This window comes from Scleropages formosus, chromosome 14 (assembly GCF_900964775.1).
Source record: "Scleropages formosus chromosome 14, fSclFor1.1, whole genome shotgun sequence".
In the NCBI taxonomy this organism is placed as follows: domain Eukaryota; kingdom Metazoa; phylum Chordata; class Actinopteri; order Osteoglossiformes; family Osteoglossidae; genus Scleropages; species Scleropages formosus.
In genome coordinates this window covers 11,929,542-12,001,630 of record NC_041819.1, presented here as the reverse complement: position 1 = coordinate 12,001,630, position 72,089 = coordinate 11,929,542, and the positions used below count along the sequence as shown (strand labels likewise).

The window sequence follows — 72,089 nt, the reverse complement described above, 5'->3', positions numbered from 1 at the left end:
TAACTGTGCCTTTACATCAAATTATAGGCCATTCTGCTATACTCTACTTGTTAATGCAATTATTTTATGAGGGTTGAAGCTGTGTGCAGGCTATATTTTAGTCCTACATTAAATTAATGCATGTTCCAGAGCCTAGAATGGGGATTCTTAGCACTACTCTCCTTTTCTTCAAGGTCATGTGTTAGGCACTGTGAGCTTGGACGGGGATGGCAGGTGTCGCATTGCCTTGTTCTCACTTATTGACCAATGAGAGGTTGAGAGAGTGTCCCCAGTGTCTTTTCTTTGGGAAACAACTCTTTAATGCCTAATAAATAGGCATTTGCTTATGTCCTTTAGTGATGTTCCCCATCAATTGTGATAGATGGCTTTCAACAAGGGATCTCATATGGAACCCCAAGCTATGTGAGCTATGTGATGTGGACATAAACCTTGTGTAATGAAACAGAGAGTTTTCCCTGTTGGGCTACAAAAAATGTATAATTAAAAAGTACTGACCCATGTGTCCCATGCGCTGATAATGGTGATTAACTGTTCCTCACAAACAGAGCCCATTTCTGCTCACAAAATCCCATTCCTGAAGCAAAGGGGGACATTAGGTTACTCACCATGCTTCTGGGAAGGACGCTGTGTGGCTCCCTCGTCTCCAGGCAACTCCCATGTGAGGATCAGAGTAAAAAGAGGAAGTCTGCAACCAAATCACCAGCTAAAATATGATCTGTGAGGCAGACATCTGGTGGGGATTTAGCTGTTGGTTGACCATTTGGCAGAGCTGACATACAAACCTCAGGCAATCCAGACCTGATGGGCCGGATATTTCCCTCATCTGGCAGTCCATTCCCCCTTCAGGGAATCAGGGTTACGTGAGCTAATTAAAAATATTAGCAAAATTATGCTGATGAGTGCAGCTACAGTACAACTGTACAGTTCCCCCATCCAAGGAACAGTGCTTAGAAGTCGGTGGTTCTTTAAGTGTGTGCAACAAAGATATGCCTTTTAAGCACCTTAACAATTTGTTATCCAGTGGTCTGAAATTCTTTGTCTTGTGGAAAGTATTTGTGAGATGGATTTTTTGCCATGTGTGTTCAGCTTTTATAACATTTCATTTAAAACAAAATCAATCTGAGTGTGGAATGCAAGGTTTCATTGATAACACAGGAGGCAGAGAATTTGCAAACACCAGACGCTATGTGCTAGTTTCCATAAAACACACACAATGTCTCAGTGAAAAAGACTTAAACCACAGTGATTAGTTATCAGTACCTTTTGTGCCTCCAACATTTCTCATTCACTTTACTAGTCTTTCGGAGAGATAATGGAAGAAAAAGGCCTATTTGATGGGCCAGTGGGCAGCGCAGTTGTTTGGGCCATTGCCTTTGACTCAAAGGACTCAGATTTCAGTCTTACTACTGCTGTGGCCAAGGGGGTGCGGTGGCGCAGTGGGTTGGTCCTGGTCCTGGTCCTGCTCTTCGGTGGGTTTGAGGTTTGAGTCCCACTTGGGGTGCCTTGCGCCGGACTGACGTCCCGTCCTAGGTGTGTCCCTTACGCCCTGTGTGCCAGGTTAGGCTCCGTGTCCCCTATGGGGCCAGTGGTTCAGACAGATGGACTGCTATAGCCCTTTTGAGTAAGATATGTACCTTAGATTGCTCCAGTAAAAAAAAAAAAAAAAACTAACCAACTGTTTTTATTGTGAGTATCTTATTATTTATGTTATTCACAGAAGGTGGCACAGCAAGTAGCACTGCTGTCTCACAGCGCCTGGGTGGTGTGGGAGGACATGGGTTTGATCCCCACTCAGTCTGTGTGGAGTTTCCATGTTTTCCCCATGTCTGTGTGGGTTTCCTTAGGGTACAATGATTTCATTCCACAGTCCAAAGACATGCTGTTCAGGTTCTCCCATAGTTTGTGAGTGACAGAGAGAAAGTGTGTTCCACTGATGTATAGATGAGTGACCCATTGTAAATAGTGTATCTAGCAGTGTAAGTCACCTTGGTGAATAAGGTATGTGGGCTGATATCACTACATAGAGTTCATTGAAAGTCGCTTTGGAGAAAAGAGTCTGACAAATAACTGTAAGTCACTTTGGAGAAAATCATTGGCTAAGTGAATACATAATTGCAAATAAGTCCTATTGGATATAACCTTGTTAGCCTGAAAATTAAAATTACTAACAAAGTGTGGGGATTTTTTTTTTTTATCTGTATATCTCTGAAATGTGTGACAATAAATGTAGCTATTTTGGTAATTCTCAAAATCAGTAGGATAGAGTATAAATTAAACATAGTACATATTAATGCTACATATTTCATCTTTGGAGTAATTTGTCTTCATACAATTCCATTGACTTAAAAGTTTGATTGAACTTTTCATTTTCTGCATATCTTGTAGGTTGTCTTTTTGGTGTATTAATCATTTGCGTGGTTTTAATAAAACCAAAAAATCATGGTCGCACGTGTTGTACTTGATATTCTTCTTATACTGTTGTAATACTGGTGGCTGTACTAACATCTGCAGTCCACCCAGATTCTGAATAATTTTTCTCAGATATTTCTCAGCGGAAGCAGGAGAGGGGGACATGGCTTAGAGATCTGGGCAGAGATCCAGGCCTGTCTTGTGGGGCAGGCTCAGCTGGTCCTGGCTGGATACTGGCCTGGCGTCCTGGAGCTCTAGCCGTCTGCTGTTTACGCTTGCCATCAGCAGGGGGGCAACCATAAGTAGAGGTAAGGAGACATGCAAAGGGTCCACCTCTCATCAGGAGGGGAAGAGCTAGTCACAGATTGCTCAGTGATGATCAATAGACTGATGTTATCTACACTTCATCTGCTGATGGTTGGTGCCCAGAGGTTTGGGACTATATGGATTTGAGTCAGCAGTTCTGTAATTACAGCTGTCAATGACAGTAGCAACGTTGGAAACTCAAAAGGTTGTTATAAAAAGCATGTGTATGACCAAACTGAAAAACTGTGAAGACCAGACATTCACAAGCTATCTATCTATCTATCTATCTATCTATCTATCTATCTATCTATCTATCTATCTATGAAATATGTATGAAATGTGAAACCCGTTATACAACTTCAGAACAGATTACTATCCAGCACCAAGTACTGGAAGATGTCAGAGCTTCAGTCTTTCATTTAGAGGCTGGAAAGAAAAACTAGAACCCAAGGCACATTATTGATACAGATGCCCCATTCATTCACAGGATATGGATAATGCTACAACACCATTGTAATCCCTTCATTTTTGCTTTATTACTTTTCTCTTCTCGTCGATAAGCCAGGAGAAAAACATCACCAGATGCTAGAAATCAAATTCACAGCACAGACGCCAAATCCACAGCATGCTTGTTTTTGTCGTGTATACATTCTCGCCCATGCAGGGCATTCACAATAAAGAGACAGAGAAAACACACAGCAGTTCACCCTCCGTGTGCCCCCCTACAGTGCACTCCCTCACTGCAGTTTTGCAATCACCTCCAACAAAGCTTTCAGCCTGTTGCAGAGAATGTGCGGTTTTAATTACAGCACTCATTCCAGCTACACTTACATGTACAAGCAAAATAACTCAGTAACATATAACTGAAAAATGTGATTTGCAAAATGAATTTAAATTTTTATTAATTTTGCTGCTACGTTTCCCTAAAGTGAGTAACAATGATTGGTTTAAAAGCTAATCTACTCAAAATAATTTACCTATTTGTACAGATGAGGGGGGTGCGGTGCATAGTGGGTTGGCCCGGGTCCTGCTCTGCGGTGGGTCCAGGGTTCGAGTCCTCCTTGGGGTGCGTTGCGATGGACTGGCATCCCGTCCTGGGTGTGTCCTCTCCCCCTCCAGCCTTTTGCCCTGTGTTGCTGGGTTTGGCTCCAGCTCCCTGCGAGCCTGTATGGGACGAGCGGTTCAGACAATGTGTATTTGTGCAGATGGGTTTTTTTTTACCAAAGCAAATTATGTTAAGTATCTTTCTCAAGGGTGTTACAGTGTGAACAGGATTTGAACTCATGTCCTTCTGCTGCAGCCACTGGGTCACCTGAATAAATTCATCTATTCCAATATACAAGTAACAGGTTGGCTCATTACTGAACCACAATAGCCAGAAAAAAAAAAAAAAAACACCACAAGCTGAACGTAGTCCGTGTGTTTGTTCAAAAGCTACAGCTGCAACACTGGGGTAGGTTCATCGGAAAAGATGGGAGAAAGAGAATCAAGCAGGGCTCTCTGTGCAACCTATCAAAACTACCAACGTGGTGGGTCTCCGTAGGAGGTGTGAAAGCTGTGGAGTCAGTAACACAACTTGGCTGTATGCCTGTTGATGAAGCTGAGCGACTGTACAATGAGGTACACATCAGGCTAGGCACATGGCAACCATGGGGACTACGGATAAGCACACTGTGCCACACATATCAGCCTTACACTCTGGGCAAACACACTGCCATGGATACAGGCCAAACCACAGAGCCTTGAAAAAACACCTGCCTTCAAATGGTGACATTAATATGCAGCTACCAGTCCTGGTTACATTGCTGAACATGACAGAAACCTGAGATGTTCTTCCACGCAAATAACGCAAAAATAAATATTAAAAACACTTGTATACTATTTCGATATTGAGTACATCATGCCATATAAAATATGTTGAAATGTTCCCTGACTCATTGATTTCAAAAATAGGAGCCATTGCCAGTGTAAATAATTAAACTCTTAAAGTTTTCTTCTTTTCTTTTTAGAATTTAAAGGATGGTAAGTAAAAGCAGAATTTTAAGTAATTAGACATATATCCTTAGCCTTGGACCCTGACCACCAGACCATGTGATTCTGACCTGGACAAGACGTTCAGGAGAGTGAGAGAGTGAGTGAGTGAGTGAGTGAGTGAGTGAGTGAGTGAGAGAGTGGAAATATCTTTACAGTAAGTAGTCGGCTCTAAGCCAAGTCCATGACCTGCTAGGCTGAGGTTCCAACATTGATAATAACCAAATATATGTAATGATTACAGTGAGCAACAAATTTAAAAAGATATTACCTGCAGTTCTGTTTGTGTGGTCTCAAGATCCACCTGTTTACTCATCAGATACATCAGCCCAAGAATGGCAGAGAAAAAGACACTCTGATGTACTAGAGCACATATTTTGTTGATGTATGTGTGGGTGTGTATGTGTGTGCGAGTCTCTGCGTGAAAGAGACGGAGAGTGCCCAAAACATCATCTAGCTCCTTTCACTTTCGCTCTTTTCTGTCAGCAAAGGATTACAGCTCTGAGTGCTGCAGTGAACACCCTCAGGCCGGCCGTGCTCCGAAAGCTCTCTGGCAAAACAGCTGTGAACTGCGAGAGAGAGGGGAGAAAAAATCAGCTACAGAATGGGTGTTACTCAGATAGGATAAGGGCAGGGGAACGGTCAAAGCTTAGACAAGACCTCTCCATGCCTGGCCGAGCAGGGCTCTCCTTAGTACTCGGGGTTAGTGTGAGTTGCAGGCTGGCCCTGCTATTGACAGTCTTGCAATGAAAAGACAGGCAGGAGGAAAACCAGGAGAAGAGCCAAATTTTAATTGCAGATCTTTTCACAGATTTGGAGGCATCACAGGTATAATGGAACCGCTGCACACAGCAGTTTAAATGTTTATAGTTAAAATATTTACATTGCAAGTGTTTTTAATTTATCTGCAGCCTTTGAAATTGAACACTGATATGCCAGAGGCAACGTCAACAGTTGGGGAGACTGTATTTGGCTTTATATATATTTATATTAAGATGATGGCAAAGAACTGACTCTTCAAGACCATTTAAGCATTTTATTTAGCATTTGCTTTTCGCCAAAGCAACTTCCGATGAACTCTATGTAGTGTTATGAGCCCACACACCTTATTCACTGTGGTGACTTACACTGCTAAATACACTACTTACAATGGGTCACTCATCCACACATCAGTGGAACACACACACTCTCTCTGTCACTCACACACTATGGGGGAACCTGAACAGCATGTCTTTGGACTGTGGGTGGAAACCAGAGCACCCAGAGGAAACCCACACAGGCACAGGGAGAACATGTAAACTCCACACAAATTGAGCAGGGATCAAACCCATGTCCTCTCACACCATCCAGGTGCTGTGAGACAGCTGTGCTGCTCACTGTGCCACCTGTTAAAGCTTACGGTGTTGTTGAAAAGCTAAAAAATAACTTTAGACTAGAGATCGCTCTGGTTGAACGCTTGAGAAAGTTTTTCATCCTGAGCTGTTTCAAGAAAAAAATGCTACTTCATAATGGGGTCAAATACTGTAAGCTGGGTGAAAGTTGGATAAAACTCCAAATAACCAGATAGGCAATGTTGTAATAATAATAATAATAATAATAATAATAATAATAAAAATAATAATACATGCATATGAAGTGATAAGGTGCAGAACTTTTATGGCAAATACCTTTTTTATGTACACACACCTTTGAGAAAATGCATGAAAAGGTAGTAATTCCATAGATTCACTTGATGAGTTGTGTGCAAAACTGTTGAAAATCATCATAACAGCATCTCAGCGGTTCTTTTTCAGTGCCATCTGAAAAGCCACCTGTGTCCCCAACAGGTAAATAAGCACAGGGCTGCCAATTAAAAAGACAATCTGGTGCACCAGGGCACATATGTTGTTGATTAGCCACATCTCAGGTGTCAGGAGCGAGGTCGCCTCGTGCTGTGTCCGTATGCCATTGATCTGAACAGAAACTGGGCGAGACGCCTTTGGTTGGGAAAACAGAGACCGGACAGAGCAGAGCACAGAACAGGAGGATTGGAGGCACACAGTCAAAACGAGCCATGCAGAAGTTAGCCTCCTTTGCTATACCCTTGCTCATTTGTGACCTGGACAGCAAAGAGCAGGCAGTGGGCCCAGTGTGAGACGGCACATTACAGTACTGTATGGTGGCCAGTTTCACAGTTACCCCCAGAGGTTTTTTCTCCCTTGACTTTCAGTTGGGAAATTTTTGTTCCTTTCCTCTGTGGCCAGTAGTCATACTTAAAGCTTTATAAAAGCATTGCTATTGTATTACAAGGGGCATGGTGGTGCAGTGGGTTGGACCGGGTCCTGCTCTCTGGTGGGTCTGGGGTTTGAGTCCCGCTTGGGGTGCCTTGAGACGGACTGGTGTCCCATCCTGGGTGTGTCCCCTCCCCCTCCAGCCTCACGTCCTGTGTTGCTGGGTTAGGCTCCGGCTCCCCGTGACCCCACATGGGACAAGCAGCTTCTGATGATGATGATGGTGATGATATTGTATTTTTGTAGTCAACTGTCTTCTTTGATGTATTTTTTCTTTGCCTTATGCCTGTGTTCAAGCGCTCTGTGTCATAGTGTGAGAAGAGCGCTCTATAAAAATAAATTGAATTGAACTGAATTATCTTTCTATTAGAGGGGGCCGTGGTAGTGTGGCGGGTTTGGCCAGGTTCTGCTCTCTGGCGGGTCTGGGGTTTGAGTCCTGCTTGGGGGGCCTTGCGATGGACTGACGTACTGTCCTGGGTGTGTCCCTTCCCCCTTCAGCCTTGTGCCCTGTGTTGCTGGGTTAGGCTCTGGTTTGCCACAGCCCTGCTCGGGACAAGTGGTTTCAGACAGTCTGTGTATATCTTTCTATTAATCATACAAACTTAACTGATTTATGGAATTTATGCTATAATGTAATGCATAAATTGTACTTTTGCTGAGATGCACGTCACTTTGGACAAAAGCATCTGCTAAATGAATAAATGTAAATGTATTCAATGTTTCAGTTAAAAATTTGAGTTTTTCCTAATTTCAACAGATATTGCATAAGCATATGCAGTTACTGATAACCAATCGGCAGACTATCCATTTTTAGATTAAAGAATAAAACTGTTTGCCTAAGGCTACATAAGTTAATCAAGGGTTACAGTTAGGGTTAGCTAATCAATCAATGCAAGCAACCGGAGATTTAAGGAAATATGATAATACTCTGATTTATTTTTACTGCTGTCCAAAGTCCTGTGAACAAAGGAAAATGAAAAAAAATATATTAAAAATAATAAAATAATATGAACACCTGTTGTGCAGAAGGAATTCACACACAATCCCAGATGACTAATAGGGCTGTTACCCTTCTCACTGTTGCGTGAAGCAGTTTAATGTACAAGTAAACCCCTGAGAACCTGCTTTACCAAAGACTATGTCTGCATGCTTTTCTTTGTCATCTCTCTAATGCCGAGTGTCCCTGTCATGCAGCGGATACTGGTTCTGAAGTCTGCGCTGGGATTTTGCTTGAACGGAACCAAGCAGGTCAGTGAGCCTTCTTCTTGCAAATATGGGCTCTGCTCCTGGACACAAGAGAATGATAAGCATATCACACAGTGTCTATCGCCTCATGTTCATTTATGTCTGCAATCATCTGTTAATTTATTTAGCGTAAGCCCTCAGGGTTGCTAAGGGACCTTTGGAATTAAAGCACATTTAATTACAAACCTTAATTTGGCCTACCTTTTAGTCACAAACATGCTTTGTCATTGACAATGGGAAATAAAATGTCTCTTCCAACACCCCCCATGATGGTAGAAGAGCCAAAAGGAAGGTAATTTTTATTAGTAAGAATAATGACAAAAGACAAAAGGTGTATTTTTGTCTAAATTATATATATTTATTTAGCAGACACTTTTCTCCAAAGCGACTTCCGGTGAACTCTATGTAGTTTTATGAGCCCACACGCCTTATTCACCAAGGTGACTTACACTGCTAGATACTTTACTTACAGTGGGTCACCTATGCATACATCAGTGAAACACATTCTCTCTCTGTCACTCACACACTAAGGCTAATATGCCATCATGGGTAACATACAGGTTGTCATCGTCAGAAGTTTGTGTACAGCTTTGGGTTGTACACAAATGATACACTTCTTAAGCCATGACCAAAAATTATTACAAGGAATATACTTTTGGAAGTTGCATTTTATTGTGCTAAGACACCAGCTCTTATATGTACCACACACATACTGTCTGAAACCGGCTGTCGCGAGGTGAACCAGAGCCTAACCCAGCAACACAGGGCACAAAGCTGGAGGGGGAGGGGACACACCCAAGACAGGACACCAGTCCATTGCAAGGCACCCTAAGAAGGACTCGAACTCCAGACCCACCAGAGAGTGAGAGTGGGACTGGGCCCAGCCTGTCACACCACCGGACCATTGCACCATCGCACCATCGCACCTCCAGGCCTCCTATATGTACCAAGTGTTAAAATGGAACTATGTTGCTTTTCTCGTTATACACAATATATCATATAGTCAAATAATGAAAATGAAGTACAAACAACCACAGCTTTTCAGCTGCAGAAATTTCAAATCTTCTGTTAATTTAGAGACTATTTATACGTTAAACAAAGCAAATATACACACACACGTTGTCTGAAACCACTTATTGTAAGCAAGGGTCATGGCGAGCCAGAGCCTAACCTAGCAACACAGCGTGCAAGGCTGGAGGAGGAGGGGACACGCTCAGGACGGGACACCAGTCCATCACAAGGCACACCAAGTGGGACTCAAACCCTAGACCCACCAAAGAGCAGGCCCTGGCCAAACCTGCTGCGCCACTGTACCCCCCTCAAATATATATAGTCTGCATATTTTGATTTTACAGTTATTTATTTAGCAGATAAGGGGGTGCGGTGGCGCAGTGGGTTGGACCACGGTCCTGCTTTCCGGTGGGTCTGGGGTTCGAGTCCCGCTTGGGGTGCCTTGTGACGGACTGGCGTCCCGTCCTGGGTGTGTTCCCTCCCCCTCCGGCCTTACGCCCTGTGTTACCGGGTAGGCTCCGGTTCCCCGTGACCCCGTATGGGACAAGCGGTTCTGAAAATGTGTGTGTGTGTGTGTATTTAGCAGATGCTAAATAAATTCTCTCTAAAGTGACTTCCAATGAACTCTATGTACTGTTATCAGCCCAAATATCTTATTCACTAAGGTGACTTATACTGCTAGATGCACTACTTACAATGGGTCACTCATCCATACATCAGTGAAAAAAAACTCTCTCGGTCACTCACACACTACGGAGGAACCTGTACAGCATGTCTTTGGACTGTGGGAGGAAACCAGAGCACCCAGCACAAACCCACAGACACGGGAGAACATGCAAACTCCACACAAATTGAGCAGGGATCAAACCCATGTCCTCTCATACCACCCAGGTGTTGTGCGACAGCAACAATACTCGCTGTGCCACCATGCCACCAATTGTATGGTGTTAATGGTATTTTTGAACAAAAGCAATCCATTTCTCGAAATAAAATAAAAAAATGCAGGTCACCAGAAAACAGGCAATTAAAGCTGATCTCTGTAGAGAGTTGTGACACCAAGCAGGCTGGAGAACGAAATGTCTGCGTGTGACGGAGTAGCTATGACTATAGCTGTGTCTCCCCCAAACACTTCTCCTGCATAGAGTAGTGAGAAAAAGAGACAGCAAAGGCCTAGAGGACAGACATAGGAAAGATAGAATAGAAAAGTACAGGAACAGTGCAAGAGAAGAAGAAAAGAAAGGTGCAGGACAGGTTACAGGAAGAGAACGAGAGAGGTACAGGACAGGCATGAGAGAACAGAAGAAGGACAGAACAGAGGTACATGATGGCCACAAGAGAAGAACAGAAGAGGTACAAGACAAGCAGAAAAAAGTATCAAAAAAGAATGAGAGGTGGTACAGGAAAAAGGTATGAAAGAGGTACAGGAAGGCTGCAGGACAGAGATACAAGAACGATATATCTGAGCGGTACATCTGAGATTCAGAACTGTTACAGGAGATGTATTGCAGTAGTACAAGAGAGGTTGAGTAGAGGAAAAACGAAAGGAAGAGGAGAGGTACAGGAGAGAGACACAGGAGGAGATACAAAAGAGGCCGAGTGCAGCCCAGCCCCAGAGCAATGTTCCCTTTTATTTTTCCGCTTTATTTTAACCTGCCTTGCAATAAAAGTTCCACAAAATTATTGTGCTGGGATTCGGGGTGCAACAAATATTTTTTCTTTGATTGTTTGTTTGTTTGTTCAAGTTTAATGAAATGAAGGACACAGGGCCATGCTGTTAAGCATGAAGGAGCCTTTTTGCAGCGAAGCAGGAAATGGGTGTACTGCTCCAAGATACTGAAAAATACACCTTTGAATATTTCCTGTGGTTTTTATAAAGGGTGTTAGATTTTGAGATTCTTATTTGAATATATGTGAATTGAAAGTTAAGCGTACAGGGCTACTTTTCATCTGTGCGGTTAGTAGCATTTTTTTTTTTTTTTCTTTTTTGCACATGTCAAAGGGACGCGTTATGGGATAGACTGTGTATGCAGATGGCTCTGTTCATGTGTATCAGTGTGTATCAATGGTGAGCAGATGTTGCAGCTGTGCCAGGATGGAGCGTCCTCAGCGCTGGAGATGACGCAAATGACCCAGCACCACGACCAAAAAAAAAAAAAAAAAAAAAAAAAAAAGTGTTTCAAGGCGAACATGGCGGCAACTTAACACAGGACCAAGATGACTATTGTTGTCCAAGAGCGGATTCAAGGCGTTCTGCCCAAATACGCGAAGGAGAAACACCTCGCCGCAACCGCAGCACCTTGTTTTCTCGCAACATAGAGCCGGGAAGCAGAGGGTGGAGGCAGGAGGCAGGAGGCAGACCACAGCTGGTGGTGGTGAACGGAGAGGGAGAAGGCAGAAGCCAGGCAGCTCCGCTCAGGAGGAAGGAGAGCAGAGAGGAGGCATGCTGTCACAGGGAGCTGGGTTTTCCTCCGGAGAGCCATGGAGGACGGCGATGTGACAATGCGGGGCTCGATCTCTTTTTACGCACCAGCTGGTCGGAAATAGCGCGCAATCGACGGGTGAGGACGGGACAGGAGGAGCACTTGGAACCACAGCCTTTATTAATAGGAGGGAATAAGAGGAGACAATCCCAAAGTCAATGAATATTGTGGCAAAGGAGCCCTCACGGTGGAGTCGGCCAGTGCTGCGCTTTTCCAAAATATGACCAGAGGTGCTTGGATGTGTCGGGAAGAAGATGACGCTTTAAGAGTCTGGTTCGCAGCCCGAGTGAACGAGAAGCCGTTCGCCGATCCGGAGAGGGCCCAGAAATGGCGACTGTCCCTGGCGTCGCTGCTCTTCCTCACGGTTCTGCTCTCTGACCACTTGTGGTTGTGCGCCGAGGCGAAGCTGAAGCCGGACGAGCTGTCACCGAGGGACGCGGGCGAGCAGCCGGCAGCGAGTCACATCCACCCAGCAGCCAGCCTCCATTCCCCAGCCAGCAGCAGCAGTGGCGGCAGCAGCAGCAGCAGCAGCAGCAGCCTGAGAAGAAACGAAAGCGTTCTTCTTGTAAGGGGCTCCACGGAGGCTCTGTGGACACAGGGAACTTGTCACCCCGACAGTTTATCAAAGAACTGCTTCACTTTTGGCGACGCCGAGACTCTGTGCAAGGGCCTCTCCAGCGCGCAGGGGGTAGATTTCAATTTAAGCGATTTGTACCTTTCTTTTTGTAACACCTACTCTCTTTTGGATTTGTTCTACGGGTTGTCGAGCGCGGACAGTCTCAACTGCAGCCTTGACATGGTCGCGGATGGTGATGTGCTGGGATGCAGCCGGTGCGTCCAGGCGTACCAGCGCTCTGACCGGCGTGCTCAGGAGCAATACGAAGACTTCGAGGTCATGGTTCAGAAATACGTAACGGATGTATATTCCGTGAGAACATGCATGGACGAATGCAAGGTAGGGCGACAGTGCTGCTTTTTTTCTCCACGCTCGTGCTTCAATGCTCCGATTACGTGCCAAGCAGGCAGGCGTAAGGATGCCGATACTAAACCGTACCAACCAAGGTTATTTGCAAAACGCGCAATCATTTGGCAGAGAACTCGTGATTTTCGCTTTTCCCTGAATTTGCCTGTACTTTGTCGTCCCGCGCCCACGGGCATGGAGTTTATCTAGCAACTCCAGGGGTTCGTGGATTATATGGGTACGCTCGTGGTGTGCGTACAGTGGAAATCTGCGCAAAACACGCTCCTCTCTTGTTATTATTGTATTACTGCAGCTCCTATTCATACACATTCCTCCTTATTTATAACCAATGGAGACGTTATGGGTTTGACGCATGAGTGAGAGTGTTCCTGTGTGAGCGCTACGCTGTGTCTCTGTGTGTCATACGTAGATGGACCAAGCCAAGGCTTTTCGTATTCAACAGATGACACCCGGTTATTTTGGTGACATGATGTGTCCGTTTTCATCAGAGCGGGTTTTAGCTGATCTTCTCTGTTTCGACTGAAGTGCAGAATCTACCAAGTAGGGCTTTAAAACGGCTGAAATTGCGTGCCTCCGTCCACGTCCTAGGCTAATAGCAGGGTAATACATTATTATACTCTAGTACGAACATTCCTCGGCCTCTGTCCCCTCAGCAGCCCATGCGGTGTAATAACTCCTTCAGGTGTTTCCCTGGCTCTTCAAGGTGTTCTGCGCAGCTCTGTGCTAATTCATCTTCGGAATGATAACGTGCTTCAATCAACGACACCATAGTAATGATCGTGATGACCGTCTTCGAGATCTTAGTTATCATTATTGCGGTTATGCGTGTGTTTCTACTAGTCATTTCGAACAGCTGAGCGCTCTTACTACCAGTGACAATGGCAGGGTGTGAAAATGTCATTGACAGATACTCTATTTGTGTCCGTCAAAGTGGGTTTAAATTAATGGGGAAACGTGGCTTTGCAAATGACAGTGGCTCTTTGCGACCTACTTTTCCACGTTCACCAAATGTTGGATTATTGACGATGCAGCGGAGTTACATATTTCCGTCTTCCTGAAGCACCGGACAGACGTTTGGCTGTAAACAATGTCAATGTGCGCTGCTTCACACTCGTCTCGTTTCAATAAAAGCAAAACTGTGATATGTTACCTCGGCAATGATGGTGGTTAGTTGTGACACATTTTACCCGTGTGTGTTTGTTTGTGTGTAGTGGATGAGAGACACAGAGAGAGAGAGAGAGAGAGAGAGAGAGAGGGAGAGAGCCTCCCCGCATCGCGTTGTGTGAAAACTCGGCGCTGTCCGCGGTGCTGAAATGAGACCCCCCCCCACACACACGTACGCAGGGTCCGCAGCTCATGAGCGCTCCCCTTCCCCGCGCACGCGCTTTATTTCAAACAAAACATGGCTGCTGACACGCGCAAGTCTCGAAAAATACTTGCTTTTGATTTTCAGTCGCAAAAAGAATGAATGCGTGATTAAAATATCCATCCATCCATCCATCCATCCATCCATCCTTCCATCCATCCATCCATCCATCCATCCATCCATCCATCCATTCCTGCCAGGTAATCAGTCAGTCAGTGTCAGTCGGTCCCAGGAACCGCTTGTGCGAAAACAGTTGCACTACTCTATAGCCAGTCCACTGAAGGCTACTCACATGAGGCAATTTAGATCCACAGAGTGCAATTTAGACTGACCAGTTTACCTAAACCATCAGGGGCTAGACTGTGGTGGACCTGAGGAACCTGAAGGAAACCCATGCAAACACTGGGAAGACTTTTAACTCCGCAGACTTAGCTAGGGCCAGAGTCAAATTCACAATCCGGGACCTACGAGGCATCACGGCTGCTCACTGCACCACTGTGCCAATATAATGCTCATTATAGTACTACTTAATATATATTGTGCCACACAAAAGCTGTTCATTACCATCTCAGTAAATCCGTCTCTCATCCAAACATGCCAAAAAAGTTAAGTAACTTTTGTCTTCAACACACTGAGAACTGCTTACAGTAGCCTACAGGCACAACTATTCTTGGAGACGATAATGATGACAAATAACAAGGCAGGAATACCTTTTTCATGCAGTTAACTGATGGGAGCACACCCATGTGTTTAGCTCTTAGAAAAGGGGAACATTATATGATCTTTAATTTGGTTTTTAGAGGACCAGTTGCACGCTGAGTCCCCACTGCTCAGGTAGCCTGTATGTCACCTTTTAAGCAGTGTGGTCCCACACCTTATTAACAAATGAGAATCTTGTGTGCCTTTGTGCCAGACTGGGCTCTCTCTGTAGTGTCTCTGTGCAACCGGCCTGCTGCTTTCCCACATCTCTTCCTCTTGCTCTTTCATCACATTATGTGAATAAATTATAAACGAATCATTTGTTGCCAGTAACTGTATTTGTATTGACACAAACCTTCTTAAAAAACGATTGACTCTGACTGTGTTAAGTGTGCTGCTGTTTTGCTGTATATTTCTTAAGGTATTTAAGATGTATGTTAAGTAAAGGCACTTAACACCTTAAATACTGAAAAATAGGTCTAAGTTTCAGTTGAGAACTGTAGGGTGTTACCATGCAGTGGAGCAGCAAGTGCAGTGTTAGAGACAGCATCTCTGGGCTCAGAGGTTTCAATTCCTTCTCCTGCTGTAATAATCTTGAGCAAGGTACTTACCCTTTTTTTTACTTGCTCCAGTATAAAAGGTAAAAATGGGAAAAATCATAGAAAATAGGTTACCATTATAAGTCACTGGTGAAACATATCAGCTAAATGAAGAAACACACACACACACACACACACACACACACACACCAAGGAGGGTCACCTCAAGCCAGAGCCTAACCCAGCAACACAGGGCACAAGGCTGAGGGGACACATCCCTGATGGGACACCAGTCTGCTGTAAGGCACCCCCAGCAGGACTTGAACCCCAGACCCACCCCAGAGGAGGCCCTGGCCAAACCTGCTGCGCCACCACACCCCTCTAATGAAGAAATATAAATAAATAAATGAAAATGATTGACAGATATTTTTGAAGGGACACATTATCTCTCTAAACCCAACACAAACACAGGGCTAAAGCAAAGTGATATATGTCCCTGTGGTCTGACCTTTTGATTATATTTTGATTTTTAACTACTTTTCTAGCAAGATGTCTAGGAAGCATTTTATTGATTTTTTTTTTTAAAATTCAGTTCATTTTTTGACATGACTGGCACAGTGGTAAAGAGGGTAGTGCTGGTGGCTCATGCTTCCTGAGCTATGATTTTCAGGGGGTTCAAATCTGACTCTGAGCATAGTTTGAGTGTTTTCCCTGATGTTTCAGTTTCCTCCAATAATCCAAAGGTGGACTGGCAACATGTACATGCTGTACTACTCCCTTTCATTCCAGAGTAGGTTTTGAACAGCTGCAACTCTGTATTAGACCAGGAGTTAGTGATAAAAAGTGGATGAATGGATGGATGGATGGATTAATATGTTGAATAGATCTTACATTCTTACTGATCTAACATGCTCTTACATTTACATTTATTCATTTAGAGGACACTTTTATCCAAAGCGACGTGCGTCTCACTTGTCGTGTTTTAGATTTAGAAATTATTACATACGTTTTAAACTTTTATTATGCAAAAAATTACCTTCATGCAAGGTTTTTGATTTCTGTCCTTGTCTGTTACGACTATTGCATAATCAGATATTCAAGTTTGACATTTAGTTTTTTAAATTTGGAGCTGGTTTATATGCTGTGAATTCCAAATATGGACTTAAGCACCATATAGTAATTTCACACACAAAAAAATTAAAATTGTAGCTGAGAAACAAGTTATTTTCCTTATTTTGTTTTCTTTTGTATCTGTGACCTCAGTTCAGTAACAACAAAATAGACTGATGCTGATATTGCAGAGTGGATACTGTGAACAAAAAGGGCTTGAGGCTAAAAGCCAACCCTTTCTGGTGTTTTATATGTACATGTGGCTAGTGAGACCCAAGGCCACAGGATTTTGCTGGAAATAAAATGTTATAAGACAAACCCCTGTAAAATGGATCCATTTTTCACCATCCTGACACTGTAACAGTTTCTGCTCCTCGATTGTTACATTATCTGTCTACAATCCAAATGTTTTGTTTTTTCTTCTATCCTGTGCCTCTCTCAGAATTCTTTTTTTTATTACTATAATACAGAACAATGCAAGAAAGCAACCAAGACTTTTATTAAATGTGTTTCTAGGGAGTTGTGTCAAGACAGTGGCATTCAGATGTGTTGCGATACAGTTGCATAGAAGCCTCTTTCGGTTTACACTCATCAAATGCATTGACGTACAGTATCTTAATTAAATATATACAGTATTGTAAAAATATTTTAGGGTATGGTCATTTACAGTTCTATTGAGATGTAATGAGACATAACATATGTAATATATTGTGGCTTTCAGACATGATAATACTCTAACACTAGTTCTCCCAGTCCCCTTCATGGTGACACTATTACTGTTTCATAAATAAGGACAAGGGCTGGACCCTTCAGCCTGGTGTTATGAGTCTGCTATTCTCTGCCCCAGATATTGCAGACTTGCATTCAAAGTTGTTGCTTTGAGTCATCTGACTGGTCCGAAGTGCACTTTTCTCTCTGCCATTGATAGACATTAATGACACAGAAGCTGGATATTACTAGGGGATATGTATCCTCAGTAATACTTAATACAAGCAGTAGTGATTGCTACTCGGCCATTTTTTTAATTAATAAATTAATATATTAACAATTAATTTTCATTCTCTGTTCCATGGCTTTGCTATTAAACTAAATCTAAAACATTTTTGCAGTGCTGATGGCTCACAAACATGAGACATTCACTGAACATGGATTCAGATCTGGATCAGTCTATGTGGAGTTTCCACATGTTCACATGGGATTCCTTTAGGTACCTCAGTTTCCATTTACAGGTCAGAAACATGCATTTCAGATGAATTTCTGACTCTGAGATGTTCTTTATGTGCATGTGTGACCGAATGAGTGTGAGTGATTGCCTTGTGACAGACTGGTGTCTTGTCCAGGGTGTGCCGAGACACACTCCATGTTTCTTGGGCAGGCTCTGGACAATTATGACCTTGCGCTGGACAAGTGGTTACTGATGTTGAATGAATGAAATGTCTGGCAATCTTTCCAAACATACGGAACATTCCAATTCAACAATGATTTCAACCTACCCCGTAGTTGTGATTTTTTTGTGTGTATCTGGGGAGAAGTGGTTCAGGAAAATCATTTGAGAAGCTGTCTTGCAGTCCAGATTTTCTGAAAGGTGGAAATGGGCACTTCTGATAATTATTTTTTGAATAGTCTTAAAGATTGTCTAATGCACATTGTTGTTGCACAGTAAGAAAACCAGTAAGTGATACCCAGAATTCACACTGGCTATGTGGATTTCCGGGTCATTGGAATCACTGTGCACTGCTTGAGACAATGCTCAGCAAGATTGCTTAATAGTCAGTTAAAACAGGATGAACTAATGATATTTGTCACTCGGTACGGTGCACAGAACACATTATGTCTGCAGTATGTTTTCTTTTTTGTTACTGGGATACCTGCCTAAGGGCACAAAGTGGCCTCCCTCCCACGGTCCCATGCTTGAGTCAAGACTGTAGTGTTTCCTGGCTCCTCTTTGGGTCTCATATGGTCCCTGGCTGGCAGACTTACCATAGCTAAAAGGCAAACCAAACACATGATGGGCCCAAACAAAGCGTGCGGGAAAAAATGTGGGGGAAGCGACTGGAACACATCCGCTGCCATTCACAATTTTGATGAAGAGGTGTCCAAAATGTCTGGTGGTCTTTGGCAATGAGCTCGATTGCCTCTCATTTCAAGACTTAAATCGGGAAACGGAATTGATGATTGACTCGACAGAGGAGGTGATTGCACTGATACCATCCATGACCGACAGTCAGATCAATTTTTAGGCAAATTAATTCCAGTATGGGCATAAGCCAGGTGGATGAGAGTAGGCGGTACAAGCACACAAAGCTCAGTAATGGGATATACGGACTAAATATAGAAGGGTAAGTAATATGAACATGCAGAATCACAGGGCAACACGCGAAATCATGCAGATGCCTAGATGTTTATATTTATATCTTTAAAATGAGCAACTATGATAGATGACATTGTCACCTTGAGTAGTTCCTATATACTGTATCCTTTACAGTAGGATTCTCAGTTTTTCAATTTTTAAATTGGGTCAGTTAGAATCATGGCTGATTTTCTCATAATGCTCTTTATTTTGTTCATATTGATTAAAAAAATTATGAAAAGTTCCAGTCACCACACACTGTGTTTCTATAACTGCATAGCAGAGTCATAATATATACCTGTGGTACACTGCATTCAAGTGACCTTTTTCACATTTACTTCCTGCCCAATTTTAAGGCCAATCCAGACCTGTGGTCATGTCTGTCCCGATGAAGGTGTTCATCAGTAGGCCAACTTTCTAAAGAATAGAAAAACAAAGGTTCTGTTCTCCCTCATATCAGAAAACTCAGTCCCTATACAATTTTCAACTGGCCAAAATTCCCAATATAACATCAGAAATTAAACTGACGTGGTGGGAAGTGTAAAACATAAAAGGAAACACACAGGCACACACACTGACGCTCATGAATGTGATGATGATTCTACTAAATGATCCTGTTACAATATAAGCATTCTATTTGTCTAAAAGTGAGAGACAGTGGGCGTAAATAAAAGTAAATGACAAATAAAATACATAAATGTAGATTGAATTCTGTATTTATGGCTCTATAATGCTTTTCAGTGAAGTTCCTCCGTGCTTTAACATAAATACTCCGGAAGAGACTCCGATTACTGTCTCATGGCTGCATTATCATCCCATGCCTTGATGTGAGTCTCTGTTCCCTGGCAGGCCTTGTGCACGTTCAGCCTCCTGTCCTGTCTGGCACACAGGCAAATTCAATTAGATCGTTGTTGATTTTCCCTGCACACATACAGGGGCAAGAGACCATGGTGACGGCATTGCCTTCTCACGGGGGGCGGGCCGGCGAGGAAGCACTTCCCCTGTCGACAGTGCGCCGCCACTTTCGTTGTTTCCACCCGACAGACGGATTACAACGCAGGATGGGATTAAGGACGCGCTGTGCTATCGTGTGCCTGTGACTGTTGAACAGCCAGAGCCGCCTTCAACCACAAGTAGGAGGGAACAGAGAGACATGCTGTGCTTAAATTCTGCTGAACACTGGGGACAGATAACAGAGAGAGGAGAAAAAAATATACATACACACATACACACACTTGAATATGTATTATATCTATTATATATGTGTACTATGAATGTATATACTGTATACACGTCTGTAAAAGTCGTTCTGATTTCTAAACTATTCTTTAAATTGTGGGATGTCGGAACGATTTTGACTGGTGAAAGAATGGTCGGTAAAAAATTAAGAGCTGTTCCTAATGCTCGGGAATGTGTGTAACACTGACACTTATGAGCTGAACAGTCATCGCATTGACTTGTCGCCCAGTTCTGCTCGCCTGTGATTATTGACACCCCAAAGTTAGGGTTCCCATCTTCAGGTGTGCTGAAAAAAGGAAAAACACATTGGCCTGAACAGCAATATGGCGCCGTGAGTTCACTCAACTGAAATGCTGCTCTGCGTTTTAATCCCTGGAGGTGTAACACATTTCTATACCCCATTTTATGTCACTCTAGGCAAGATCATCAGTCAGCCAAACAAACACTGTTATATAACCAAGTTCCTTGCATAACAAAAACAAACAAATCAATGACTGTCTGAAAGTGTCTGAGTTACTTTGAACTGGGTGTGCAGCTATAGGAAAAACAGGCTGATTATAGAGGATGTGTGGCGTTGTTTTCTTGGTAATGCGTATCATATTTGTTTGCCATCACAGCTGCTTGTTGCGCTCTGCCGCGTTGTTCGGCAGAAAGTAAATTTTGTATTCTTCCTTTTAATATGCGCTGCTCAAGTTTTCTTCCTGCTCCCATTCTGGAGCCCCCAGAGGAGAAAGCACTTTCGCAGAGTGAAATAATTTACATATTCATTTACATCTTTCTTCAGCAGCTGGCATTTCCGCTGCACTTTCTTTTAAAAGCTGCCTGGGCTGATATTTAATTACTATTAACCGCAATCCTATAACGCCATTTATCTCCTCATCCAATAAAGTGAACCATTCATGGATTTGTTTTATACCATACCATATATACTTCTTCTATAAGACCGCACTCTTGTCCCAACTTTAGAGATGGTCTCAGTGTACTTTTCTGGTGCGTTAATGACAAATGGTCACTTGTCAGTGTGCCTGAGTACCATTGTCAACGGTAAGATAATGGCAGATAGCTTGCTAATGACTCAAAGCTCTGAGGGTAGTGCTGAAACTGCAGAGAGGGGCAAATGCGGGCTGTGGTGTGGAAAAAGGTGTACCAAGCAAGGCAGAACCACGTTTATCTCCCAACCTGCAAACTGACTCAGAGAAACGCTGTATCTACAGGCATCTCGTACAGAAGTGAAGTCTTTGTCCTTTCAGGCAATGTAAGAGTAATTTACCTTACAGAGGGTTTAACGCATGCACATGCGTGAGCACACAGACACAGCTGTTTGCTGAAATTCACACGCTTTGAATCACATTTGACAGTCAGCGCTTCATCTTCTCACCTCGGAATGGGAATGCCACAAGCAGCTTCACACTCTTCACGTTGCGTCTGTGCAAAAAGCTGGAGGAATTCAGATCTTTTTCTTCTCTTTTTCTTTTTTCTCTCCTTTGCTTGTATCTGCTGGAGAATGAGAATTTTTGTTAGTTTTATGAAACCACTCCTCTGGCCCTGTGTCTCCATTGCGTTTAAAGTGATTTCCTTCAGGACTTCTCAAGTAAGAGACATTGCAAGATGATAATTGCTTCTGGGTCTCAGCTGATTTATGTGACTAAACAGTACAAATATTATGGATTTGTAAGCATGTCTAGACTAGTCTGTGCTGCAGAGAAGATTATGGTTAATGTCCTTTTCCAGACTTAATGTATAATAACTAATTGCTTTTGAACTCTTATTTTATTCCCTTTTTAAATTCAAGATTTCATTTGTTGGCTTTTGATGTTTGGTTCAAGGGGGGCGCGGTGGCGCAGTGGCGCAGTGGGTTGGACCGGGTCCTTTTCTCCGGTGGGTCTGGGGTTCGAGTCCTGCTTGGGGTGCCTTGTGACGGACTGGCGTCCCGTCCTGGGTGTGTCCCCTCCTCCTCCGGCCTTACGCCCTATGTTGCCGGGTAGGCTCCGTGACCCCGTATGGGACAAGCGGTTCTGAAAATGTGTGTGTGTGTGTTTGGTTCAACGTCTCATTTTGGTTCTTGATTAACAGGCCAAATAACAAAATACATTTTGAATATATCAAAACTTCACAACATCAGCATGTGTCAGGTGGCTAAAGGGTAGGAGAGAAGTGTCAGGATGAGAGCTCTATGAGAGAAGTATTTTTGGTTTGTCTGAATTTGAATTGCCACATTAGCAGCTCTGTCTTCACAGTTCACTTCCTTTAAGCTTTACTGCCTAATTTAAAGGGGAAAAAATACATGATCCTGAGATTTTGATGTTTCAGTAGGTTTGTGCAGCTGAGAGAAACAGTTGGTAGAGACAGAGTGAGGGAGATGAAGAATGGAGAAGAATGAGTGAGGGAGATGAAGGATGGAGATGAATGAGTGAGGGAGATGAATGAGTGAGATGAAGAATGGAGGTGAATGAGTGAGAGTGATGAAGAAGTGAGGGCAATGAAGAATGGAGATGAATGAGTGAGAGAGATGAAGAATGGAGATGCATGAGTGAGGGAGATGAAGAATGGAGGTGAATGAGGGGGATGAAGAAGTGAGGTCGGTAAGGAATGGAGATGGATGAGTGAGGGAGATGAAGAAGTGAGGAAGATGAATGAGTGAGGGAGATGGAGTGCAGTGTGTCTCAAGTCCTGAAATGGCTCTTATACAGTGGTCCACTTCTATTGCTGTCATGTATTTTGTCATCAGTACAGGATACAGAATAGTTTTCTGTTTGAAAAGGGCGAGAGTTATACTCTCAAAATATATTACAGTACTACTTTTACAACAACAGGGGGTGCAGTGGTGCAGTGGGTTGGACCTCGTCCTACTCTCCGGTGGGTCTGGGGTTCAAGTCCCGCTTGGGGTGCCTTGTGACAGACTGGCATCCCGTCCTGGGTGTGTCCCCTCTAGCCTTGCGCCCTGTGTTGCCGGGTTGGGCTCCGGCTCCTCGCGACCCCGTATGGGGCAAGCAGTTCAGAGGATGTACTCTTGCAACAATCATCACATCTTTGTTAATCTACAGCTTTCGACACACAATGTGGGAAAAATGTTTTATAGATTTCGAATGAAATGCTGTTTATGTAAGTCTTTTGTGTCATGAGAGCTGCATTTATGAAAAAAAAAACTAATTAGTCAATCAAGTTTCTACATAGGACTGCAGTTTAGCAACATTTAAACATCAGTTATCAACTGGAGCACAAAGATTTGAGCGTGTCAAGGTTAAATGTGCTTTCTTTGTGAGAAAATGGAAACGGCACTGCTGGCAGTATCTGACAAGGGTGGCCTTATGTAAATTATTTGTTTTGGGTGTTGCAAGTGTGGGAAGGGTTACCATGACGATTTGCAAAAATGTTTGATGAGCAAAAAGTAGTCATATTTGTGGAACTATCCTGAGATGCTGCGTCCTTTGTGACATGGCATATTATCCTGCTGGAGGTATGATTTTTGGAAAGGTGACAACGGCCAAGAAGGCCTTCATCTGGTGAGCAGCAAGTTTTGGTACCCTTTGACTGTCACTCAATGCTGCTGATACTTAAAAACTCAATGTATGTCGAGAACACATTCCACACGCCAGTTAGACCACCTCAACCAGTCTATACTATTAATGCCAGGCAGGATGGATCCATGTATTGTTTATATGAAATTCTGACCCTAACATCAGCATGTCTCCACAGAAATGTAACAGTTTGTCACAGCAGATGACACTTTTTTCACTGATCAGTTGTCCAGTGTTGGTGATCACATGCTCACTGTAGCCTCCTCTTATTTTTCTCAGCCGACAGGAGTAGAACCTGGTGCGGTCTTCTGCTACTGTAGACAATCTGCTTATAGGTTTGATGAATTTTGCTTTCAGACCTGCCTTTCTGCACCCTGAGCTGTTATTTTTGCACATCACTCTGGCCAAATGCCAGCATGGCCATTGGGAAAATCGGGACTTTTGCCGGTGGACCACCTGAGTTTTGAATGAATGGACTGAAGGTTCTGGGGCTGATCAACTGACTTGATGGTATCTATTCTCTGTAGCTGACACATACACATTCTCTCTTTTGCTATGAAAACCATGTGAGCGGTTGACAAGGCAAATTCAACCCCGCAGCCATTGCCCCAACTAGAAGAGGACTCTTGAAGTCCGGTTTTACGCCGTCAGCCACTATTGTTGCAGCACTTTTACAAATTTTCGACTGTAAAGTTTGTAAAGAGTCCTGTTTAGTGTTTCATTGTTCAGTAGCCGGAAGTACTAAGGGCCAGTTTGCAGCATGTAATTCCTGGGCTGAGTCACACTCCGGTTCTGCGTCTGGCCATTCTTCTCTGACCTCTATCAGTAATCAGGTGGATCTTCTTTGTTTATCACCCTTCTTCACGTCCTGGCACTTACAACCATACCACGTAGAAAGTCACTTATATCGCTTTTTTTTTTTTCAATATTAATGTTTATTGTAGACCTCTACATACATGCTTTACACACTGAGTCACAGCCATGTTATTCACTAACTGCAGTGGACAAACTGCATGTTTTCCAGGTGTACCTAAAAAAATGGGCATCATATTGTATGTATGATACCAAGCATGTGCTCTTTCGGCATTGATCAGTACCAATAAGAACATAATCAGTACCAACAGAAAAATAACACTCACATATACTTGTTGCACATAGTAGCAGTATTCATAACTTATTCGTTGGAAAAAATGTGGGTTTTTTTCATTAATGCCTGTACCTTCTCTCTAGGATGGAAAACTGATGAAATTATTAAGAAAAGTGTAAAATAGTGAAAGTATGATTGAGAAACAGCCACATTTAAAGAGTATGCATTTGGCTCCTCCCCAGTAACCCAGGCATACTCACAAAATTCAGCAGAATGTGACAGGAGGACACAAATTGTTTTAGACAGCTTACAGTCCTTTACTGGCAGTCAGTCAGACTTACCAGTAGTCTGACATTTGAGTGAGCTGGGGGTATATTTTCCTTTCTCCCATCTCTTCCCTCTGCCCACGTTAGTCATCATTTGCATGCTGCCTGTCATTTATTTGTCAGATCGCATAGGAAATGTAACAGCTACAGTGAGGCATGCCAGAGGCATGGACATCCATTGCTGTTGAGCACGTCACTGAAGTGTAATACATCTTCACTCGATCCATAGATCAGTCCGTGAAACCCCATCACGCTTGTTTTCAGTACTAATGTGGGTTTAATTATTGTTTTTCGTTGTTTAATAGGAGGCCATATTTCATTTGCTTGCTCTGCTGAAAAACTACATTGTCTGTTCTGAGGTCTACCTGTAGAGCTGAATGCCAGCCTTCCAGATGCGGTCCATCTTTGGCATTGTAAATATATTCTTTTTCAAACAGGCTCTCACCAGTGGGTTGTGAAAATAATGGTAGTGACGTAGGTTGTGTTACATCAGCTTATGACTTAAAACAGTCATACAAAATCTAGTGAAGTTATTCCCTTTTTCGTTTAAACATCTGTTGGAACAATGTGCTACTTTACAGTTATTCACCCTCTCAAACAATCACTTTCTCACTTTCATTTACCTTTTGTCCTTGTCCTGCTTGCAGTGGCTTGGAGCCTATCCCAGAATCACTGGGTGCTAGTCTAGGAGAGGTGCACCCTGGAAGGGAGGCCCATCCATTTTCAGGGTCACTTCACACACACATTCACGCACCAAGGGCAGTTTAGAGTTACAAGTCAACCTGAAATGCATGTCTTTGGACAATGGGGGGAAACCAGAGCACCTGGAGGTAACCCACGCAGACAAAAGAGAACATGCAAACTCCGCAGAGACTGAACTGGATTTGAACCTGTGCCTAAACTGCACAGTCACTGTGAGGAAGCACCACTGCCCAGTTTGTCACTCTGCCATCATTAACCAACCAGATTCAAGCATTTATCCAGTAATGGTTTACCTCAATTTGAGGTAAAAGAAAATTAGCTATAGAGTGGTTTGCCTTTCTCTCTCTCTCTCTCTCTCTCTCTCTCTCTCTGTCTGCCTGTCTTTTTCTTTCTCTTTCTTTGTAAGAACGTGTGGGGAGTAATAGCAAAGAGTTTAAATGAAAGAATTCATTCACAGAATCCACCTTACTGCAGTATATCCGTATAGTAACTCTGTAAACATCTCATTTAAATGTAGAGGTCACTCTGGCCACTTTGGTACAAGCTTAACCGAATCCTGTTCATTCTGCAAAAAAAAAAAAAACAATCTTTAACATGTTTTTCTAGGATTTGTAACTGTATATGGTTATGAAATCAAAACCCAGATTCTGTTATTGATGACATTATTGGATGCAGGTTGATTACTCTTGTGCATTTGGCAAAGAAATGATTTTAATTGCTATGGTCTGAGAGTTGGTTTAAGCCAGGCTGGGATCCTGACACACAGACTTAAATCTGTGTGCAAGCTTCACACTGAGCCCTTTCGCTCTCATTTGCTCTGTTGCTTCACTGCTACCTCTGTCTGCCACCTGTGTCTTCTCCCCAGCGCTGACACGGTCATCCTGGGCTTTGCCTCAACTCTCCTTGGTGTCTCCATTAGTTACTGAACAACAGGGGCCCTGGATGAAGCAGAGCAACTCTCAGTCTGTCCTACATGACAACCTTTGTTTTCCTCCTTCACATCTGCCATTATGTGCTAATTGCACATCATTATTAGATGCGGGATGCAATGAGACAAGAATACCCTGCTAATTGTATTTGTTTATACTGAGCTTGTGAGTGTGACATTCCCACAAGGAAAAAATCAAACTAATGCATCTGTTACGATTCAATACGCCTTTTGATTGGCGAATGTTTTCTTCTGAGTCCATCAGAGGTGACGAAGGTGAGGTGAGCACATAGGCAGTTTCCGATAATACACTGTGCCAGCGTACAAGCTCGGATGCATTCTTTGGCATCCGCTCTACAGGGTAGAGAAGCATGCTGAGTTCAGGGCTGTGGCATGCAGGGCGCTGATGCTGCCACACGAGCGAGTTCTTTAGCACGGAGGTGGAGTCCTCTGCTGGCTTTACAAGAAACACTCACTGGGGGAGATTTCACCACTGCTAATTAACACCACGAAAACACAGCGCCTGCCCCTGCGTGAATTTTCATCATCGGTCTGCCAGGCACACTGATGTAACGAGATGACTAAGAGTGATCTGGTCCCAGTCCTCCATGTCTTTTGGCATGTTCATTAGCAAGTGCCATTGTTGCTCACTCCGAAATGTGTTGTGTCAGAACTGTCAAGAGACAGCAGAGCACCAACATGCAAGCAAGTGCATACAGAGCTGTTATGTACGCACCTATACCACGGGCCGCGAGATCCTGATTTATGACAGTTTGCTTTTACGGAAAGCAAAATGCCAACCTTATATTTGATTTAAGAGGTACTTCCCACAGTTACGAGGAAAAATAAAATTTAAAAAAAAAAAAAAAAAAACAAAAAACAAAAAGAAACACTGCTCACGGAGTACCAGCAACAGCGTAACCATGGCACTGTGTTCTCTCATTACAGAAAACTGCTCAGAGTGCAAGGAGCCACAACAGAGCTACTACATGAGTCTCTTTTTCATGCTTCAACTCCTTATTTGGCCATGCATACGTGTTCCCTGACTGAAACACTTATCCCGTGTGTTTTCTATATCTATTTGTCATTTTATGTAACACCGAAAACTAGATTGTTGGAGTGATACCTACCTATTCATGTAATTATTACGGTTTACTCACAAATCACATGAAGCATGCTGTGTTTGAAACAAAATAACTTGACTGTTTACACTGCACAGGGGGGTGTAGTGGTAGAGTGGTGCAGTGGGTTGGACCGGGTCCTTTTTTCTGGTGGGTCTGGGGTTCAAGTCCCACTTCGGGCACCTTGTGATAGACTGATGTCCCTTCCTGGGTATGTCCCCTCCCCCTCCAGCCTCTCGCCTTGTGTTGCCGAGTTAGGCTGCGACCCCATATGGGACAAGCGGTTCAGATGGTGTGTGTGTGTGTTTACACCTCAGTATGTAACTTCCATACAGCAAGTGTGTGTGGATAAGACTGAGAGAACACCTTTTGAGGCAATGATGGTATAGGCATTGCACACAAGTGTGTTGAGGTTTTTCTTTGTAATATTCACGTTAATGTGGTTCATTCAGTTATATTTTCACGTAATGATTCTACAGAATTCTTTTTGTAGGCTGCAAATCAGTGTTGCTGTGCGTATTGGAGGCAAGTTGTATGGGCACGTTGCCATAAAGGAGTGGTTGGTGCTTGGTTTCCTGTTTATGTCTATGCAAGCACAAGCGGTGGGGGGAAGGAGAGCTTAGCAAGAGAAACAGTGAGTGAGCACATGTACATGTGCTCTTCCCACAGAATTGAATTATCTGGAAGGTAGGAAGTGCAGTCAGTGCCACACAGTGGGGTGTGGAGTGACAAATCAATAGCCCACCTTCAGAGTGATCGCTTTCAATAAAGGCTGGGCCAGGGGATCGACTGACTTTGATTCCTGACGAAATGCACCTGTGTGGCTCTGTATCATTCATTGACCCCACACAGGGAAATTTTGTTTACTTGGTGCATCACGGATGGGTGCTGACAGGGCTGAAGATGCAGGACTCTGGATATTCCTTTCTGCCACAACCATGCGATCAATCAGGACCTATCAGTACGATACCTTAAAACCGCTGCATCGGTCCAGGGGTTGTCAGTGGCATGTGGTGCTGCGGTCGTGCACAGGACTGAGGTGAAGTGCTGATGACCAGCTCTTACACAAAACACATTTGAGTTGTTTTTAATTCAGGTCCACTGTGTTCCTACCTTCCCCAACCCCTCACCAAACCCAGTATCATGAAGATGCAATCTAGCCTGGGTGAGGATAGCTGGCGTTGGCAATAAATGGAATTCCCACAAGCCAAAAATGGATCATATATACTCTCACGCATAGTGCCGTACTTTACACACACTATCATTTAGTTGTAACATTGCTGAAATGTAAAATGAAATGATAAAGGTCAATAACAAATGTTTAAGTGGTAAACATTGCTTCAAAGGTCATGAAGAAATTAATATTGTCATGAACAGGAAACTCATCCTGAATATTCGCACAGTAAGGTTTTTTTTCCTCAAATACACTTTTAAATTGCACATAACTGTGCTTTAGTGGCAAGATCTGAAGATTACTTTCCTGTAAATTTTAACTTGATCACAGAGAATGTTTTTCATATTCTTTGTAACTGCTACTTATTCAGTCCAATTTTCTGCATGGTCAGACAAGCATGAAAAATTACTGTCCTGCAGAATGAAAAAAGAGAGTAATGTTTTATAGAGGCAAAACAATCTAATATGCTAAACATCACACAGCAGTTCACTCAATGAAGAAGTCATATGCATTATTCTGAGAAGCTTCAGAGCACAGCAGTCCTCTTCATATTCCTTCAGATTACAGGTCTGAACACCAACAGGTGTGATTAAAGGCTAAGGAGGATCACATGCTGAGTCAAGCAATGGTTCAAGGTGTACTTTTTGGTGTAACCCCATCCAAATGATGAGATTAGTGCAAGGTGCAAGGGGCTTCCAAGGACCATCATGCCCTGGTACCCTGAAACAGCAGTGAGAAGATGATGAGAAAGGTGAGGGGGTATATAAAGCAGCTTTGTAAGCTTTTCACTCATATCCTTGCAAATCTTTTAATAGCTGCAGTGTGTGGAGGGATTGTGTGGCAATAGGCAGGTCTGCAAAGAGAGGTGTCCCCTAGAAGGCCTTTTGGGGATCTGAAAGATTTGGTTTTCTTCACCGACCAAATTTCACCGTGTTTCTCATGCTAAGGAGGTGGGAGACACTAACAGAACACTCTCGCTAAACCTACTGACAGACATACGTTTAGAAAATCTAGGTATGGCAGGACACTGTGATCACTCCCTTTTGACGGTCTGAATTTATTTGTAAGCGCCCCCCGTATTCATGTCACACACTAATGTGTTAACATTTCAAGTATTTTCTTCATAGGTACAGCACACTTCTGGCCCATATGGGCCTACGGCTTGAGCAGAATCCTGACTGGAGATATGTTCAGTTGGGCTTCTGCTGCAAAAGATCACATTGTGATTGCTCTTTCTCAATTCTGCTGTCAGTCTCTGGGAAGACAGAAGGCAGCTCATTTCCTGATCAAACTTAGTAAGCCATGGAGAAAAGAAGTTTCCTGCAACTGCACTCCATCTTTTCACTGTTTCTCTATACCCATAGAAACAGAAAAGTTTTTAGCCCTGTGCATGGGTTCTTGTAACTAGGAGCTCCCTGTTATATCGCTGAATGTAATTAAAAATTAAATACAATAGATGTGGAAACACAGAAGGGAATGTGGCAAACACACCAGTTCAGGTCTCTGTTTCTGGTTGTGTCCTGAAGAGATATTCAAGATTAACTGTAAAGATAATTCAGAGCGCTTCATTTTTTACCTTGCTGAGGGGAGCTGAATTTATAATGTACAGATTTACAGCTGAATCCAGAACTTAAACCAGTGCTTCAAAATATTGTAATATATGCAATGATTTTTATTCACCCAATCCAAAGGGAAAAGTGTAAAGGGCTTGGATGGAGATTACTCAAAATGACATCAAAACACATCTTTTCCAAGAATTCGTGATTTTTTGCTATTCCATCTGATGTCTTTTTACAGTAAATTATATGTTTATGTTTCTGAGTGATTAAACTGCCTGCTATGTAAGAAAACATGCACTGCATGACTTATGCAATTTTTCAACAAATAAACAAGGACAGTGTCTCAATATTGTAACTGTATTAATTTTATGCCTCAATGGCTTTACTCTACACCTATCTCATTTAGGAAACAGAAATCTTGTTGTTAATTACTACTACTACTCCTACTACTATTTCAAATATTAATAATAATAATAATAATAATAATAATAATAATAATAATATCTAGCTTGAGCCTAATGACAGTAATGGTTGTTGCTGTTATCATTTACTCCTGCCTCTACATCCTAGGTTGGCAGCACAATTTCAAATTCAGCCACAGGTGTGGCAAATGAAGCATAAAATTCACCACTCTTCACAAAATTAAATAAATAACCTAAAAATGACTAAATTACTTAATTATAACTGGAAAATAAAGCAGAATTTGTTCAGATGTGTTTGTTCAAAAGCTATTCCGAATATTGGGTGTAGCAAAAATGAATCAAGGAATTTCACAGATGCAAAAAATCTGTGTAATACTGGCAGAACGATACATCAGCTGCAATGGAAAAGACCAGTTTCCATAGCTCTGTGTCTAACGGACCCTGTATTCTTCTGTGTTTTCGTCAATGAACAAAAAAGCTCATATATGTGTTTCCAGCACTTTTTCCCCTCCAAGAATTTACTTTAGTTTTTTCTAGATGCATAACAATGGTACTAAATAGAGTGCAGCAGCAGGAAACAAGTGAAGATTTGGTAATAATACCCAGTTTTAAAAATCCATATTTTGAATACTGCTGACCCTAGCTCTTTTTACAACAAAAGGAAATTATTCAGGCTTTTGTACTTTACAACAAAACCATGTTGTACTGTACAACGGAGCAAAAAACTGAAGTGAGGCTTGACAATAAACAAGGACTGACTTCGGTGTACTTTTTTCTGCACAGAGCATTGATTACAGATGAGAGGGACTGATAGTGACTCAAGATGACCTCATCACCTAAAATAAAACCTGTTTTACCATTCATTAGGAACACAGCAAAGGGGTTTTAAAGCTTGGTGAGGGTGCAGATGGTCAGTTATGTGGGAAGAATTTTATTTTGTATGCTTTCTATCTCACCGCGCACTAGATGCTAAATGACACAGAATAAACTTGACACACATTAAACATTTTGGTATGTTACCATAAATTTCTTCTTGTTCTTTATGAGATAATAATAATAATAATAATAATAATTTTTTATTATTTTTTAATTTTTTAATTTTTTGCGATGTCTACAAGTGCTTATCCCAAGCGGGGTTATGGTGAGCCAGAACCTTACCAAGCAACACAGGCCACAAGGCTGATGGGGGAGGGGACACACCCTGGATGGGACGCCAGTCCGCCACAAGGCACCCTAAGCACGACTCCAACCCCAGATCCGCCACACAGCAGGCACAGGCCACAGCTGCTGCGCCCCCCATTATTATTATTATTATTATTATTATTATTATTATTATTATTATTATTATTATTATTATTCACAGCAAAAAGCAACACAAACTGTTCAGGGAGTGGTCAGCTCATTGATCACCCACTGAGTCTTTTCATAGGAAAACCACTCAAACCGCTACAGACTCAGGAATATGATATTCCTGCCTGCTTCTCCTCATATTCTGCATTACTGCCTTATCAGGACTTTTTGTGCTGGTATAATGGTGCATTCACATTCACATTCACATCTTGTCCATGAAATCATTACTATCTATGGGACTCTGGTGTTGTATTACTTGGAAGCTGGCAGCATTACAGCAATTTGGTAAATGAATTCAAAACTTCTTCTGGTTTGATCAGCTCTCCCTAATGTTCGGTTGATCAGTGTCAAGCACATTCCCTATTTAAAATTAACATTGGAAAGGAAAGTTGCATGATTTTGTCAGTAGTCTCTAAATGTTTATCCCTTTCCCTGGACAGCTACAGTGTGTGGTGGATTTTTGTTCTACCTGAGCCTTTTTCTTCTAATTTGAATATTTATATATGCACAAGTGTAGTCTGAAGAAAAAAATAGCAAGGGGCAATAATGTCAAATATTCCGGTTCAAGCATGTTTATATGCATAGTTATGTCTAATAAAATGATTTTAGTCTGCAGTTTTACTGGGTGAAATTTATTATACTGATAGTGATGACTCCTTTTCCTTTGTAATGTTAAGGTTCATTCTTAGAATAGGCTGTACTGTGTGTAGCTTTTAATCATGTATCCATGACAGATGAGTACAATGTAGTATGACTGATGAGCACGATGTTGCCTTTGCATGGCCTTGGACTGGGCAGTGGGTGGTGACGCACCCTTGAGAAATGTGGTTGCTAAGCTCTCATCACTATCTCTATGTTCAGAACTCTGCAATGGTGCAGACATTTAGCAGATGCAGCAGGAATTCCAGTGACTGGTATGTGAGAAATTTTATTATATGGTATATATTTTGTCACTCTTCCCTACTTCTAAGCATGCAGAAGAGGAGAAGAGGAACATTCAAATTTAATACAATGGATAACTGTGTACATTGCATTTCATCAGTCGCAATGGCTCCAAATTTTTTTTTTTGTTCAGATGTCTGCACTTTTTCTTTTAAAATTTACTTTTTTTCTGTCGTTACATTTTTAAAAAATAATTGTAATGTAGTCCCAATCCGGTTCCTTTCAACATAATAGACATGCGCATTTATAGTATGTAGACACTTCTTTATGTATTTCAGTATTAAATCAAGGTACTTATTCATCATCATATATGTTCACCAGTATACACACCATACACAAGGCTTAAAAATGTGGCGAACAAGATAAATATAGCTTCCAAGATGGCACTTGCAGATAGTAATTTGTACTGTCAATCAACAAATTCACTGTATTTGTGAACCGTGAAGATGGCTGTTAAAATTCTCAGGAGACACTCCAGTACTGTATTAGTCCAGCGAAATCTCCTGCTGTACAAATATGATTTTGTGCTGACTGGAAAATTTGGCCACTGAAATTTGGAATCATTCGGTACAGTGCACTGAAATAAGACCAAAGGAAGAGATCTAGGCAAAGTTATCGTAAAGGTGACTCAAGCTCCCCTTTGGAATGTAAAATCCAAGGGCAATGGATCAGGATTCAAAGTCACTTCAGTATCAAAAGGTTCACCATCAAAGTGGCCGAAGTGTCATACGGCTACCGTGTTATGAAGTGTGCTGACAGCCCATATTGCTGAATATCAGTTTTGCCAGTACAGGTGTGTGATCTTTTTATTGGAGATCCATGTCTTTCCAGTATACTTTGCCCCCTGTGCACTTCCACAGTAAGTGACATTAAGTCCTGAAGGGCACCTGCTGAAATTGGAGTTGAGAAAAAGTCCATTGAGTACAAACTCAACACACTGACTAAATACATATATGAACAAAGATTACAACTATCACTCTAAATATTTCATTATCGAAAAGAGAGCATATTTGTTAGATTGTGTAGAACCTGCATATTTACGAAAGCCGTAAAAAAGTTTTCGTCTCTGGTGTTTACCACACATTAGTGGCAGGAAACTTGCAGCACAGTCACCAAGTTAGTTTAGAAAACATGACAGATCTTGACTGAATATTGTGCTTTTTTGTGTCTTTATGATTTCAGTGGGGCAGACGTAGTTGCATTGATTTGTCCGATCGGAACCCGCAGTCCTCTGGCGTTTCTACCACGGCTGACTAACATGGGCTACTGACACAGTGGGGGGGTGCTTTGTTTGCTGTTTTGTTTACATTAAAGCACTGGTGCCCCTGCCAGGGCAGAGCTGTCAGAAAGGAGTCTTCATATCTTGAACCACAGAGGCTGTCCACAGCGGGCGTCCACAGCGTGTGTCCACAATAAGCACCCTGCCTCCATGCCAACGCCCCTGGGTGTGTGTTTACTGACAGATTGTCCGTTGGTTGTCAGCATGCCCCATCACCTGGAGACCTGGGAGCTGTCATTTAACGATGTGCTGAAGGGTTTGGAGCAGACATCCAGATGCTACAGTCAGCCTCACTGGAACAGTGTTCTTCTTACCCTTAAGAAAAGCTGTAACACTCAGTCAGCTGTGTTTCCTGCTGTGCCCTTGGCAACTGCAAATATTAGAGCTCTTACGGGCTCGAATGTTTGCACAGTATTTGAGCTGTTCTCGTTTTTACAATACTACTTTTCAGTTCATTTCCTGCCAAGGGGAAATTAGCGAGTCGTATTCTCTACTCCCCAGGTTACAGGTGTGTGAGTAATGGCTGGATAAGAGAGATCTGGAAGTGTGTGTTAACAACAGGCTGAGTATTTATCCTCCGAAGGACTAGGTAGGGACCCATGAGACCTCTGAATCCCAGAGAACACTTAATCTGTAATTTAAAAAGAAATCTCAATACCACATAACAGGGTAATAATTAAGTGTCAGAGAAAGTACTTCTGTTGGCTAACATTTCTTGGGGTTTGGAGTTTGCGCTCATTCCCTCTCTTTGGCCTCTGGAAAGCAGTGTGAAAAGACTAGATCGGCAACAGTACAGAGGAATGCTGAATACTGCTGAAGGAATTAAAAAGGCCCCTTGCGCATATTGCCAGTGCTGTTCAGCAGCTTTGAGAGCGAAGCGGTTCCAGCTCTCCGAGGCCACACTCTGTGTCACCGGAAGGGCAGAACTTTGTCGCCACACTTAAAACACCTGTCACAGAGAGCTCAAAATGAATGTGCTTTGTTATACTCCATATGCACTAAGCTCAGGGAGTCAAGCATTCTAGCTCAAGAGATTAATCCCATTTTAATATGAACAATTATGCCCCGCACAGCCTTTGGTCAGGTTTCCTTGGGGTCAAGTGGAAAAGAGGAAGTACAACATACCGCAGTGTACCGTGGAACAAAGTGATGGAAATGTGTATGATTTGAGTGTGGGCACAGGCTAGATCGCTCACGTTATGTTCAGCTCAAACCATCTCGCTCATTTTTTACAGTTCCTGTGAGACCTTTCTGTTTAACACAAATTGTGGTGTCCCTCAAATCTTGCGCCGTTCCAGTAGGAGAAGTTTGAATGTTTCAACGTCATAGACTTTACCTGAGAGTAGGAACAGTTAGGGTTCCAGTTTGCAAGGAACTGAGCCGAAGAGCAGCATAAACATTTAATAAAATGAGATCTAATGAACTTTTGCCAGTTCTTAAAATTGTTTAACACAATTCGAAGAGATTCTAACTTCTACTGTAGTGAACAGTGAACATCAAAGTAGAGATTTCAATATTTAATGAACTAATTAACTTGCGTATGGCTTTCTGTGACTTCATACTGTAGCTGCAGGGCGCAGTCATTAGTCTAGCTCCCAGAATGATCGCTCTACAGTGCCGACAGACTCGAGTGTGGGTCGCTCACACTGCACCTCGGGGGATTTGAAGAGACTCATTGTGCTTGTGCTGCATCTTGGACTGATGGTAAGGCCACAGGTCCTTCTAATTGATGGCCATGGGTCATAGTGTCAGATGGAATTTTGTTTTGCCTTCCATTTGTTTTATTAATTTATTCTGACCTTTCACTGTGTTATTGCAATTTTAAGATATGCAAGGAGCTTAACTGGCTGGCTGCACACCAGGAAACTCAACAACAGCTAACACGACAGTCCTTTTCAGAAATTTCTGGATACGTCAGATTGAAACATGGAAGGACTTCCAGTTGGCTGCCCCTGCCCTGATTGAAATATGAAACATGGACTCTGAAGAACCTAAATGTATTTCCAACATTGCTACAGAGAAATCGACAGTGTCACGTGTTCTTTCTTGGGCAAATTCTTCTGCTGAATCTCATAGTCTATTTTCGTTTAAACAAATACAAATTTTCAGTTACCAGTAAATTGCCTTTTCGTAAAATCTGTATGCTTCTATTCAAAGGAGAGGTATGGTAAATTGAACTGTTTGCCTATCTTTGAAATAAATATATTTGACACAGAATTTTTTAGCTTTTCATTTGTGAAGTGAAATGTTTAATTTCAGGTACATAGCAGTGTGACGTGCATTTACTGTATAACACTGCTAACATTCATATTTGTACTAATAATATATATACCAATATTATTATTGTGACATTCATGCCCACAACCCAATCAACAGCACCTGGCTCCAGCACCTGACTAACTGCTCACCTTTTAAAAGACCCTCCTCAGCGCCTATACCTTTGCGCAATCTCGTGAGGGACAACCGCCCTCCTTCGTGACATCCCGGTCACATGCATCCCTAGTTCTCAGTTCTCGTTCTCCGGTTTTCGACCCTTTGCTTTGTTTCCCGACCACATCCACGGATCTTTGTTACAACGCTGACTGCCACTCGACCGACCCTTCACTTCATCCCCTGCCCACACCCATGGATCTTCGCTCTGACTCCGACCGCCGATCGACCGACCCTTCACCTGTCCCCGACACCAAGAACTTGCCTGATCCCTTGACACCAGACGAACGACTCTGCACTTGGGTCCAGCTGTCCCGGTTCCCTCGGTTCCGTGTGACAATTATGTATTACTATTATGTACTACTACTACTACTACTACTACTGCGACTACTACTACTACTACTAATAATAATAATAATGACTGGTTTGCATACAATGTTAAATAAAATTCTTGTAAAATGCCTAGTTGTTTAGGTGAACAAACTCAAGTATAATAGAAAAAAAATCTGCTCAATGAAGCCTTATTAATGATTATTTAACAAATTATGGGTGTCCAGAAAAATAGCAGCATTAAACCACACTGGATTTATGTTGGAGTATATCTTTACTAATTGATACTAAATGTACCATTTAAAAATACACAGACTGTGACTGAATAAAATGTACAAAAACTGAAAAATATATGCAGAATCAATCACTTTGTTCACTGTATGTTACATAAAAGTAGATCTAAAGATATCGCATCAGCCTTATTGTGTAATCCCTTGGTGAATTTTCTAAAATAAAATGAAAAGCATCCTTGTCTTTGACATGGACTTGTACATTACCACCTATTTCTTTCTCTGTTATTGTACATATTTTTGTCAGATGCTGGCAGCTACACAAGGGCATCCTCTGGGTCCCACATATTTTAATTTTGTGTTTGCAGCTATGGTCTATGTGATTCATTCATGCACTTTTGAGATTCACAATGTCAGCTTTGAGAAATTTCTCAAGGAGGCTTGAAACTTTTTTCTTTCTTTCTAGTATTAATTTTTGTTTTGTTGTTGTTTTGAAATATATGCATCTAAGTCTATTTCCCCTAATGTGTTTGCATTTTTTTAAAAGCAGGTACAGTATATTCATGTCTTGCGTCTTAATATGACTATCTCCTGGCATCCAGGCATTATGACAGAATGTTGAGAAGAGATTGATGTGTTTTTATTGGAATCACTGACACTGAGTGTATCAGTCAGATTCTGTTTGTTTTCTTGTGCCAGTAGCCTATTTTTTTAGAAGTGTAAATTCATTCTGATGGACAATGACATTGCTAAGGTCACTGGGGTTCTGCTCTGGGTTAGCAACTGCTTTATAGCATAGCAAGCAGCAGTTCTCTTTGAAACATCTAAATAAATTATTTCTAAGATGGGCTCTTGATTAACACAAGCAACTATGGTATAATTTTTTTATTCTATGATGATATTATAAAACCTGTAAGAAGCTGAACAAAGTATGGAGATATAATGATCAAAGCACAGGGAGAATCTGAGAATTTCTTGGATTCTACCTCTTTCATCACTTCCACAATTCCATCTTCAGCCCCACTGCCTGAGATTTACATCATGTTTTATGGAGCTGGCTATAAAAATTATGGATAGCAGTTTGTCTTTCAATATCACTTGATCTAACCGGAAGGTTCTTGCTAGGCTTGGTTCAGCTCTGAACTCAGGAACTCTGTTGAAACATTAAGTTTTGGGTGTTCAGGGTTCTTGGTCAATAATGTATTTCCAAGTCTCTGATGCTCATTTAGAACCCTTTGATTTGGGAGAAGTTTCTCCATTGGTTTGTAATTCTGTGGTCTGAGGTGGTGTTGCTGTGCAGTAAGGACATCATTGTAAAAAAAAAAAAAAAATTTCACCCTCCATGAAATATCTCACATTCACTTGTCATAAAGACGCCTGACACTGACTGCGTCACGGTACCACACTCTTATAATCCCCTGTCATTGATCTGCCACATTTACATAAATAAAAGCCCTTGGAACCTCTGGCTCTGTTTATTAATATCAGCTGTAAAATATCAGGCGTTGACTTATGACTTCAAAATTTTTTGTCATGCAGCATATAATTTTCCCACCTGCCTTAGTAACACTGCCAGGATTTGCTGTCTGTGTTGGGTGCACTTGCTGGAGATGAGTAATAGGTGCTTGGCCTCTTTCCTGCAAAGCGCCTGTCTGAGAGATGGAGAAAAGTAAGGCTTACGTAACGCCTGACCCAGCTCTCGTTGGTCCATTACAAAACGACACAACTGATTCATATGTTTGCCACACATCTGTATGTGATGACCTCAAATATGGGTAACAAAGACTAAATGCCTTCCCATAACAGTGAACAGATGTGAGCAAGAGGACAATAGCACAATGTCTGGCAACATGGCAGTATTGTTCTTTGGGTAGCACACACACTCAACTTTGTGTGTCCTGCAAAGCAAGCAATGTGCTGCTAATATTTAATTGTTTACTGACTTTACAGTTCCTGTGTCAAGGGTTCAAACTATGCTCATGGATTGTGGGTAATGCTTGTATCTGTGCAGAGTTTCCTTTTTCGTCCAGTGCTTGAATTGGCTTCCTGCCTGTGCTCAGGTTTCCTCCCACTCTCCAAAGACATGTGGTTCAAGTGAATTGTTGACTCTAAGTTGCCCTTCAACGAACTGTGGAAAGAGTGTACTGCACTTTGCACTCAGTTCTTCTTGGGATTTGTTCTGGATCCCAGTGATACTGTTCAGAAGAGCACATTTGAACATGAATCAATGACACACATTTTATAAGGATTTTCTGTTCACACTTTATGCATACACCTTAAAGAGTTTCTTGCATAACACTTCCTATATTATGTATAAACTTTGTGGAAAAAGGAATTAGGAATTCTTGCTTAACTATTTATTTGTTTATGTTTATATTAGTTGAAGAACACTGCTTTTGAGAATAACAACTGAAGAGATATAAAATGCTTAAAATGTTTGGAACTGAAGTTGCGTTGTTAGTAATCATTTATGCCTGTGTGTGTGTGGTTAACCTGTGTTTTAAACCTTTTACAAGACTGCACAAATGACATTTATGGAAATAGAATGACCGTGTAAAAGACAAAAATTCTGTTTTACTGAATAATAACCTCCTGTGTGAAAACGGCATACACATTTTCACAAGTGAAAGTGAAGTGATTTTTTTCTTATTCAGGATCTTGTTTTATGAAAACTGAGTTTATTTATTTTTTAACTTGACCAAATGGCCTCCTTTCATGCATAGAAGAGAACACACAAATGAATAAAAAATCTCAGCGTAACATTGCATAGAATTAACTGTTCACATCTAAAATTTCAGCTTTCTTAATTTGTCCATTGATAAAAGTAATAAAACACTATCTGTGCCCTACTTTATCTGCTTTGCCAAATACTTGCACAAACAAGGATACTTAGTGTTAGAGACTTAGTCATCATTTTATAAATTTCAGTATATTGACATTTAGCAACATAAAAATGCCCGTTCTGATATATTTTACTATTTTTGTGCCTGCTTCTTTCATTTAAAATTTAAATGTGCAGGAAAAAATGTATAATTTTGCATAATAAAACTATGATTAAAATCAAAATTTACAGGCTGTTTATTTAAGCCGCCAAATTCTGCACAAGTTCTTTCGAGGTTTTTTGTGGACTTCTGGTTTTATTCTGGTTATTCTAATACGTGATTCTGATTCCCCTTAAACTCCATTTGGTTGTTTTAATCGTTTTAATCGTTCTGGAATGTTCTCTGTTCTGTAAATAGTAACTTGACTGGGGTTTGCATTGTCCAGCAGGGGATGATTATGGCTCCCAAACAGCTCTACACTTATTCGCGTTACAAGCAGGTGTCAAGAGCACTGTGCTCCTTTTCCCATCACACATTTTCCTTTTCTGTGGACTTCTGCAATATAAACAGTGTACATTTTTGCTTAGTTCTTAACTAATCAATGACTTTTCACACAGAAATTTAAAACACTAAAACCACACACACACACACACACACACACACACACACACACACACACACACACACACACACACTTTCAGAACTGCTTGTCCCTTACGGGGTCACAGGGAACCGGAGCCTACCCGGCAACACAGGGCGCAAGGCCGGAGGGGGAAGGGGACACACCCAGGACAGGACACCAGTCCATCGCAAGGCACCCCAAGCGGGACTCGAACCCCAGACCCACCAGAGAGCAGGACCGCAGTCCAACCCACTGCACCACCGCACCCCCACACACTAAAACCAGCCAGTCTTAATAATAAAAAGACACATGTAAGTATATTTATCCATTACACAGAGGCATATTATACAGACATTAGCTTTTTCAGACTTGAAGAATTTAGACCACTAACTTACACTCTCTGCTTCACGATATCTGGGCTTTTCAGTTTGGTGCCACTGAAACTGACATCTAGTCCTACTGGATGAACATACAAGCACCTATGTGTTCAACTTAATATTTTTGGCAAAAACTCAAAGTCCTATATGAGAACTGCTCATTCCAGAATGTACAATACTTTTTCTGTTGGAAACAGAAGCTTCTACGGAATCTGTACCCAGGAGTGCTTAGCTGCATATAGAATTTTTCTGTATTTATGTATTTTAAAAAGTGGAAAGATGTCAAAAATCATGCTTGATCCTGTCAGAGTTAAAATTTCTGCTTTATTGCATCTGTGTAGGACCTTTGATGAACATTATTAAGAAGGTGCAAAAACTTTCTTCAAATGCATGATATACAGAGCAAGTAATATGGTCTTGTGTGTAAGGTTTTCTGCTACTAGAATTCAATGTTAAGAATTCAAGCTTATATGAACAGCACAGGGAGAAATAAGTACAAAGTTAAAAAATGAATGGAGTTATGATGGATTTTAAGCTCAGGCTGCCTTGAAATTTAACAGTCAACAAGAAGTGGTTAAAAAATATTTTATATTTACCTGTTTTTATATAAAACTGTCTGCATTGTAATAGAGAAGGGTGTGGTGGTGCAGTGGGTTTGGCCTGTGCCTACTCTCTGGTGGGTCTGGAGTTCAAGTTCTGCTTGAGGTGTCCTGCACCAGAGTGCCGTCCCGTCCTGGGTGTGTCCACTGCCCATCTATCTTGTGCTCTGTGTTGCCGGATTAGGCTCCGGCTTGCCGCAACCCCGCTCAGGACAAGTGACTTCAGTCAGTCAGTGTGTGTGTGTATTGTACTAGTAGCTATATTCTGGGAGGGGGGTAACATAATTTGTAATGAATCTCAATAAAATCAATTGTAATTAGTTCTGGAAATAGTTTTGCCCATTCTGCTGGATTCTAATTAATTATTAATTACTTCCAAATAAATCTTACATGAGCAATTATACAACAAATAATTTGTTCATTAATTAATGTTCTGCAGTATTAACCTCTTCTAGGAACTTTAATGATTGATAATTTATGCATTTTGAATTTCCAATATGTGATTAGTTCTGCACTTTCAATGGCATAAAAATGAATTTAGAAAACCAGTATTTTACAAATATTTATTTGGTGTTTATACATAATTAATGCAATTTATTTACTGTTTAGTTATTTTAAACATTTGCAAAACTCTGGAGGGAAAGAAGAAGATTGGAGTGTTACTCAATTTGGTGGAATTAGCACAAAAATGCTTTAACAACTTTTAACACTTTTAAGTGAGTATTGAACTCAAAAAGACTTAGAAAACAGCTGAAAATGCACGTATTCCTTTAGCTTTCCCTTTCCCCAAAGCAACTCTCTGTGTTACTTGCCATTTATACCGCTTGTTATTTGACTGGAGTATTCAGGGGGAAGTCCTTGATTAAAAGTGCTATAACTTTGGGAGGAAGGTGATTTTACCCGACAAGATCCATAACACAATTTGTCATGTCCATGCCCGCAGCACAACCACAAGCACCTGGTCACAATCAACACAGCCGGGTATAAAGGGAACCAGTCCACTGCTCACCGGTTACGGAATTTTTTTGAGACAACCGTCCCTCCTCTGGATGCGACGCGGTGGCGTGTTGAGTTTAGCCGGTTCCCGCAGTGTGGCGGGTCTGGGGTTGTAGCCCTGCTTGGGGTGCCTTGCGGTGGCACCTCCATCCAGGGTGTGTCCCCTCCCGCTTTGGCCCTGCTAGGAACATGTGGTTGTAGACATTTGTTGGTTGGTCTCTCCTGCCATCACAGCACTTCCACAGAGCCTTACCTGTCCTTCTCCCTGTATCTTCCTCCTTGCCTGTCTCCTTGTCCCTTTTCCTGTCTTCTATGGCGTCAGACCTTGCTTCGCTTCATCGACCACGTCTTTGGATTCTCCTCTCGAACTCGATTTGTACCTCAGATTTAACCACACTTGTCCCCAACTATGAGTTTTGCTTTGCTCCTTGTATCTGTGCAATAAATGATCCCTCAATTGACTCCACACCCGGGTCTCCGATCCGTTCTTTGCGACACAATTCCCATAACCACCGCCTAGTGCAACCTGAAAACTTGGGTTGTTTAACACAAGAATATTGCGGTGATGAGCACACAGTATGATTAGGCCTATGGAGAGCCAATGGAATAAAGGTGGTCTGAAATGAATTAGGATGAACTAGTGTTAAAGTTCAATGGTTTCTCATACAGGAATTGACCGAAATGATCTGAATGTGTATCTCCATTTATTCTTCATTCTACTATACTGTGCTTTTCTTGGTGTTTTTCTCTGGTAGGCTGGTAGGTGCAAGTGCCTGCAATTACATGCAGTTTTTTAACTGTAGCACAGATTCCCATTGTTTCAGATAGAACAATAAATCATTCATATTAAATAGCAATCGATAGGTAGTAAACCAGAATTACCATTTCCCCATTAATAAATCAGAACAAGAAGGGAAGTTCAGGCCCAGTTAGAGTACAGGTTGTACCCTCAGATACACACACACACACACACACACACACACACACACACACACACACACACACACACATTTTCAGAACCGCTTGTCCCTTACGGGGTCACGGGGAACTGGAGCCTACCCGGCAACACAGGGCGTAAGGCCGGAGGGGGAAGGGGACACACCCAGTACAGGACGCCAGTCCGCCGCAAGGCACCCCAAGCGGGACTTGAACCCCAGACCCACCGAAGAGCAGGACTGCGCCACCGCACCCCCCCCCCCCCCAGGTACAGTACTTCAGAACTTGGTATCACAAGCCCATTTTATGAATAAGGGCAGTTAGGTTCTCAGAGAAGTAAAATAAGACACCATATGGAGCCCTGTGTTCCAAAAGCCCAGCCCAGTGCTGTGCTGCACTGATCTCTATTTCCTCCTTTTCACTCGGTCTCCTCTTAAGGCCATACGCTTACAAGACGGACATGGGATATCTGAGATGCTGCTGAAATTATTTCAGGTTTTCAGAACTGAGTAGGAATGGTCATTCACCAAGGTTCTGGATTTCTTCAGATAGGTGATTGTGCTGAACAGACAGCTGTCCACCTGCACTTAATAGTACTTTGTTTCTCTGAGACCTGGCAGAGCAATCCAGTATCACACAGCTGAACTGGTCTTCTCATTGCAATGCATTGTTTAATTTGTTACTCTTGAAAGAAAACCTAGATCCAGTCTCTGGTAGACTATGAGAATGTTAAAATAAAATAAAAAAATTCAGTGTAAGCCTCAGGTATTGGTGCATACGTACGTATACATGTCCTCGTGTGTGTACACATTTGTGTGTATGTTTATGTGTTTGTGGAGGGAGGGCGGTTGCCAATTGCTGCTGGAGTATGCCGGAGGATTGTTTGCGCAGTGCTCGCTTTACCAAGAGGACATCCTTGACAAATTCTGTTGGTAATTAGATGTCGTTTCTTAGAGAAGCAATGACACAAAATGCCACCAATGACAGTGCAAGTCATTTGCATGTTCGTATATTCATATGTGAGTAATTAGTGTCCTGTCTTCTAGTGCTGATGCCACTTTCCACAAGCGCAGTCAATGCCAGTTACAGAGATCAGGGGCATAAAAAATGGTTTGTATGCTTCAGAGTGTTCATTTGGCTGTAATGCGCATCAGTTCACCTTGTTAGAATGCCTTAAGGCTGGTCTGCTGTAGCTCTGCCAACTGGTAGATACAGTGTCAGTCAATCAGTCCTCATGTGACTCAGTGCTTCTAGCACAAAGTGAGACGTTTACAGTATGTTCCTGGCTAAAAGGGCACTGAGGTTGGTGGGCTGTGGAACACCCAGCCCCAGTGTTGCAAAAGAAAGATGAATGTGTGCACAGTATGGGCAGGACGGTGTTGCAGCGGGTGGCACGGTCACCTTACAGCTCAAGGGTTGCAGGTTCCTTTATTAATTGCTTGTCCAAGTTGTATAACTACTTATATGAAGTGTTCCAACTCACTATAGCCAGGTTCTTCATATGAGTGCAGTTTCAGTTTGCAGTAGAAAATGGCTCGTTTGACCTTTCATCAAGATCACCGCACAACTTATTGATCACAGCCTGTGTGCCATACATTACAGTGCTGTTTGTTGTGGGTCTGGCTGCTGGAGGTCAGTTCTACAGCACACTCTGCCAGTCACTATTTACCATGTGCTCTATGTGTGGGTAAACCATAACATGCCACAGTGTGATGAAATGGGTGTAATTTACATCAGAGAAGAAAGGGAAGGCCTCATCATGTCTGAGCCAGTGGACCATCAGTTTTGTGCAGCTTCCACAGGTGTTTCATTTCACTACGGTAAAACAGGTAAATACACAAAGATCCTTGTGACAATGATCAGTTTCACTGTAATATTACGTGTAGACATAGATCCAAAGGAGGGCCTGTAATCTCATTCTACATGTATGTCCCTCGTTTCACCACTGCAGCACCACCTTGAACGGATGGGAAAGAAGCGCTCAGTGAGGATCCCCCGTGTGCTCAGCAAGGCAAGGCGAGGGAAGTTAGCTTGGTAGCATTTTCTGAAGCTCCCTTCTGTGCTAATGAGCAACATTTCCCCAAGTGAGATAAAAGAGAAACAACCTGCAAAGGGCCCCTAAACACTGGTAGTTAAGGCGAGGCCTGGGCTTTCTTCAAGATGTGGTGTAGGGAGGGTGGGGGTTTTGACTTGCTGCTGCCTTCTGCCTGTTTCAAGTCCAGAATGATTTCATGAGGCATGAACGTGCTGCTGCTCTGCGGCTGAGCGGAGACAAGCCTGGCGCAGGAAGTCCCCACGATGAAAGGAGACATGCGGCTGTTTGAAGTGATTTGGAAGCGGTTGTGTGTGATGGCCGCCTCTTTCCTGCTTTTTCCAAGAGTGCTCCATCTCTCCTGGCCTGCAACTCAGCACTAGAACTCTACCCCCCTTTTGGTCAGGTGTGTGAAGTAGGTGGAGGAAAAACAAAGCCTTGGAAGGATAGAAATGTGAGCAGCTGCATCAGCAAGGCCATCAAAGCGTAAAGCAGGACAACGGCAGCCAATCAGGGCATGTTCTTTGCCTGTAATTTGCTTGTCTGCAGTAAAAAAATACACATTCAGCGGAGTGTTTACAGTCATTTTAACTAAAACAGTCAGAGTGGGCTTTGAGGAGCATACCTTTTTCTCTTCAAAACAGGAAAGGTTAATGAATTGCTGACTGTAGTCCAACCCAGTTACCTAATCTGTTTCAGTGTAAAAGGCCTGTATTGTTAAAATATACTACACTGTGGTCATGCTCAGGTTATTCAATCTGCTGCTTAGACACCAGCAGTAGAATTAGAGAGGTGTGGTCTAACAGAAGGTCTTGATGTGTGAATGTCATATACAGTACATATGAAATGTGGCTGTGCCAATCAAGTGTGCTATAAATAAATATGAGTAAAGTCTGGAAATGCAACGTACCAAAACGGAGGTACCCTTGACAATAGCACTTTGCGTCTACTGCCTTTCCTCCCAGTGAAACCAACCTTCAAGTGCTGGAGTTATATTTAAATGTGAACACACTGTAGATGAGTATCAGCCAGACCTGTCCTCCAGCCCTCCCTCCAGGGCTTCAGCCACTGGTTTGCTGCTCTCTTGTTTTGTATTGCATATTTGTTCATTATTCTATTTGTTTGTTTGTTTGTTTGTTCAGATTCACTACAATTCCACGTTTGATGGATTAGTATAGTTCTCCGCAGAGTATCTCGGCCTATATTTTCCCATTGAATGCAGACTACTGAATGTAGATCTTTATTTCAAAGCTCTGGATGCGCCCTTGAAGAATCAGATGCTACACTATATAACTTCAGGCATTTAAAAATGTGTCTAGGCCTTTAGCTGGTAAATATTTGAAATCTATTGCTAAATCTTGGGGTACTCATACAACAAAAATAAAGGAAAAAATATAAAAGTTCCTGGACTCAAAACTGAAGAGCTGAATCATCTTTATCATGCACCATCCATTGAGCTCCTACCATAATTCCCAACTGCTTTTGCATGCTGTCTGTTTTACAGTCCATATATGCAGTGAGAAGTCTGCTATAGGACTATGCTTGTTCTACTGAATATCTTACATTCTTTCATATTTGTGTAAAATACAATTGCTTGGAAGCAAGCAGCTATCTGTAATCTAGCTAATAAGGGCACAGCACCTTGCCTTTCTAGGTCCTCCTGAGTCACTGAGGATGGTTCCCTTTAGCCTATCACTTCTGGCATCCATTACTCACATTAAAAGGCTTCTCCAGTAACCATGGTGATATGGCCCTCTCATATGCCCTGAGGTACTTGTGTTTCCTGGTGGATATGATCATCTTCCACAGATTCAAAATTATACTTCCCCTGCGTTCGGTTTGTTGGGTATACACAAACAAGGGATGAAACCAGCATTACAAAGAAACTGGAACTGACGCAGCCCACACATGTGTAAAGAGTAATACAGTGTATTATAAACACGTTGAATCTCTGAATGCAGAACTGCTTTGCAATCTTAATACTGAAATGTCAGGGTATTCCAAAGACACCCGAATGAAGAGCTTACTGAAAAAATAATTGTTAGTGATGGCACTTTAGTATCACTGCACTTTTCTTCCACATTACGAAGGTAATGCATTCCCGAAAAAAATAACTTTTTGTAAGGTGAATTCTCATAACTAGACATAATTACCATTAGTTTCAATGGTAAAAATTTCATGCATTCCTGACCCCAAAACTGACACCTATTTAAGCTAAAATATCACCAAATATAATTAGAATGAACACAATTACTTCAGTATTTCACATTAGTTAGTACAGCACAACATAATAAGGCAGTTTCACTAAATTTATTACTGGATAATACGTGTGATTGTCCACCTGTTCTCATTCATCTCTTGTACACTTGAAAAACTGTGGGTTGCCTCCGAGTGCCCGTTTTACCCCCACGGTAAAAGGATGTATTCTGTTTGAATTGGTAACTCTAAATCACGTGTAATGTGTGTGTGAGTGTTACAGTACTCCACTCTATAAATGAATGAATGGCTGTAGGGAGTTTACTGCATTTACTGTTTGTAACACTGTAAGTCACCTTAGACAAAGGTGTCAACTAAATACTAATTAATAATCACTGTAATTGAATGTGAAGAAAAACTTCCATTAAATCTACTAAATAAATAAATGGTAATGTGAATGTCTTGTGCTGCTTGGGAGGAGGGAAATCCAAAGCCGTCATCATAAATGCGAAGAGATGCCTTGTAAGACGGAAAAGGGGTATTAAAAATCTCCCCATAAAGTGAAATTCTCATAACTCGAGTAGGTGTGCCTCTGGGTATAACTATACTATATATATTTATGTCTCTCTCTTTCTATTCTCTTTTCATTTGTCAGTAACAGAAGCTCTGGCCATGTGGCTCTAGTCAGTTGTTTTCAGCATTTCGGTAATTACAGCAGGTTACATGCTGTGTGCCAAGGACACAGGAATTGCCCTCACACAGTCTTTTGTCCTACAATGCCTATTGTATTGATGTAATGAAATTTTTAGCCTCATTCATACAACGCCTTTGATTTATCAGCTTGGCAAAGGCCTAGGGAAGACTAGGAAACATCACTGAGGGAATATAGAATATAATACAGTATCGTTATGAATAATGGTAATTTATCAACCTGTGAATGTGAGTTGCTGGACTTTAAAAATACAGCAACATTCTTCTTCTTCTTCTTCTTCTTCTTCTTCTTCTTCTTCTTCTTATTATTATTATTATTATATAATAATAATAATAATAAGAAGAAGGAGAACTCATTTATTGTTTTACTTTCAGATAGTTGTGTTTATTAGGCAACTTTGGAAATGCATTTTGGTCTTTTAGAGTTTGACAGTCTAAATGAATGTCCTGTCTCCAACATGGTTGGTGGAGAGTGACATATTTACTGTACTGACATACGAGTCAACATCCGCTCTGGTCCCTTGGGCATGTTGGAGGCAGCTGAGTGGAAATGAGTTGCTTTTGATAAATGATTTACTGGTTTAGCTTAAACTCAGAGGTAGGCTGCATCCTTTGTGTTTTAATTAAAAGATTTTTTTTTCTGCAGCTTGTATTCTTGTAATGCGTTAGTAAACGCTAAAAATGCTTCAAATATTCAATTATTTGAAGTAGGTACAGTTTGTGTGTAGTGTGTAGTGCTGATGCCTTACATTTCAGGTTACGATGACCTGTTTTCAGTTAATGGGTGACTGTAAGTTACCCTTAGTGTTTTATGTGCATCTGTGTGTGTCATTGCTTATGATGGATGGCACCCCATCTAGGATGTGTCCTACCATATGTCTTATATTTCCCAGATAGTCTCCAGAGCACTTTGACCCTGCATTAAACAAGTAGTTTGTAAAAGTGGTTGTAGGTACAGTTTAAAATTGCTAAAACTGCATATATGCCACCTTTAAGGCTGTAAAGGGAGAGATGGTAGCATAGTGGTTACAGGTGCTGCCTTTGGACCCAAAGGTCACAAGTTTGACTTTCACCTCGGACTGTAGTAGCCTTGAACAAGGTACTTACCTTAAATTGCTCCAGTAAAAATTACTTAGTTTTACAAATGGGTTAGTAATTGTAGGCAGAGTAACATTGTAAGTCACTTTGGAGAAAAATATCAGCTAAATGAATAAATGTAAAGGTGCAACAAAGGTATTATTCTACAAATGAGTTACAAACCCATTTGCACCAGTGAACATACTACTTTCATGATCTGGGCTCAGTGGCAACAATCTAGTACCTCTTTGTTTGCACCCATGTGTCTCTCTCCCACCCCCTTCTGTTCCCTGAGTGAAGACTGCCAGCATCCTGACCAGAGGAGTGGTTTACCACAGTGATCCCAGCACATATCACTACATATCCCACAACCCCCCCGAGTTCCAGAACAATGACCACCAGAGATCTTCCACAAGACTGATCCGAAGTACTGGATATTTTCTGCAGTGGAATAAAGATGTTTTTGTGAGTGCTATGGCCAATATTCCCCAGGCCTCCCCAGTGCCAAGCTTTCTAGGGCCTTGGTCTGAACTCTCTGAGAGGGCCGCAAGGGGTTCACTGCGTAATGGATCAGAACCAGTCAGTGAATGCTTTTGACAGGAAGCTGTTGAAGGCTTTCCTCCAGGGAGATGTAATGCACAGTGCACAGTGTGGGAGTCCTGCAGTAGTGAGCGAGTGGTGCACTGCATGCATCCTATGTCCACCACCATATACACTTGCTGGCTCTGTATGCTCAAGGTTCTGGAAACATTCTAGTTGATGCCAGTGTCATAGTTGCTATTTTCAGGAAGGCTGATGAGTAAACTGCAATGCTCAGGCTGCAGCCCTCTTCCTGAGACAACATCAAGGATGAAGAAATGCATATTACTTTTTCAAATAAAGGGGATTACCTTTATTTCTCTGAAACAGCCATCACTCACATGCCACTCTTACTAAAGGTTATGTGGATTTTTCTAGAAGAGTAAAACTTAAACCGATTAATTACACAACGAAGGACCTGTTATAAATTTTGCACAGGATTAATGTTTTTTTTTTTTCCATAGCAATGACCATAGGCCACTTCACAGAAATTCTTTTTGTAGCACAAAAGTAGTGATGTTAGAAGCTAGATTTAATGTTTTATTAAAGCTGTAATATACCGTTGCTACACGTTTTATAATTGCTCTACCATTAGTTTGTTCAGAGCCTACAGACAATGACAACTGCTAGTGTACCGCTTTGTTCAAAATGTTACTGTGTTTGCACATGGGTGCTGTATGTGTGCTGTTTTGGCTTTGAAGCTATGCTTCATCCCCCTGTAAGGATGCTGCTAACAGAACCCATTGAAAAAAATCCCCATTGACCCGTTTCAAGGTTGAAGCCAAGTTCCTTCCTTTGCTCAGCGGCCTGTTTGTGAATTCTGAGCATTACTTGGAGGGCCCATTGGCATTCTGGCATCATTGCCGTGGCCCACTGTGTATCCTGTGGGAGAAAGGGCTGTACCATCCCCCAGCAGGGAGACTGGCAGGATCTCTCATCATCTCCCTCACATTAGCTGTACTGGAGAACAGTACAACCACGGGAGCGCACCCTCCTTTCCCCACGTTTTAAAACATCAGGCCTTGATTGTGTCTGTTTGTCTGCAGCCAACAAATCACATCGGACTTGTTTCAGTAATTCTTCTGGGTCAAACTTTGGCTGCTGATGACTGTCACATGTTGGGCTCTTTTTTTACCCTGTTTTTCAGTGCTGCTAATAACCAGTTTGTCAAGTCATTCATAACTGTTTGCATGTGAGGCCACAATCAAAGCAAGGTTGGAATTTCTGAGTAGGTCATCTAATAATGTCTAATGTGTTTCAGAAGATGGATCCAAGTAACTAATAATAAAGAAAATATTTTCTTATTCATGTAGCACTTTGCTAAATAAATTTGCTAACGACCAGTTTATTTTAAGGAAGTTAAATCATGCCCTGTAAATGAAAAGGGCTTTCCTTAGTTACTGTGAAGCGTGCATTCATATTTGCACACACACACACACACACACACACACACACACACACACACACTCAGCTCTTATCACTGATGACTTTTAAGTCGTAATTATTGCATCAGACTCTGTCTCACAGCTTCGATAAGAAACCCAGTTGTCACAGAGATTGAGACATGGCTTCAAAGACACACATCATTCTGCCTTAATTAATGTTTGATAAATTATAAACATCAATATTCATGTGCTGGTGTCCTTTGTTTGTTTGTTTGTTTGTTTGTTTGTTTGTCTTCCATGGAAAGGCTTTAGTGTCAGGTTTCTGCAATACTGTAAAACCACAATCAACAACAGCTTTCTTTTTCAGGTCTTGCAGGAGTGTACATGCTATAAAATAATGTGAACTGGTACATTAAAACTAAAAAGTTAGACCCTTGTTCAGTATCGTAATGGCTTTACTTGAATAATTTACATTTTGAAATCAGTTATATAATAATTATGATAAAAATCAGAGTTGTAGTTTTTTTTTTTTTTTTTTTTAATAAATGAACATTCCCTGGAGTGTAACACATTTAAAATGTTTGTAAGTCATCCGTCAGTCTTTAATTATTAATTGAATTTGGTTATATAAATAAATAAAGGACATAGAAACTAAAAGCGGTTTATCCTAGTTTTTTTCCAGCCCACTGCCTGAAAAAAAGTCCATCAGAACTTGTCAGAAATTGTACACGGGCCGTACATTGTTTCAGTTTTTCAAAAGATGCGACAACTGGGTTTGCCAGGGCATTTTTTTTAAGCTGATCACTCATTCTCTCAGGTTATGAGAATGTACATTTTAGCAACTTCAAAAAGACAATAAGCTGATAAAAACCTCTTGTGAAAGACCTTAAGTTTATGCTTATTGCTGTATTAGACAATAGACCTTGTGGCTTAAAAAAAATCACGAACAGCTCAGTTTTCAGTATCTTTTCTCAGGATGCTTTACAAGATTATCTACGATAAAAGGCAAAACCGCTGAGCAAAATACATTCAGTTATTACGAACCTGCATAATTTAAATGACATAACAATTTAGCCGAACTCTGACAGCAGTAAAATCACACACTCATTCATTGTGCAAACCATCTCAACTGGCTCTAGGTGTCAATTGATTTCTCATCAGCCCTTTAGCAATTGGTGAAAAAAGGGAACATAACAGTGAGTGACTGTCCAATAAAAACATTGCACAGTCCATAGCGATGTGAAGCAGGATCCATAGCACTGACACTGTGCAGTTGCTGAAATCCAAAGTGTTTTGTATGTTTGCTGAATCTTTGAGCAAAATCATTCAATAATTCAATTTTTTTTAAAAAATAAATAAATTAAGCGAGGTATAGAGATCCTGGACCAGTGCATCTCTTTTACAGGGTCCAGAATGTGGAAGATGTGGCATTGGCCTGTACTGGTCATAGAATATAACGCAAATGACTGAGTGCTTCAGTAAGGCATAACAGCAGGCAGTACGGTAGTGTGATGCTAACTTATGAGAACTGTGATGAGAGGCAGCAAGGTCAAAGACAAGGAAGCGATGAACAGCACAGGACCTATTCTGCACAGCTTCTGCAAATATGGACTTTGTAAATTAAACTGTAAGTTAAAAACAAATGTTGTATAATGTTTTGTCGTTTCACTTGGTGCAATATGCAATGCTTATGCAAACCATATTGATAAATATTAATACATATATAAAATACATAGAATCTTAACTGGTAAGACAAAGAGCCATGTAAACATTTTACAAAATTAGTTTATATAATTAGCTAAATTGAAACATTTGTTTCTAATTGTATTCAGACATACTTTCATGAGTTCCAGAGGAATATTGGATCGTAGAGTAAAATGAAAATCACATCATATTTACTGTCATATTACTAATTTAAAGTATAAACAAGGATTCAGTCATTATGAATTGCATTCAGACTATAGTGACAAATCAGTAATGCTGATTTAGATAGATAGATAGATAGATAGATAGATAGATAGATAGATAGATAGATAGATAGATAGATAGATAGATAGATAAACAAGAATAAGAGATTACATAGCAGTCAATGCTAGGCTGGTCCAAGAGGAGGGATGAACGTTAGAATTTGCTGAGCAGGCTGAAATGGGAGAAAAACACATGTGAGCAACAGCCCAGAAATTCTTACAGGATGACTACATTACTAAGATGTGTTACATTAAGAATTATGTAAGAATGATATGTAAACAGGGGGATGCGGTGGCGCAGTGGGTTGGACCGCAGTCCTGCTCTCCGGTGGGTCTGGGGTTTGAGTCCCGCTTGGGGTGCCTTGCGACAGACTGGCGTCCCGTCCTAGGTGTGTCCCCTCCCCCTCCGGCCTTACGCCCTGTGTTACTGGGTAGGCTCCGGTTTCCCGTGACCCCGTATGGGAGGAGCGGTTCTGAAGGTGTGTGTGTGTGTGTGTGTGTGTGTGTGTGTGTGTGTGTGTGATATGTAAACAGTCTAAATCAATGACACAGAAGTGTCAGTGCCTACAGTGAAGGAGAACAGTTTTAAAAATTATTTGGGATAATAAAAACATGTCACAGTAGCATTTGCTTTATGAAAACCTTCTTCAATATCCAGTACTTCCAGGTAAACAGTTTTGCATACATTGTTATTATGATGTGCATATACTGTACATCATCATCATATCATACCTAAAACACGTTGGCCTTAAAATTATTAATTGTACGGGTGGCTGTTACTCATGGGAGTTCTTGTAGTGGTGTAAAACTAAAATCAGTGCAACACTAACAGTCTGCTTTAACATTAGGAAGAAGCAGGGTCATATTCCCCTCTCAGAGCCTGAAATATAAAAGAAACATGTCTGTGTTGCCATGACAGCAGAGTGCCAGAGTCCCGCAGAGTTTCTCAGTGCTTTTAATTGCAAAGCCCAAAGTTTAGGTACAGTTCTTAGCAATGTCTTGGAGGATGTAAAGATTTTAAAGCAGCTCTGAAACATAAAGGTGAACGCAAGCTGATAAAAAAAAAGAACTCTCACAAGTGGCCAAAGTTATTCCACCTTGACATTCTCTCAGCAAGGAGCATGAGATTACGCAGTTTTTCTCCAGAGTTAAAGAGTAACATTTAAATCTATAGAAGTGCTGCTTCACAGAGGAATCTTAGACCCTGTGGTTTCAGGTAATGCTTCTTAAAGGACTTTGTGCGAATTTGTAGAATAAATTTATACTATGCAAAGAATACTTCTGTGCTTTAAACCAACATTTCAATATTGGTTTGAAACCAACCTAACCTACGTTACTAGATGTTTTGTTTGTTCGTTTGTTTTCATGTTGCATGGAATTTAAAGATCATACTGGAGAACGTCCCAGCAGAACTTCAGAAACATTTTTACCCAGGCAAATACAATGTAATGGAAATTCAGTTTCACTGTTTTTGCTGGGGGGGGGGTGCGGTGGTGCAGTGGGTTGGACCACAGTCCTTCTCTCCGGTGGGTCTGGGGTTCGAGTCCCGCTTGGGGTGCCTTGTGATGGACTGGTGTCCCGTCCTGGGTGTGTCCCCTCCCCCTCCAGCCTTACGCCCTGTGCTACCGGGTAGGCTCCGGTTCCCCACGACCCCATCTGGGACAAGCGGTTCTGAAAGTGTGTGTGTGTGTGTTTTTGCTGGTGTACATTACATGAGACGCTTCCTATTAAACTGATATTGAAGGTGATTGCAATAGATGGCGTGATGCATGTTTTTGGAGCAATTAGATGATGCAGAGAGAAATTCATCCATGGGAGATGCATTTTGAGCTCATTCTTGCTTGTTGAAAGGGTTTCAGTTCTGAGGGAGAGAGGGAGGATCATTCCATCACATCATTGTGAAAATCAAGAATTTACACATCTAAAGTTTCAGACCTTTTGATCTTAGAACCACAAAACAATTTGGAGTTCAATGGCAGAGCTGTATTGCTATGGTGTGTAGAAAGGGGTCAAGCTTTGACAGAAGTTGGATGCAGATCCTTTGGCTGTCTTGTACGCTGTAATCACAATCTTGAACACAATACGGGCAAGAGGAAGCTGATGAGAGGTGAAGAGAGGATATACTTGGCAACTCTGTGGCAGGTAAAACACAGCTTCTGCCTACACATTCTGGATGAACTCCAGAGGCTTGATGACAGAGGGCAGAAAACCACATAGGAAGGAGTTTTACTAATCCAGGAGGGATATCAGCATGGCCTGGATCAGGAACTCTGTAGAGTCTGTTGTTAGATATGGGTGAATTCTACAGATATCATACACCATGTACTTGCAGCACTGGATTATGGCTTCAGCGTGTTGGTGATTGCTGAGGCATAGGTTCCCAGGCTCTTGACCCAAGAAGCAGATAAAATGAGCATATTGTCCAATTTGATAGAGAGCTCCTGACAGGGAGATGAACCTACTCTAAGATGAAGGATCTTGGAGAGGTTGAGCTGTAGGTGGTGACCATTCATCCAAGCAGAGATGTTTGAGAAGCAGGCTGCAATGTGAGTGCATACATCTAAAGCTACTGGGGGAAAAGAGAGGAAGCACACAATAAGATTAATATAACACTGACTGGAAAACATGTGAGAGGCAATGAGAGAGCATGGGAATCGGTATAGCTGGGGAACAGTTGGGGGCCAGCACCAATCCCTGTGGAACACCAGTTGAGAGAGACTGAGAGGGCAGGGATCCATGCCAAGTCCCCTGGTAAGATCTGTTTGAAAGGTAAAACAAATACTTTCAGTGCTGATCCTTTGATTCCTAGCTATTTTGGGAGGGGTACGATCCGTCAGTTGACACTATCATATGCTGCAGAGAGGTCCAGGGGAATGGGACTGAAAAGAGGAAGGTTGCTTTAGCCAACTGGAAACCTTCCGAAAATGCAAGGAGTGAGGTATCAGTGGATGGCCAAACTTGTATCCAGACTGGGAACGGCCAAGAAGATCATTCTGGACAAAGAATACAGATAACTGGTTGTAGGCTGAATGTTCAGGAGCTTTTTTTGTATACAAAGGAATCATCCTTACAAATCTAACATTGTAAGCTGGCTTGGACAAGGTGTCAGCTAAATAATGGTTTGTAGAAATAATAATAATAATAATAATAATAATAATAATAATAACATATTTATACAGTATATATTTATATACTTATATATTATATGTTATAGTACTGGGACAACTGGTATCATCGTGGTTAGAGCTGCTGCCTCTGGACCCAAAGGTCCTAGCTCCAGCTGTAGTACCCTTGAGCAAGGTACTTACCCAAAAACTTGCTCTAGTAACATTACCCAGCTGTGTAAATGGGTAAATTAATGGTAGATAAACTAACATTGTAAGTTACATTGTAAGCATCAGCTAAATGAATAAATGTAATAATAATGTAAGGGATTGTAAGTGATTGATAGAAAACTGCTTCTCAGTAGGATGTTAGTGTGGTTTTTTTCTATAACCCAGGCTGTTGTTTGACCACCCAACAGCATCTTCATACTGAGCAAAATATGATGCTCTGAAAAACTGAAGTCAACATCAGTTAAATGTCACAATTTTGGGCAAAACTTTCCTCTTCATTTTTATTTCATCGTTCATGAAAGCCTTAACAAAATAGCTCTAAGACATAAGATGGGAATAATTCAAAAGCAGCATTTAAATATGAATTTAAAGTGCTTAAAAATACATTTAAGTGATCCTGCAAGAAATGAATGAAGAAGTGCAGTAAATGTGGTAGCTGAAGTTCAGATTACAATATTTATGTACTTTTCGATATATTAGGATTTTAATTCGTTTCCAGTTAGTTTCTCTGTGTACATTGCTGGCTGACTTTTGGTGAAAGAATAGTAATGCTTTATCCCAGCAAGTTGTTCAGAAAAAGGCCTAAGCATTATGCAAAATACTTGCGTTTCATTTAGTCCTGAATGTTTTTTTGATTGTTGCATTGGAACCAGCAACAGGAAGATGTTCTCAGAAGCATTTTTTTACAGTCCGAATTCAGCTTGCTTGTTTTTGGCATTTTTGCTTGTGAAGAGCATTTGAGAACATTAGTCAGTTTCATACTGCAGACACTGAAAGAGACTGTGGTATGGTTTCACAATTGCCACCTCTATGCACTTGGCAGTTTGTAAAGAAAGCTCTTTTATTCATGAAGCCCGGGAGTGAGAAAGTAGATATTCCTCTGAAAATCCATGAAGGAAAAAATATTGCACTGAGTATTCATACAATAACAGGAAATTAAATGTTGCACAATCTTAGAGAGTGCTATGACTTATTCTCCATTAATGTGCCGTAAACTCAGGGTTCCACAAGTCCTACTCTGACAAATGCGTGTATATGCAGACCTTGAGCCTACTGTTGCAATTAAGGGTTTTATTGGATCAACTAATCCTCTAATTTAATCAGTTTCAATTGAGTTAATAAAATGCATTTTTACATCTGAGGCTGCTACCATTAGAGTGAGCTACAAAAAGCTTGCAAATGCAGACCTGAAAAGATAAGATTTTGAGGAACTCTGCCATAGACAATGACGTGTTCCTGAATCCTGACAGTTAGGCTGAATGTATACTGTCAATGGGAGCAAATGTATATGTCGACTGAGTCAGAGCTTTCCGATATGCCATCCAGTGCAGGCAAACGCAGCTGATCTAAATGCACAGCTCATTGTGACTCTGTTGGATGCATGCTAATGAGTCCATTAAGGTGTAAATGAATACACAGAAATCTATTTCCTGGGCTGCCACTTAGGAGCACGTGTGTGCATGTGCACCCCTGGTTCATGCTCAAGGGAGCCTTACAGGACTCATGGAGGCTGTTCAGCCTTTCTCTTCTGTGACATGACAATCTAAATGGGGTGCTTCCGTGCAACTCAAAGAAAAAAGAAAAAAAAAACTTGTGGAGACTTCAACTGAGGGATTTGTTAAAAAGGTTAAAAGCATTCTAGAAGTCTTCCAAAAGTAGGGAATGATTTTTGTTATTCCGGAGAAACACCCACTCTGTTTTATCTGGCACAGTCCTCCCTGTTTACACTGGTGTGCTTAGTTACAGTGATAAGACGGTAAATTACTGCGTCTCAGGCACCACACAGTGGTCTGTGGCTGTGGTCACTGTGCTGTGAGCCGAGAACACTGTGGGAATGAAGGTCCAACTCACACGTTATTTATTTATTTATTTATTTATTTATTTATTTATTTTTGTGATGCCTTTGTCCAAGGTTTAATTGAGGATTTACAGTGTACAGATTTCACTGTTGCATTGATTATTGTGTAAGAGCCAGAGTCTGCGGTCCCTTTGAGCTGCAGGGAGGGTGCAGCTATATCAAGCGATGATGCCGTGACGTTTAGGGCAGCAGTCCTGCATTCTGATCAGCCATACCATGTGCGAGCCGGAAGACAAACGGCCTTGTCTGTTTCTCTCTGGGCTGCTGCACACGTCCTACGCAGATGCTGCTATCGCTCTCTGTGTTGCAAGGTCCCGTTTGCCTTAGCAAACACCTCACTTCCCACCACATCAAAAATGCACACGTTGCCCTAAAGTGGGAGGTCTGTGAAGGTCATAAATAATGCATTGCATCCCCTCAATTTCCTTTTCATTGTCTGCATCGCAAGCGCTTATGACAGAGCTGAGTTCAAAGAAGGAGGACTCCTGTCAAAATCTGCAGTACAGTGTTGTAGTGAATTTTACATCTAGAACAGGCTGTCTCTTATGTCGTATCCTTCTTCCGTACCACGAATGGCAGATTCAGTGCTGAGTTACATGTTCTGTAACTCAGTGGGGGACCCCAAGTGTGCTTCTGTATCCTTCCACTAGCACACATTCACTCAAACACAAGGAGCATGCTTACCTTCTACTTCGTGGCATCTAATAAAGCGATGCTTCACAAGGAAATCACGTTTACCCTTCTGTCATTCATGCCTTCTTGTGTCCACAGAAGTTACTCATAATGAGCTAAAAACATCTAGTGCCTTTGCCTAGAAATCCCCAAGAAGTTGAACTAAACATTTTGAAAGAATATGCATTTCCAGGTTTTGTTTTTTACTGATCAACTAGTATATCAGAAGTGGACACAAAGCTCAGTGAAAACTTGAATGAAGTGGAGGAAGAATAAGGAATTAATCTTCAGTTACATATTAAATGGACACATTTGCCAAAAGTTGGCATAAATGTTCTGGAGTTGTTGAAGTACTGTCTTTAGAGGGGTCTCATTATCAATATCCTTTATTGGTAAAGAGTTATTAATAAGGTTATTAAGCTGAAAGGCCCATTGATTTTCTCTAACTAAAGACATAGGATTACTAAAAGACTGCTATGGAGTCAATGTATTTTTTTTTTAAGTTCATCTTAGTGTGTGTACAGTAGTGTGCAGATGAGCAGTGACTGAGAGCACTGCTGATGACTCTTTTAAACATCTACCAGTATTTCTAGGCAGGTCTTTTGTATCCACCCTCGCTTATGATGGAGGGTCGATGAAAAATCACGTGAGTTCATTTTTACTCATTAGAAGGACAAATCCCCACCATCAAATATCCCAAAAATATACTGTAGTAATAATATGAAACTGATAAACACAGAACACAGAAGCTAATTAACTGATTTTATGCTTGTCAAATAAATGTATTTTACAATTTATTCCAGAATATAGTAGTGTGATATATTACATTATATTTTTTAAATGCATAATTTACAATATTAACATCCAATACATAATATCTCTAAACACATTTAAAAGAGATCATTGAATCGTGTATTTATGTCAGTATCAAATCACCTTTTTAAACTGCATACATTTTGTTTTCTAATATTCTATTTATCTGATACGTTTTCTTTTAGTTTGTAAGGATTTAGACAGTGTATCTGCTCAGCAGAATGTCTTTTCACCCTTTTACTGTTATTGGATTGACTTAAAACTGACTTCCTTGACATTGTTTATAGACTGAACATGTGCACATTTAGCAATGCAATATAGTGTGTCTGTATGATTTCATTTGTTTGTAATTTTTCTAATGATTTCAATTGTGCGTTAAATATGCATGGGTGTTTGCCAGAGCTATTTCATTTCATTGTTAAATATTTTATTTCCGTATGAATTTATTAGTACACAGCTCTGAAATGTGCCAAAATGTTGCACAACACTTTAATACCCTTTTCCCCAGTCTGCAGTATATGAACACTGCAGTTGTTTTCCTTTAATTATGTCTTAATTTCACAGGTTGCTTCAAGTGTTCCTCTGTGCCTTCGAAACCCATTACCTTTCAGAGATGTTTTGATTCCCCAACACTGCCTATCAGAACAGTATAGAAACAAACCTTTTTGTAGAAACCATTTAACACCCCTTTCTGTTTCTCTCCTCTCAAAGATGGGCTTGAAGGTTACCTTCCATGAGCTATTCCTTAGAATGACTAGTAGTGATGCATTGTTGTTTCAGTGTGCACATGCGCTTGATCTGTTGCATCCTGAAATGGAATAGCCACCAACCCAGTAAACTACACTGGCTGGTACTGCAGCTACTTGCTACCGTTCCAATTCGACCTCCTTCTGCTATTGTGTGCTAAATAACTATATTAACGTTTTTTTTCCCCGAAGTAGATAAGAGTGCAGTTTTGCATGTTGTGTATCCTTGGATGTTTTTACTCCTGTAGCGTGGTGGAAATACGCATCAATAATGTTTCATCATTTTACTCCATAAGCTGAGTTTGTTTTCAAGTAAGTGTACACATTTACAGTATGTGTGGGGATACAATAACCTAATGTACCAGAAAATTACTGAGCTGCGAATATTGCTGTTACTCTTGTAAAGGGATGTAAAGTTAAGGACTTTTGGAGGATTTTTCAATTTTAAGACTGGGCAGACTGATTCTCTCCCACAGGTCCAGGTTATGTATAGGGTTTAAGGCTACTCCCCAGCTTTGCCTGCAGGGTGTGACAGCCCTTTGGCTTTGAAAGTGGTTGTACTGTACTGCAGTTCTTCCCCTGAGGTTTATGACGCTCAGGTCCCTATTAATCACTGCATATTTCTCCAATTTCCTATCATTCTTGAGTCCAGCCAGATTTTGAGCAGTATAACACAAAATCCAAGTAACTGACCGGGAGCTTGTGCAATTAACACATTCCTGAATCGGTGTGAGCTGTTTATATGTGCACTCTTGTCAAAGCATGCCTTTCTGTAAATAGCTGAGGGGAGGTCTGCATTGTGCGAATACGTGAAATAAGCATTTTCAGGCTGTAACCTGTGCTTAAAAGATATGTACTACAAAGTGAGACCATACCCCCAACCAACGTCAACAGCCGCTCGTCCCTAGCAGGGTCACGGCGAGCCGGAGCCTACCCAGCAGCACAGGACACAAACCTACCGCGCCACCACACCCCCCATTGAGACCCTACCCTGCTGCTCTTTAACAATATAAACCTGAACTGCTTTAACAAAGTTTATAAGTTGATAATATGTCACTTTCAATGAAATCAACAGTAAAAGACAAATAATCAAGACAGGGATTATTTCATAATAAAGGTCTTCCACTGTTCTGAATGTTAGCAGTGGTGAGTTAAATGTGTTTGCTGATATTTGTTACCCGCACAATATTTTCGTTCCTTTCTGACTTACTTGGAGTTGCACTGTTGTCTTCCCTCTTTGTCATGAAAAACAGCGGGTGATGCAGAGCTTAGCCTGGTGCTCTTGGCGCACATATACCCCACGAGACCTTCGTGAAACATGAGTGACAGAACAGCTGCAAGTGGCATACAGTCCAAGGTCAGTCCACCAGGGATCAGGCGCACCAGTGGAAGAGTTTATTCTCACTCTAACAGCCCAGCCATCCAAGTGAAAGCATTTCATAATCTCTACATGAAGCAATAAAGTCGGAATGCCATTATTGCACACAGTCAATGCTGTTAGAAAACGGCCCCTGGTAGGAAAAATAAAAGTGCATTAAATGCTGGTGTAGGGTAGGGAATTTTTCTTTAAGCCTAGAAGTCTGATGTTGTGCATAACCTTCTTTTTCCTTTAGCATCTCAGGTCATCCACTTCCACTCAGGCAGTGCATCATGTCAGGGACATAAGTCTCTGAGGCAATGACGATCCTCTGCTGTGTTTAGAGGAAAAGCTTTTTGCTGCAGTTGGCCTGCAGCCTTTTCTTTTTTCCATGAATGCAAGCAAGCCTGTCCTTTTGTTCTCTGTGCATGTATTTTTCCAGTTTTGCCTAATGCGTGGAATCAGATACACAAATCTGTAGAATTTCAACACTTTTCCATCGCATGTGACTGTGCGTTTTTGCAGTAATGTACTTTAATCATTTAATAATGATTAAATATTATATTAAATTAAATTAAACATTATTAAATTATGTTTTAAAGTGCATTTTCAATATTCTAACGGGGTCCCTATGAGACCATAGTCTTTACACTTTGCCACTTGTCCTTGTACTAAATGTTCAGAAATAACACACACACACATTTTCTGAACCGCTTGTCCTATTTGGGGTCATGGGGAGCCAGAGCCTAACCTGGCAACACAGGGCGTAAGGCTAGAGGGGGAGGGGACACACCCAGGACGGGACGCCAGTCCCTCACAAGGCACCCCAAGCGGGACTCGAACCCCAGACCCACCGGAGAGCAGGACCTGGTCAAACCCACTGCTCTACCGCGCCCCCCATAGAAATAACACTGCTGTGTTATTTAGTGAAAAAAAACATTCTTCGCATTTTTTCATCCGAAGATAGTCTTATTTAGTTGTACCTCCTTTCCTTATCACAATGACATTGAGAAAAGAATGCATGTTTGTTTCTGTTTCTGTCAGTGGATGGTGCCATTCGCCATTACTGTCCAAACCTGCTTATTTTCAATGCTTATGTAGAGATAAGTCAAAATACATAAGCTCATCTTAGCCCTTTTATACCATTCACACAATGTGTCTAAAACACCTACCATCGGTGGGCCTATGAATACATTTGTATTGCAAATCATACCATTACACTTGGACAGACTACGGCATTATTTCTCATTAAGGAAGGAGAACAAACTATGCAAATAACCTGGAATCAGAATCTTTATTAATGTTTCAGCTCTTATACAATCTGAATAAAGAAAAAAGTGACAACAATAATCTGAGTGATTCTGAAAAATGAAATAACTGTGAATGTCACCTGATGTGAACATAGGCCTCAGCCCATGTTCATATGAGAGGCCAGGCAGGGTCAGTAGGACAGAGGAAGCTCACAGAGTGATGAAACATCAAAGAGTGATCACCCACAAAGCACTCGAGGTCTTAAGACTAATACAGGAAACTCTGGAGAGGCCTTACATAAATTACAATGTCATTAGCTTAATTAGAGTAAAACCCTGTGGTCCACATGGGGACACTGTCTAATGCTGGGTAGTTTAAAATCCAATACTAAGATGTTCAGAACTTAGACACAAGAAAGAAAGAAAGAAAGAAAGAAAGAAAGAAAGAAAGAAAGAAAAAAAGATTCATGAATAGAGCTGAAAATAAGTAATGTATCATTTCATTGCGTTCGGTCAACCTTTGCATAAGCTTGAAATAAACTACACAACGTTTAAGTGATAATACTTAAAATTTCTACTTAAACAGCAGAAATAAAACAGATTGTTGGTGGATCTTGCAAATGAAGGAAGGATACTAGAGGGAATGTGTGTCCTGTGAGAGGGAAAGAGGAAGAAAGAAATCTGACAGTATGTAGGCTTATTAAAACTACTGAATGTATTTCAAACCCCTGGCTTCACATAAATCCTGGTTAACATGTAAGCACAGGACTTGCCTATTTCTAGTGGGCCTCACAGAGCTAATGAGAGCGTGTTTTCTAAAGGGTTTTTTAAAATGCGCTTTTCCTTCTGAAAAGCACCAGCAGGACTGCATCTTTCCACTTCTGTGCAATTCACAACAATTTATGTGTTTAATTTTGCGCTGGACGTGCACAGGTGTCCATTGTTTGCCAAGGACATAGTGTAAGTTACTGTACCCCAATCTATACACTCAGCTGGACTAAGTAACTGCAGGAAGGTGCTTCATTTATTTGTGCCATTAAAATTCATGAGCAAAAGTGACGAACGGATTGCGGAAATCATTTCTCGAGGACATGACATCTATTTCAGTAGCCGAGAAAGTGGGTTACAGGTAAATGACACGTAATGATTTATCTTCACCTTACATTCATACAACAGGCTCGTTTTACTGAAGCAGTTCAGGGTGACTACCTTGCTCAGTGGTACTATAACCCTTAAAATACATTCCCTGGTAAAGTATATAACTGATGAGCATTTTTTTGGAAAAAAAATTGAATAAATAAATCTTAAAAGAAAAAAAAGTTAGAAATGACTTGTGTTGTACATAAGCTTCAGCAGCTCAAGATATGCTTTAGACAGCTGAGCTAAACTCTGGTACCATCTGCTGGGCAATCCGTCAACACTGCCACCCTGATGTTACTGTACATGCCTACAAAGGCTCTTCTCTCAAATCGACCTCGCCGTCCCCCCACCCGCCTTTCCATCCCCATGGATACAGCTTTGTATTCATTCTCCCGGCCCCTCGGTGGAGAGATACAGTGCCTGGTGTGAATCAGTGGTTATCGTTCTCTTGCTACCTAATAAAACATGCAGTTACACTGTACAGCACTGATTTCAATTGCTCTGTGTTCAAGGTTTATATGGTAGCTACTGCGTAACGTGCTTTAGTGTCGTCTAGCGTTTGCTTCAGCTGTTACCAGGGATAGGAAAGCACACACTGTTCCAGCAGTGTTTCTACCTGCAGGTATCATCAGCTAAGAACCATGTATATAAAGGGATGTAGTGAAGGAGACAGCAGTCACTTTGCCTTGCTTGTTCACCCTTCTATCCGGACTTTCCTGCTGCCCTGCATTTTGGGGGAAAAAACAAGAAACATTATGTTGAATCTGAAATTTGTGTTTCTCGATAAATCACAAAGAAAAAACATACACAAAGGCATGCGATGACATTGTGCACGTTGCTTGTGCGACTGAACACTGAAACGCGTGTCAGCTCTCCAGAGATAATTGATATTCATTGCTTTCTGTTTCCTGTCTATGTGTTCCCACAGCAGCGGCTGACATTGTGTTTTCACTGACATGGCCTTCTCCAGGCTGATGTGGAAGTCATTTGCTAACAATATATATATATATAAATTTTGCTTTAATGTATGAAAATATCAACAATGACACACTTTAAAGTGGATAAAAATGATGTGACATTCACCTTTAATGGCTTGTGCTTTCAGTGCAATTTGTCAAAAGAGCCAAGCTTTACAGGTCGGGAAGAATTACATTTATCGTTTATCTGAAGCTCAGATGTGTGTGGGAGCAAATGACTTTTGGATTAATGTCACCTTGTTCCAATGCAAAATGCCACCATGTTTGTTCTGACGTAAATGTGGGAAATATTCTGACAGCACGAAGCGCATATACACTCACGCACATACACACCATTTATGCTCTCATCATTTGTGATGACTGAGGTTTCCCAGCATGACTGATTGCTTTAATAAATGAGAAAGCAGATGATGCTAATTGCTGAACTTTTAAAAATTTTTATACTGAAAGAGCAAAGTTTAGAGGGGAAAAATTACAATGCAAAAGCTCCTTGTGTGACAAGCGCTTAAGTTTTTCACCCTGCAAACTTTTTCCATTACATTCCATTTTTTTTCCACTGTCTGTTTTGTACAATTTCTGTGTGTTGAAGAGCAAAAGCAAAACAACCCATGTTACCACCTGATAGATGGCGGTAAAATGTACTCAGAGAAAATAGGAGTACTGGACAGTGTCCATTGAACGCGCTTCCACAGTGTTTAGAGCTTGTCTTCGAATTTTTTGAGTGCTGGTGATCAATAGCAATATGACAAATGTTTGATATGTTTATACAATGGAATGTCAAAAATCAGCATTAAATACAAGTTTGTGGACACGGGGTTATTTATCTCCAGTTTTAAATTATTCTGCAGAACCTAAATAAAAAATGAGTCAACGGACATTGCCAGGAGTATTGTATGTATATATATATACACGCAATATATATATGCGCGTGTGTATATACTGTATACACGAGTATGTGTGGGTATGAATACGCGTGTGTGTGTATATGTATATACACCCACACAATTTAATTTCCTGTGGTTCTGGCGATTTCGTTCTGAATGTCGTGTTAATTGAAGAAATTTTTCCAAACTGTACCCCAAGGAAACTCTAAAACATATCAAAGTTAATTAAAAAAAGTTTTGTATTCTTTATTACTTTCTAACTTTCAGAAGTGGGGATTGTATTTCATGGGGCTATTTGGTTTTTGTTTTTTAATTTTGTATTTTTGTGTGCATGCCTTCCTCACGGATGTCCCTACAATGGTAACAGGGCATGGCACCCATGTATGTGTGTGTTCGAGTGTATGTACATGTGTGGGCTCACAAGTAAATGAGAAGAGGATCCCTTGTAAGGACTTTTGGAAACAAACTTCAAGTAGAGTGAACAGGGTCCAGCTGGACTAATGTGAGATAAATATTTCAGCAGCAGAAGGAAATGACATGATGTATAGCCGCGCGCTTCATAGCCTGGAAAGTGGATCAGAGAAACACATTTTTCATTGTACTAGTAATTATGTCAGTCGTTTAGGATGAATTTATGGGCAAGATGTAGAGAAAAGATATAGCTGCATATTGTAAGGCCTATGGCAAGGTTTTCAGGTGTCTTGGAGCTATGATATGAAAGCACAAACCAGAATCCCATTTGCAGTTTTGATGAACAACCTTCTCATCCTACAACAGTGAGGAATTATCAGCCATCTGACAGCAGGTTTTTTTTTTTTTTTAATGAAATTAGTTCACTAAGAGGCATCCCTAAACTTTTGTCAATGAGCACAGGGCTTAAAAAAACTGAAACACATGCTTGGAGTCTTATCATAATGTATTTTGGTTTGTAATCATAGTTACATTCACCAATTATCAATAACCGATTGTCCATTGCAGGGTTGTGATGGTCCGGAGCCTACCATACATAGTGAGGCATAGGGTAAAACCTGACGGTTGCCAGTCCATCTGAGGTTAACAACACACGCTCATTCACTCACACTTATACAGTTTACACTAAGGGCAACCTAGAGTCACCAGTTCACCGGAAACACATATTCAGACTGTGGGAGGAAACCAGAGCACCTGAAGGAAACCCACAGAAACACAAGGAGAGCATGCAAACCCCACACAGACCGAGTTGGACTGAAACCCTCATGCGATCCCTCACCTGAGCTAACAGCTGTAACATGTCACCATACCAACCTTCAGTAGTTTTCATGGACATATTTATTTTCCATGCCCCTGAGGAGGAAAAAATATATATATTTTCATGCTGAGGGTGCAGACATCTCAAATATACACTGCACTTCCAGTCACACACATGCAACACAATAAGCCCACTGCTTTGACACTAACATTCTGGTGAAGGCATACGATTTAAGGGTTTCAAAGTCGAACAGCATTTTCAGCACTTGCCACTGTGCAGGAATTCAGTTGTTAGTGGCATTTAGGTAATATTTTCACCAGGTGTGACAGCGCATCACAGGACATTGTGTGATGCAACATTAGGATTCCTGACGACACATCCGCAATGTGCGGGTCTGCAGCGAATGTCAAGGTAACCTGGATTCTCACACGCTCCATCTTGTTTTCTGCAGATGGTCTACAAGCCCTGGCTGTGCTCCCAGTACTTCCAGACGACACAGATGCATTGCAGCAACAAGATCCCGTGCAAGCAATACTGCCTGGAGGTCCAGAAGAGGTGCCCATTTATATTGCCAGATAATGATGATCTCATTCAAGGAGGAAGCCCGAGTTTTATATGTACAGGTCAGTCCTCTCTCTTGCTGAGTAGCATAATCCTGCACTCAGTTCCACATCACATGGAATCCATTCTGGTTTCTCAGCAGTGGTAAAAGAACACTGCTGCCAGTATTAAAGGAACAGCTTGTCGCCACTGCCATCTAGTGGCCAGATGCGGTACTGCGACCCTTCACAGGTCGGAGTGGCAGTGTCATTTCATGGGGACTGCAGCAGTGCTGTGGCTTGGGGTCATCGTACAAATCCATCCTCTAATGCTCTCTTTTGTCCAATATCTCATTAACCCATGTGAACTGGTCGCTGGGAGGCTAACAGAGTCGTTAAATGAAATCTCTTCAATTTAGGAGGATGTCAAAGGTGCCCGTTGCTTTCTCTTCTCATGCTATTTAAAGTGATTATATGGTTTTTTATTTGTGTGCAGTCTTGCGCTGGTTTGCTGGCAACAGTTTATATGGGCATTTATTCTGACTCTTCCAGCACACGATAACCACTGACAAGGGAAAGAGATTTTTACAACACAGACGCAAAGTGTGAGGAGGCTCAAGTCCGTTTTTTGCAGTATCTATCAGAGGCGCTGGCCTCCCCCTTCTCCCGGGTAATAATCTGCATTATAAGCAGGCGGACAAGTTTTTTATTAACATATTTTGATTTGAAGTACATGATGATCACCACTGTTTTCCTCAGCAGCCATTTACGATGTGAGCAACTGCTTTATTAGAAATTACTTTGTTAAGTATGGATTTAATGCTATTTTTGTGGCAGGGTATATGTTTACTGGAACAACATCCATTAAACTAATCAGAACACCCTTAACATAAAGAGAGATCTGTGCCTCTTGGTCACACTATCAACAGTTTTAAGAAATATTGACCGAAGAGTCAAAAGAAAAGTTGGTTTGTAGATTAACTGACTTTTCACAACTTTTTCTAGGTATTTCTTGAGAACCACTGGAACTCTTGACTCTGAGTTGTTTTATGCACATGTATTCATTTAGGAGAAACTTTTCTCCAAAGTAACTTACAATGGATACTATGTAGTGTTACCAGCCCACTCACCTTATTCACCGCAGTGACTTACACTGCTAGATGCACTACTTACACTGGGTCACTCATCCATACATCAGTGGAACACACTCTCTCTGTGTGTGTCACTCACACACTATCAGGGAACCTGAACAGTATGTTTTTGGACTGTGGGAGGAAACCAGGGCACCCAGAGTAAACCCACATAGACACAGGGAGAACATGCAAACCCCACACAGACTGAGTGGGGATTGAACCCACATTCTCTGGCACCACCCAGGTGCTGTGAGACAGCAGCACTACTCACTGTGCCACCCACTCATTTGCCCACTTGTACAGTGGGTAGTTTTACTGGAGCAATTCAGGGTAAGTACCTTGCTCAGGGGTACTACAACCAGAGGTGTATAATAATAATAATAATAATAATAATAAGAAGAAGAAAGAAGAAGAAACAGTGGAGTGATTCAGCTCATTCACCTTGGAATTATGAGTCTTTCTTCAACTTTTCAGGGCTTTCAGACCGTCAGGGGTCCAGTCCTGAGACAGAGTGCTGCGACGTCCGATGGGACTTTCGACCCGACAACCGCTCTAATGGGACAGTGAAAAGGACTCATCCCTCGTGCCACCACAAGACTTCAGTCACCACCTCCACAGCTTCCAGACTGTGCAACAGCAGACTGAAACTCTGCATCTTAGTTCTGGTCCTTTTGCAGACCCTCAGCACTTTGACTGCAGCACAGAGCTCCTCAGGACTTGACCTAAGAGGCGTGACCCCCGGGGAGGACAATGCCGCCAATGAGGAGTGACGGCAATACCTTGTTGGGAAGAGAGGTGCGACCAGTCCGACGGGAGCCTTCCAGGTGTGCCCAGAACAAGCCTCTGTGGCTGTGGGAGAATCGACATCTGGCAAAGCCTTCCAGCCAACTGAACAGAAGACCGATCGGGGACTGAAGAGGAACAAAAACTAAGACGAACAAGACAATGCCGCTGCCTTTGTTGTGTCAAAGGCTTCCCTAGGACTGAGTTCTCTCACGCCATTTTATACATTATGCTTAAATTTTCAATTTCTTTTGCTCTAGACTATATCAGGATTTTATTTATGTCTTCAGATATATTTTTTTGTTAATGGGTATTTGGGTGGAACAGGGACAATTGTGGGTAGTTATTCATAGGTATCAAAAAAGAAAAGGTGAATTTCTCAAGATGGTTGCTCTTCTATTGTAGTTTTTGTAAAGCTACATACAAATGCTGCTGCTTTAACAATCGGGGGTTTACTGTTATTGTGTCCAGTATACACATGGTCAACCCGCATGCGCCTACACGAACAGACACACACGCACACACAGACACACACACACACACACGGACACACGCAGGAGTACGCCTATTGCTACACGTTCTCAGCTCATCTTACACAAAAAGTCAAGTTCTTCAGCTTTCCACAACTTCTCTGCTCCTCGGTCCCTACAGAATCATCAGGAAGGCCCGGGACGGGACGGGCTCTGAGTTCTGAGCGTTCTCATGCATCTCAGAGGTTCCAGTGACCCTTTAGAGGGAGATCAGACAAACGCAGGGTCTGAGACATCATCATCTCAGTCATATTAACAGCCCCACAAAGTAGCCAAAACTGTTGCTGTTCATTTTTAAGAATTTAATGACTTAACATGAGTTTTCATTTATTTATTTAGTCTATGCAGTAATCGCCAACTCAGGCAATATAATTATATGTGACTGAATAGTGCTCTCCGAGGCTGAATTTACTTTTATGAAAAATTCCCCATAGTCTGGACAGCGCTGATGCTGCATTTCAGTTCCCTTTCAAGGCCTTGCCTATGGGCCTGCTGCGGAAGGGCCATGCTGAGAATGCGACCCATCACTAAGTCACACTGTACGACAGGGCTATTCAGTTTGCAGCATCGCAGGTTCAGCTTGCCCATGTTTAGAGTCAGGGTTAGGGTTTCAGGTTATCTAACCTAACCCTAACCATAACCCTGACCCTAACCCACTCACAGTTAGTTAGGTAGGTTCTGGTCACGGCATTAGCAACAGCAGGTGTTTCCCTGATCTGATGGAGTAAGAAGTTAAGATGACCCTCCAGGGCGAGCACTGAATAGCCGTGCTTCAACCTTAATGATCAGCGGTACTACAGACAGCCAGCTGGTACTATTTTTGTTGCCACAGGGTGTCTGCTGACTTCCCTTTCACTCTGCGCTCCTACCCACGCTGGCTGTGGTGATGCCGGAGGGTTTGGCGATGTGGCATGACGGCTGCATGAGGATGAGCTGTGCAGGGGATTTCTCCCGCTGGCAGGACGCCCCAAGCTGTGCAAAAGTGGAGCATTCGCGGCAACAGAGGATTACAAGTCAGGCTAGGCACGTGTGTTAGCAGAGGAAAGTGCACGTGTGGTCGACTGCGGCTGATGAAAATAAAAAGATCCACACAGCAGAACCGTTTCCTTT

General features: G+C 41.6%; 1 protein-coding gene across 1 annotated transcript; it reads left to right on the top strand.

Moving 5' to 3' along the window:
- Positions 1-11,473: 11,473 nt before the first annotated feature.
- Positions 11,474-71,241, top strand: LOC108919982 (transmembrane protein FAM155A-like). The gene is made up of 3 exons (XM_029257779.1): positions 11,474-12,707; positions 68,446-68,617; positions 70,141-71,241. Exons 1-3 carry the CDS (start codon positions 11,973-11,975, stop codon positions 70,434-70,436), a joined length of 1,203 nt encoding a protein of 400 aa, XP_029113612.1. The 5' UTR covers positions 11,474-11,972; the 3' UTR covers positions 70,437-71,241.
- The last annotated feature ends 848 nt before the right edge of the window (positions 71,242-72,089 follow it).

Coding starts and splice junctions, on each gene's coding strand:
- LOC108919982 (XM_029257779.1), top strand. CDS start 11,973: ATGACCAGAGGTGCTTGGATGTGTCGGGAAGAAGATGACGCTTTAAGA. Junction 12,708..68,445: donor CATGCATGGACGAATGCAAG/GTAGGGCGACAG, acceptor TGTTTTCTGCAG/ATGGTCTACAAGCCCTGGCT. Junction 68,618..70,140: donor CCCGAGTTTTATATGTACAG/GTCAGTCCTCTC, acceptor TCAACTTTTCAG/GGCTTTCAGACCGTCAGGGG.